Source organism: Engraulis encrasicolus, chromosome 3 (assembly GCF_034702125.1).
Source record: "Engraulis encrasicolus isolate BLACKSEA-1 chromosome 3, IST_EnEncr_1.0, whole genome shotgun sequence".
Taxonomy (NCBI): domain Eukaryota; kingdom Metazoa; phylum Chordata; class Actinopteri; order Clupeiformes; family Engraulidae; genus Engraulis; species Engraulis encrasicolus.
This window is the reverse complement of record NC_085859.1, coordinates 9,096,279-9,152,892: the sequence shown is the minus strand read 5'-3', so window position 1 is coordinate 9,152,892 and position 56,614 is coordinate 9,096,279. Positions and strand designations below refer to the sequence as shown.

The 56,614-nt window shown below is 41.4% G+C and overlaps 1 protein-coding gene and 1 long non-coding RNA gene across 2 annotated transcripts; both read left to right on the top strand.

Moving 5' to 3' along the window:
- Nucleotides 1–3,594: 3,594 nt before the first annotated feature.
- LOC134445203 (uncharacterized) lies at nt 3,595–5,311 on the top strand. Its single transcript, XR_010034202.1, has 2 exons — nt 3,595–3,686; nt 5,191–5,311. It is a non-coding gene; the product is annotated as an uncharacterized LOC134445203 (long non-coding RNA).
- An 8,610-nt stretch (nt 5,312–13,921) lies between these two features.
- LOC134445202 (progonadoliberin-1-like) lies at nt 13,922–20,485 on the top strand. Its single transcript, XM_063194283.1, has 3 exons — nt 13,922–14,053; nt 14,609–14,704; nt 20,447–20,485. Exons 1-3 carry the CDS (start codon nt 13,922–13,924, stop codon nt 20,483–20,485), a joined length of 267 nt encoding a protein of 88 aa, XP_063050353.1.
- The last annotated feature ends 36,129 nt before the right edge of the window (nt 20,486–56,614 follow it).

Below are 56,614 nucleotides of genomic sequence, written 5' to 3'. Positions count from 1 at the left end.
CCGGACCAGTAGTTTGACAGTCAGTTTTGAAGGCTCCTGGCGGATGCGGGCCAGATAAGAGATCCGGACGCGCCATAATAAAATAATTCAGTCCGATTTGAAGGCGCGTGGCGGGTGCGGGCCAAATAAGGAAATCCGTACGCGCCAAAACTCAACTTGCTCCCCAACTGTCACTTTCCCGGAACCCCCAGAGAAAGACCGTTCTTCAGTTTACCTCAGCTGAACTCAACTATCCGCCTGTGTCGCGTCTCGTCCAACACTGACTGCACTGTCGTGACTTGATCATTCAATGGTAAGTAATTATTTAACTTAAAACTATGGTAGAAGTAAAATACACTCGCTCGCCGTCGCCACTTTCTCTTTCAGCGTTTTAGTCCAGTGAGTTAATTACCTCCTCTGTTACGAAATGGCTTGCCCGAGCACTGAATCATAACACCGCAGCATCGCGCTAACTTGCTGCTGTCTTTGTGGCTGGCGGGCTGTGGCATCATAGCTAAGCTTTTGATGAACCCACTCAAAATGTGCCATATCGGGCTATTTGAGTCAATTTTAGCGGCATTAGCAGTAATGGAATCTTTTATGAAGCTAACATCCCAAACATACCCTATCAACACGGGACAGAAAGGTAGCTAGTTTTTAGTCGACGAGCACTACTAGTTCTGTAACTAGGACCGCTGTGATTTGTGTAACATTCGCCAAAAAAAGCTAGGTATAGGTGCGAGTGTGATGTACATGATGTGTTCGATTATTTTCAATCAATTTCTGATGGCTTAATAATACCGTATCCAAAATACTGTGCATTAAAGCTCATGCATGCATGCATACATAACATTCAAACTTTTTTTTTTTTTGTCTTTCTTTTCCTCTTTGCTTTGGTAGAATTGGTACAGCCATTCCTTGATCGACCTGACACCAACATTAGGCCTACGCGATGTGAAGCAAGCTGCCTCTGCATCAAGTGAGAGAAGAGGCCGCCACTGAAAAGCTGAAAAGTCATTTGAAGGTACGAGCCGAGAGTCGTAAACATGGATGCCAATGCCAATTGTATATATTTTCACAGTGAAATCCCAATAACTATTATTCATAGTTGTTTATTCTTTTTCTGCTACAGGACACAAATGAAAGGACCGGAATTCTGCTCTGCAGCGTTGGCCTCACTATTTATTCAAGAAGACCTCGGACACCACCAGAATGTATAAAGTAAGTTGTTTTTATGTTATGCATTAAAGCCCATGCATGCTGGCACGCTCGCGCAACCCCCCCCCCCCTCACACACACACACACACACTTGTTGTACAGCACTCAATAAGAGCTTGCCTGATGCTGTTGTTTGGTGGCCTGAATGTGCATAGAATACCTACTGTCTACTTGAATAGGTTTATTGCATGTTCTATGTATTTCTATGACAAACTTTCAACATTTTTGTGTTTCTTTTTCTTTTTGCTTTGGGTAGAATTGTAAACAGTAGGCACAGTCAAGATCAACCTGGCATCAACATCGCTCGATGTGTATGAAGCTGCAAGTGAGAGAAGAAGCCGCCACTGAACACCTTTTTGGACTGTCATGTGAGTGTATGAGCTGACAATTTAACTTCTTTAACTGTTGATTCTGCTAAGACCTATGTAAGTGGCATGATAATGTCTCATTTACACTAATGTATGTCAAGCTGGTCTCAGGCTAACAAGACTACCATGAAATCTTAAAGTTTTGGACAGACGTCCGTCTCAATTTCACCATTGTGTTGTGCCATACTGGACAAGTATTACTTGCTCAGTTTTGACAACCTAATTCTATATTCTGCTGTGCGACTTGTGCACAAAATTATTCACAATTCTGCTCCACCACCTCTGAAAACTTTTATCCATCCTTGCTCTGAACAAATTAGCAGAACAACTAGATCTACCACCAGAGGAAATAGTAGCCTCCCAAGCCGGGTAACAGCATATCTGTGTTTGCAGAGCAACTAAATAATGGAATGCCCTTCCCACCCACATAAAATACATTGCATTACTTTTATTCATTCTCACATGAAGTGAAGAAATGGCTTTCATGTAATCTGGTCACCACTAATAGATTTGCACATGCCTATTTTGACACTTTGCACATGGTAGCTTTTGCATACAGCTCCAGGCCTTTTTATTAGAATAGCATGAAAAAGTTGATTTATTTCCATAATTCCATCAATAATGTTAAACTGTCATGGATTGTAGATTCATGGCCCAGTTTTTTAACTATTCCAATCATTAAATTGTTTATTTTTTACACATTTTGGTCTTCCAGCTCAAAAAAAACATGAATTGGGGAATTCACATCATTAGAATATTGTAATAAAATCACAACTTTCTTCATCAAAATTTGTTTCACATCAGTGCACATCAAATCAGTTGAACTTTGGTACTTTCTACACAACATGCAATGTTCAATACTTGGTTAGGACTCTCTCTGTCTTAATATTATTAATAATAACGGCCATGATGCTTTTAACATTGAAGTCAATGGCAGAAACAGTGCATGGGAGTAATGGAAGGCCAGATATCCTTGATGCTTTGCCGTCAGCTGTTTTTGTATAGCTGACCTGGTGTCCCACACTTCCCTCTTCAATATACCCGAAGATTTCCATGCCACGTTTTGGTGTTAACGCACCAGTTTAATTCTAACTCAACAGAAATTAAACCCCATTCATTTTCAATGGGGATTCATTTCTGGTTATTTAGAATTAAACTGGTGAGTTAGCGCCAAAACGTGGCATGGAAATCTACAGGGTATATTGAAGAGTGAAGTGTGGGGTACCAGGTCAACAAACAAGAACAGCTGACAGCAAAGCATCAAGGATATCTGGCCTTCCATAACTGCCATGCACTGTTTTTCCATTGACTTCAATGTTAAACGCATCATGGCCATTATGAAGACAGAGAATGTCCTAACCAAGTATTGACCATTGCATGTTATGTAGAAAGTACCAAATTTCAACTGATATAATGTGACCTGAATTTTGATGAAGAAAAATGTGATTTTATAACAATATTCTAATAATGCGAATTCCCCAATTCATGGGTTTTTTGAGTTGGAAGGCCAACGTATATAAAAAGAAAAAAAATAATGATTGAAACTGGGCCATGAATCTACAATCCATGACAGTTTAACATTATTGATGGAATTATGGAAATAAATCAACTTTTTCATGATATTCTAATAAAAAGGCCTGGAGCTGTATTATATATTTGTGTGGGTGTGNGTGTGTGGGTGGGTATGTGTGTGTGGGTGGGTATGTGTGTGTTGGGTTGGGTATGTGTGTGTGGGTATATGTGTGTGTGTGTGGGTATATGTATGTGTGGGTGCGTGAGTGCACACAAGTGTGTGTGTTATATGTTTTCTTACCTGCCCAGGGAATGCAGATGGAAATGAGCTTTTAGCTATAATGTGGTGCAGGTCATCTTTTTTTTTTACTATGTAACTAATGTACTTTGCACATGGTCCCTGATGAAATAAACCAATAAACTAAACTAATTGTAAACATGGATGCCAATTGTACTAAATAGTTATTGGGATTTCATTGTGAAAATATATTCATAATTATGTATTCTTTTTCTGCTGTAGGACTCAAATGAAAGGACAGGACTTCTACTCTGCTGGGTCGGCCTCACTACATATTCAAGAAGCCCTCGGACGTCATCAGAATGTATTAAGTAAGTTGTTTTTATGTTATGCATTAAAACCCATGCATGCTGGTGCGTGCACTCTCTCACTTACTCACTCACACACACACACACACACATGCACACACACACACACACACACACACACACACACACACACACTTGTTGTACAACACTCAACCAGAGCTTGCCTGATGCTGTTCTTTGGTGGCCTGAAAGTGCATGGAATACCTACTGTCTACTTGGCTAGGTTGACTGTATGTTCTGTGTACGGGGTCATGTTCCCACAGCCCATTGGTCCCACAGCCCAATGGTCCCACAGCTTATTCCTGCTGCTCCATGTTCCCACATTTTTAAGAAATTATTCAAATATACAGTGCACAGCAGTAATGAGTATACCCCTGTTGAAAAGTAACATTTTGAACACACAAGTTATTCCCAAAACGCTCATAGAGTAAGTGTAATACAACATCTTTTGAGCTTACATAAGAAAATTAAGGCCAATTGTATAACTTAAATGACATATTTTTGTGAAATTATGCGCAAAAGTGAGTACACCCCTATCATAGTGTCTGAGAAGGGGCCGTGTTGGCCTGAATTGTCTCAACATTTAAAGGGATTAAAAGGGAGGTCATTGTTGTGCGTTTTATCCTTGCCTTGCATTTAACTTTTACATTTTGAGTCTGCACCTGGCTATAATTGATGTGTGTGTGTGATTCGAATGAAATCCTATAGGGAGTATCATGATCTGTTTCAGTAGTTACAGTACATGTTGACAAGCATATTTCTTTTGGTGAAATTCAGCCTCCTACTGTTGATAGCACCCACGACACAGCCCCAAGCCATGCCACTCCCACTACCATACTTGACTTTCAGCATGAGGCACTTTCCTTTGTACACATCGCTTTTTACCACCACACATGTTTGACACCATCTAAAGCCAATTTGTTTATCTTGATGTCATTAGATCAGATGACATGGTTCCAGTAACCCATATCCTTAGTTTGTTTGACTCTGATGAGACCATGATAAACAAATTTGCATTTGATGCTGTCAAGCATGTGTGCCATTGACTGAAATGTTAAATACATCATTGCCGTGATTAAGGCGAATACATTTCTAACCAAATATTAAACATTGACATGTTATTTAGAAAGTCGAGAATTTTAACTGATTTGATATGATGGTATGACCTGTTTCTTTTTTTCTGAAGAGAATGGTGATTTCATCACAATCTTCTAATTTTGTGAGTTACTTAATTCATGGTTTCTTGAAGCCAAAAATATGCAAGAATAAACAAATTATTGGCATAGTTTAAAATGTGGGTCGTGAATCTATAATCTATGAAAGTGTAACATTATTGATGGAATTATGGAAATAAATAAACATTTTCATGATATTCTAATATTTTGGCCAGCACCTGTATGTGTCAGTTCATTCACAATCGTATGTAATTTGTGCCTGCACATACATCTGTCTGCATATTAAGTCTAACGTTTCCCTTCTGCTTTGTGTGCTTTTTAATATCTTACAGTGTGAAGAGGCAACAAGGGAGAGATGAACGCTATCAAAAATGTGGAGATGGATCTGGCAGCCGACCGCTTTGGCACACACCCAACAAGAAACAAAACAATAAAGAATACTAAAATGCATAATTTGTAAGCAGCTCATTTTTTTAAAAACATTGTTTGCTCTTGCTTGAAGGTGCACTGTGTAAAATTGTGGCCAGAGTAGGTATTGCATCTATGGTGCTCATTGAAACTGTGGTATTCATGCAAAAATCTAAATTAGCAGTAGACAGCAAAGTATAGTGAGTTTTGCAGCTAAAAATGTATATTTCTGGAAATTCAAAATGGCGTACCATGGAGAAGATCCCCCTTTTCATGTATGAAAAGTGCAAATTTCCCAGTCATGTTGAATACTTTAGTGGTGGTAAATATCTGTTAACACATTCACTACCAAGTCACGTACAAATACGTTTTGCCTCCCATGCGTTGGCTCCCAAACCGTAAAATTACTTTTTTACTTTTTTTTATTGGATTCTGAATCTACACATTCTAATGCACATTCTGTGTGATTTTCGTAATAATGTGATGAACAGAACTGACATAGATCATTAAAATACCTACAAAGTCAAAACTCCTACAAAGTCAGGATCTGGATATTTCATCATCTGTGCATTTTATTACACACAGTATTTTATTTTATTAATAGCGAATCAAACCGTCTCTGACCACTTCCTGATCACGTCACGTCACGTCTCCATTTACTTCCTAGACCATCAAAACAAAGCATGTCCTGTCAGCACAGCCCTTGCTAGCTAGCCTGTTCCTAAACATATGATGGAAGGATAAGGAGTTTTGCCGCCATCAGGATAGGTGTAAAATGGAAGGTTGTAATGAAAAACAGCATGCAACACAGCAGGAACTAACCTTCTTTTGGGTGAGTACTTTGGCACGTCTACTTTTATCTGCAGAACGAAAACTGCCAGTCAAGTGACATTAGCTAGCTAGCATTTCAGATGCTCTGAACTGCCTGACCAGGTGATTTTTGCATCAAAGTAGTTTACTTGGAAGATACTGGAGTTGTTCTTTGGGCAAGAAAATGCATTTAGACCCGCAATTTAAACTCGGAGAGTCAGAGCGCACCCCTGACAAAAAAGGCTTTATCTCAGTTCGAATGTTCAAAATCGCTATTTTTACCTAAACCAGTGCGCGCTTAAAGTGAAATAACTTCGGAATGAAACAAGCTAGAAACAAACCGTAAAAATATACAGACAGCTGAGTCTTTGGGCTTTCGAACGTGCCCTGACATGTGTCTGTGCGTTGAAGACAACATATTCGGTGGATGTTCAAAAAATGACATAAAATGATGAAATTGGCTCGGAGTCTACGGTTGAATTCCAAAAAACGGCTGGTATTGAATGTGTTNAAAAGTCAACAATTGTGAATGGGCATAATGAATTCTGGAAATGAACAACTAAAAATATTACACGGTGCACCCTTTAAATACAAATCCGGATCAGGCCCAGATAAGGTCCGGAGATGGGCCAGATGAGCCCCAACTGTGTATTACGGATCCGGGCCAGATGCGTATTACGGACCTGGGCCAGATCTGGCCACAAATTCCAAACATGTGGATTGGACCTGGGCCAGATCCATTCCGGATCCATAATCCGGACCTGTTCCAGCTCAGCGCCATTGTAAAATAAGAAACCGGGCCAGACCAGGATTGCGGACCTGGCCCAAGTGCCTGCCAACATCTGTCACAGATCTGGGCCAGACCCATTTTGCTGTCTTTTACACCTCCTCTTAAATATCAGTGTACCACCATGGCCCCATAACTTCTTGCACGTATTATTATATCCCCGAAATGTGGAACGTCAGGGATGTAATGGTTTCACCAGATTTGGTGTGTGAATGCTCTAGGGTAGGTTCATGAGTTTGGAGGTCAACACTTTTAAGATGGCCTAATTCAAGATGACCGAATTTCTGTTTGGCCCATAACTTCTGTCCGGGTGGATGGATTTGTCCCAGATTTTGGTGTGTGAATGCTCTAGGGTGGGTCTATGAACTGATTTCAGTTTGGAGTTCAACACTTTCATGATGGCTGAATTCAAGATGGCTGAATTTTTGTTTAGCCCATAACTTCTGACCGGGTGATTGGATTTATCCAAGATTAGGTGTGATAATGCTCTAGGGTAGGTTCATTGGTTAGATCATGGAGGTCAAAACTTTCAAGATGGCTGAATTCAAGATTGCCAAATTCTTGTTTGGCCCATAACTTCTGACCGGGTGATTGGATTTATCCAAGATTAGGTGTGATAATGCTCTAGGGTAGGTTCATGAACTGGTTAGATTTTGGAGGTCAACTGGTATTACATGGTATTAAATATTGTTTCACTGGTTATTACACTGTACCTAATGTGGTAGATCCACTGTAACAGTGAACCATTGAAACAGTGTTACCATTTGCCCTATTTTTTTTTGCGTCGTTTTCACAATAGTCGTTTGGTTTTAAGCACGTGATTGATCTTTTTATAGATATTAAATATATTTCTTTTATCATTTGTATTTAGCATATACGTTTATGAAAAGGGGGACGGGAGTGGTAGGAATGATGGGGGACTGGAAGCATCAAGTTTCGTGGATATACCTTAACACATTGACTACCAGCGGTGTTTTCAGAATCATGTCGTAGACTCCCAGCGTTCTAAACCATTTTTAGGTGTTCTTTGTACAGTCATAGCATATTATGTGATAGGGCCACCGAAACATGCTATGGCTCATTTGAAAGTGAGCCTTTCACCTCTTAGTGCGTGAAAACCGCATGTCTGTACGTGCTTTTATTGCCGAGCTATCGTGAGTTAAACCAAGGCCGGTATCTGCCCAAATCACCATGGAATGGAGATATTGAGGCTTTTGTCAATCATGCGCCGTTTCAGAATCTGGCGCTTCTTCTTCTTGTTATGAAATGAATCTTGCGCTTTTTCACTAGACTAGACACATCTCTCCTGCTCTGCCACCTCCCCCTCCAAATGTATCAACCAACCAAGCGCATTTTCGCCGGAAGTACGTTTCAGTTCCTTGTGTACAGTCTGTTCCTGCACAACTAATCTTTGCACACACCACACGAAACGGGTCGTAGTCACACCACCACACGCAGTAGGCAAAACATATTCAAAAACACGTCACTAAAGGCATTTAGTCCAACGTCAACAACAAAATCCGTTAATCGGATGCATTAATGTCTCCGATCCTGTGGGGAAACAGCAGTGCTATGCCATGCATACGTGCTACTGTTTACATAGCAATGCTAGCTTCACGGACAGTAGCAGCCAGCTTCTCCTGTTCACTACGGCGTCAATTTCATCATGGGGGTAATAAAAGAACAAAATGAAGAATCCAACTTATCTGGTTGCCGATCAAATCCGAGGTAAGGGTAATAATCCAATCACAGTTCACAATGTGTAGGGCAGTAGGATCTGGCCAAGGTTTGCATTATTCCCCAGGTGTGTTCAGTCGAAGTGAAAGTGTTGTCTTCTGTACTAATTATTTTGTGAAGCATATTATAAAGCGCGGACGCTGACTGTAGCCTACTGTAGCACTAAGGAAACAACATACAAGCACGATCCTTGTGTTTACAAAGATTACAGCATCGCAGACACTTGTGTAGGCTACACAGAGAGGGGAAAGGGCGCAACAGTGACGTAACCGACGCAGACCAAAGTTCCATACAGTAGCTACAGTTATGAAAAATATTGTTGGGTTGGCGCCGATCCTGGAGTTGTGATTAAAATGTCCAGATGATGACACAAACTTTTGACTGTCATATATGTCTGTTCTCTGTTCTCCCAAAATTACACACAATAAGTACTTAAGTGTCTAGTTATGAAATATGCAATAAAAACTCAAAAACGGGTTTTCCAGTTTTGGGAGCCAACGCATGGGAAGTAAAAACGGGTTTTCCAGAGGTTTGGGAGTCAATGTGTTGAGCAGTCGAAGGCGACCGCACAGGCAGTCTGCATTGCCTGTTTTCAGAAGCAAAGGAACAGCCTGGATAGAGCCTGAGATAGTAAGTGGCAATACTGCTTTTATTGTATTACTTCCACTGAGCAGTTTGTGGTTATGCTCTTTTAATGTTAGTTAGTTAGTTAGTTAGGATTACACAGTTTGTTTTACAAATTGATGGGTCAGTCATGGGGCAGAATCTTGATATGTGAAAACACTGACCTAAATTTTTCTATGGCTCTTCCTCATATACATTTTTTGCACCTATTCAAAAAATATAACCGAACTTCCTCGCTTTCAGATCTGTTGTTTCTTGATCAGGAATGACGTGATAGAAATGTGGTGGAGAAAATAGCACACTGATTTTTTTTCCCAACAAACAATGAACAAAATAACAATTGAACAAAACACATGACTATTTCTAAACTACTCACATTGGCTTCACCCTATTAATGTTGAAACGTCATCATGCCAATGAATGAATTAAAAGAAAAAAAGAATAACTTAATGCAGAAAAGTAGAGATAGAGAAAATAGAGAAAAAGTCGAGTGTGCAAACCTTTTCTTTAAAAAATGTCACTTTTTCGTTCGGCACCAGGAATTGTGCCCAAGCAGTGTATTAATTGCGAATTCCCTGGGTCATAATTATGATTAATTGATAAATTGATAAACCCTTAGTCATAATAAGTTCATTATGTCTGTTAATAACTAGCTTGTTAATGACTGCTTGTGATCATAATTATGACCATAATATAAATGTGCAATAAGCCAAACAGTCCATATTTATTAAAAAAAAGAAAATCCACACATACAGGTCCTTCTCAAATTATTAGCATATTGTGTTAAAGTTCATTTTTTTCCCCATAATGTAATGATAAAAAAAATACTTTCATATGTTTTACATTCATTGCATACCAACTGAAATATTTCAGGTCTTGTTTTGTTTTAATATTGACGATTTTGGCATACAACTCATGAAAACCCAAAATTTCCATCTCAATAAATTAGCATATCATGAAAAGGTTGTCTAAACAAGCCATTAACCTAATCATCTGAATTAACCAATTAACTCTAAACACTGGTAAAAGTTTCCTGAGGCTTTAAAAAGTCTCAGCCTTGTTAATTACTCAAAACCACAGTCATGGGTTAGACTGCTGACCTGACTTTGTTTAACATTGAAGTCAATGGCAGTGGCATTGCATGAGGGTTATGAAAGCCCAGATATCATTGATGCTTAGCTGTCAGCTGTTTTTTGTTCTTTGATCTGGTGACCCACACTTCCCTCTTCATTATACTCCATAGATTTCCATACCAAGTTTTTCTATTTTTAAGAAAAATCAATTCTAACTTGCCAGACAGAACATTCCATTGACTTTCAATGGGGTTTCATGTCTGGCAAATTAGAATTGTTTTTTCTTAAAAATAGAAAAACTTGGTAAGGAAATCTATGGCGTATAATGAAGAGGGAAGTGTGGGTCACCAGATCAAAGAACAAAAAACAGCTGACAGCTAAGCATCAATGATATCTGGGCTTTCATAACCCTCATGCAATGCCACTGCCATTGACTTCAATGTTAAACAAAGTCAGGTCAGCAGTCTAACCCATGACTGTGGTTTTGAGTAATTAACAAGGCTGAGACTTTTTAAAGCCTCAGGAAACTTTTACCAGTGTTTAGAGTTAATTGGTTAATTCAGATGATTAGGTTAATGGCTTGTTTAGACAACCTTTTCATGATATGCTAATTTATTGAGATGGAAATTTTGGGTTTTCATGAGTTGTATGCCAAAATCGTCAATATTAAAACAAAACAAGACCTGAAATATTTCAGTTGGTATGCAATGAATGTAAAACATATGAAAGTATTTTTTTTATCATTACATTATGGGGGAAAAATGAACTTTAACACAATATGCTAATTATTTGAGAAGGACCTGTAGAAGATTTGATTTTAACTGAATGCTTGTGCACCCAGTAAATAGGACTACACAGCATAGCCTTAACTTAAAACACTGTAGTCACTGTGTTATGCATGCATTAGTAAGTAATAATAATGTAGGCCTATTAATAATGTAGTAGCCTATGTTTGTTATTACTGTATTTATTTTATTATTACTGTTATTGATGTAATGCAATGTAATACTACACCATCTTATTACCAAGCACTAGCACAGCATGTAAATTGTTTCCATCAAGACATCTAATTCTTATATTAATTTATATAGTCATATGACATGATTATAATTAGTACTTAATATGTGTTTATAATACAGGGGGGTTTTAAACTTGAATTTAGTCTGAGGCTATAATGGGAAGTGCACTTGTATTCTGGGTTCCTATTAACTCCTGCCAATTGATGAAAATGTTAAAATCTCAGTTAAACTGCATTGATAAACAAACATCATAAAAAAGCTTTTCTAAAGCCCCCCAACACTCCTCTCTCTGTAGTGTCTATGGCCTGCTTACTTTCCACTTATGGGATCATATTTAGAGACTTTCTCCCACTGTGAAGAGGCCCTCAAGGCTACTCCTGAGGGGTACAGGTAGACTGTACTAGCTGCAAAAGTTTGGGCCCTTTTCAAAACCTAGTGCAGTGCACTTCCAAGTGTATCAGCCTAATTAGTCACACCCAGTGATTGGATACTCTTTATTAGTTACACCCAGTGATTGGATATCCCGTAGAGTTCACCAAAGAGTATCCAATCACTGGGCGTGACTAATGGGGCTGATACACTTGGAAGTACACTGCACTGGGTTTTGAGAAGTGCCTTTTGTGTTCACCACTCAACATCCGCCATCTTAATAATAATTTAAAAAAAAAATCCATAAAATGCCCCAAAATACTCCAGATGCTCACAGGAGCAGTATGGCCTGTGTACTGATTTGGAGACTCCCACTGTGAAGAGGCTCACATCATGGCTTCTCTAGACGGTTCAGGTAATGGCAAAGAAACATCAAATTCCAGAATGGAAAAGTTTTCCCTAAATGCCACCTAAATACACCCCTCTCCCGAGTGTCCAAGGCCTGTGTCCTGTCCACTTATGGGATAATATTTAGAGATCCTCTCCCACTGTGAAGAGGCCCTCAAGGCTCCTCCAGATGGCCCAGGTAGACACTTAAAGGAGTAGTCCGGTGTGAAATGGTTTACGTTGTTTCAATATGTGATGCTGAGCGTTGACGTTTGCCTCATACCTCGCATCCAAAGGTCCCCTGCATTCCGAAATCCGAGTGCTAGTCGGACCCCGCGAGCTAGGTGAAATGCAGCTTCTGTTGGGAGGTCCTGGCACCTGTGTTAGCCATGGGGCTAAATCTTTACTTTACACCCATTTACGAGGCTCAAAGTTGCAAAAATGTTGATCCCGTAGTGTCGGGTGGTTGTTGACATGTAAATCCAGGCACTGAGAAGTTTGATAGTGCACCGTTGGTTTAACTACAATTACGTTTTTGAAGGCTGCGCCTCGGAGGACTCTGCCGGGCGCCGCCATCTTTTTTCTAGTCAATCGAAACAATAGGTCATGTGATACATCACGTGGTTATTGGACTGCAGTCGGAGACCGTCTAAAACTGACTTCAGCTTCAGCGACAAAATATTACAGTACTTATAGGTTTTGTTTTTTTTGTTTTTTTTACAATGGGTGTTTTGTCGCTGAAGCTGAAGTCAGTTTTAGACGGTCTCCGACTGCAGTCCAATAACCACGTGATGTATCACATGACCTATTGTTTAGATAGACTTATCGCGACTAGAAAAAAAGATGGCGGCGCCCGGCAGAGTCCTCCGAGGCGCAGCCTTCAAAAACGTAATTGTAGTTAAACCAACGGTGCACTATCAAACTTCTCAGTGCCTGGATTTACATGTCAACAACCACCCGACACTACAGGATCAACATTTTTGCAACTTTGAGCCTCGTAAATGGGTGTAAAGTAAAGATTTAGCCCCATGGCTAACACAGGTGCCAGGACCTCCCAACAGAAGCTGCATTTCACCTAGCTCGCGGGGTCCGACTAGCACTCGGATTTCGGAATGCAGGGGACCTTTGGATGCGAGGTATGAGGCAAACGTCAGCGCTCAGCATCACATATTGACACAACGTAAACCATTTCACACCGGACTACTCCTTTAAGGGGATCGGACAGCCCACAGCAGTGGGGGTATAAAGTCCTCACAGTGATGCTGCTCAGGACTACAGCAGAAAACCACAGAGCCAAGACCCCTCCAGCCACTGCCACTTCAGAAGGTAACGGCCTGCATTATCTTATTTAGAGGTATGCCTAAATAGTAGTAGAGTAGATCATGTTTTTGGTTGTTTATTTCCAAAATTTATTCTGCCTATGATATGATATTTGCACTTTTCATATGAGTAGGTGGATATTCTCCATGTCCATGATTTTGAAATACCAATAGGCCTACTCAACATCTTTGGCTGCAAAAGAAACTTACTGTAATTTGGTCAGACCATTAAATATAAGTTCATTACTTGATAAATATCCATGACAAGATTTAATTTGTTATCGGGCAGCATGCATTTTGAAAATAACAGACTAATACTGGACCATTATATCTACAAGTATCTACAGCATGGTATTCAGAACAATCAGAAACATAATGTCTAGATTTTTTTAAATGATTTGATTTGATGTTCGTTATATGTGATACAAATTGTATCATGCAATGTAATGTAAAGTAATATAATGTACTGTAATACAATGTTACTGTATGTTAAGTTATGTAATGTTGAGGTTGCATGATGCTGTTTCAGAATGGGAAGTAAGGGCGCCATCGTGTGTCTGCTGCTTGTTACTGCAGCTGTCCTGCAGTGCTCGTCTCAGCACTGGTCACATGGCCTGAGTCCCGGAGGGAAGAGGGAAGCTGACTCTCCCAGCGAATCACAAGTAAGATGCAAATAAGCTTTTATTTTTTAAATGTTTTTATTTTTATTTATCATGCTAGAGGACAGTGAGAGAGGGACAGGGAATGAGTGAGGAGAGAGAGAGTCTGGGAAGGGTTTGCAAAGGACCCAGGCAGGAATCGAACCCGGGTCCCGGTCCTGTGTGTATCCCCTGTAATTCCATACAGTATCATATGCAACATATCTATGAAACAGTCATCATGGGTGAGCGGTTAGGGTGTCAGACTTGTAGCCCAAAAAATGCTGACTCCCGGCCAACCAGGTTGGTGGGGGGAGTAATTAACCAGTGCTCTCCCCTATCTTCCTCCTTGACTGAGGTACCCTGGGTATGGTACTGTTCCACCGCACTGCTCCCTTGGGGCCACCATTGATAGCTACCCCCTTGCACGGGTGAGGCATAAATGCAATTTCGTTGTGTGCAGTGAATAGTGGAGTGCTGTGTCACAATGACAACGGGGTTGGAGTTTCACAGTTGGGCTTTCACTTCACTTTCACATTATTCTAATGGCCACATGTTAATGTTTCCATAATCCCTCAGGTGATGGAGGGTCTCCCCAGGAGAGGAGGGGCACGCTGTGGGAGTGACACCAGAGAGGCAGCCAATCAGGAAAGGCCCAGCACACTGGAACAACTGGTAATACCAGAGACGGTTTAGTGCAGAGACCACAGCAATATAAAGTTATCATATTAAGTTGGCCAGTTTTGTAAAATTGTGCGTGATGCTGCTGTTAAACGTTGCCTGGCTGTTTCTCTGACCGGAGTTCTCCCAGCGCCAGCGGAGCAAATGAATTTAGGAAACGTGATTGGTGGATTCTGCGCTGGTGTTCGATGATTGACAGTTTGGCCACGCCTTTTTAGGAGACCAGAAGTACTTGGTTAGTGAAACATTCCATCCTATTGTTGACGTCACCAGCTGGCTATCTTATTAGAATAGAGAATCTTTGGTAATACTGTGTCCTCCTGCATCCTGTTTAGAGTATAGTAGTAGTAGTAGTACATAGTACGTAGTACATAGTAATACATAGTAGTAGAGGACCATTATTAATCACGAAGGAAATGAATGTGTCTAGCAGCATACATAATCCAGTAGGAAAGGCCCAGCACACTGGAACAACTGGTAATACTGTGTCCTCCTGCATCCTGTTTAGAGTATAGTAGAGTACCTTTTATGAAATTACCGGTAATGTGTCTAGCAGCACACAGTATATAATCCAGAGACGCAGCCAATCAGAAAAGGCCCAGCACACTGGAACAACTGGTAATACTGTGTCCTCCTGCATCCTGTTTAGAGTATAGTAGTAGTAGTAGTACATAGTACGTAGTACATAGTAATACATAGTAGTAGAGGACCATTATTAATCACGAAGGAAATGAATGTGTCTAGCAGCATACATAGGCTACATAATCCAGAGACGCAGCCTATCAGGAAAGGCCTAGCACACCGAAGCAACTGGTAATGTTGCTCATACTGTCTACTCTTTAAAGTAGAGTAGAGTACCTTGTACCTGATGTGTCTAGCAGCGTACATAATCCAGAGATGCAGCCAATCAGGAAAGGCCCAGCACACTGGAACAACTGGTAATACTGTGTCCTCCTGCATCCTGTTTAGAGTATAGTAGTAGTAGTAGTACATAGTACGTAGTACTACATAGTAATAGTAATATGCATAGTAGTAGAGGACCATTATTAATCACGAAGGAAATTAATGTGTCTAGCAGCGTACATAATCCAGAGAGGCAGCCAATCAGGAAAGGCCCAGCACACTGGAACAACTGGTAATGTGGAGTAGAGTAGAGTGGAGTATACGTAGAGTACCTTTAATTAATTCTAAAGGAAATTATAATGAATGTGTCTAGCAGCATGCATACATGTCTAGCAGCATACATAGTCCAGTATACTACAATCAGGAAAGGCCCAGCACACTGGAACAACTGGTAATGTGGTGTAGGTATAATTCCTGCCACTTCTCTACGCAGAGAAACTCATGACAAAGTTATGAGAATCATGTGACTCAAACTGATGATGATTGAGACGAAGGTCATCAATAATCATTAGTAAAAGAGTTACTTCCCCTCTGATTGCCAAATGGCTGGCCCAGGGTCCCTGCCATGTTGTTCTCAGTCCTCCTCCTTTAGGAGGCGCTGTGACTAAAGACCCATTCACATTCACCTGGTTATCAGTGACCTTTGATAACCCATTGTCTTGCCCCAAGACCCTCACTCTAGTTTTGGCTGCTGGTCGGGCGAGACGCATAGAGTAACTTGCGCATCAACCTTTGGACACAGTATTGTTTGATATCTGGCCGAATAACAAACATAGACTGCTGAGTTCATCTTACACACACTGTAAGCTTAAAACACCTTTGCAAAGAATTCCTCACTTCAAGTCTAAGACCTTGCCTGGACATATCTTAAGACTTTCATCCGGACACTGTGAACTAAAGGCGAGTTCACTGCGAGAAAAGCCACGCACGCCTCCGTGGGACAAACTTCTCGCATTTGAGATTCAACCGAAGAATCTCGAAGCCGCAACAACAAAGACTTTTGCAGCCCCAAACTCTCGAGGACGAGAGAAACGTGGACTGCAATCCCCATTTCCAGACGGACGTACCGAGCCTTTGGAAACTGGATCTCCCTCTTCATCTCACACAGTAGGCACTGGGCATAGCTTATGTACTGAGATAGATGTGTTTTGAACTATGACTTGAGTTATTTTTCATGTGCACATGTTTATTTGCATTTCTCCTGCTTCTCTGTCTATCCTTCTTCTTAGCTTAGGTTCCCCTCTGCTAACCCATTCTGTATTACTGGCTACTAAGCCTAGCGACCCCGCTTGTGTCGTTCGCACGGAATAGTTCAAGTATTGATTTAACCATCAGTGTTTGGAACTCTCCGAGAATCGTCACAGCGCGACCGTTTCGCTCATTACTCCAGAAATACATGCGCTGCGCCCCTTTGTTGTAACGGGCCATAGCAGGCCCTAGGTTAGCTCCCCGCAACGCTGACCATTTGTTTACACAGACACGCATAGCTACTAGAGTTCCATCTCTCTTTCCCTTCTCTCTCTATCTCTCTCCCTCTCTCTCTCGTTCTTTCACTCTCTCCCTTTCGAAATACTTGATTCTCAGAACCCTCCGAGCATTTCGGTACTCTTTTATACACTGTGAGTGCATAATCTGTAGTAAACCATTCTCTGAATAGCCAACTCTGCTCGGAGCGCTCTGCAAGTTAGCCATTAGCCAAGTTGGGCTTGCAGCGCCTACACAAGCACGCTGAAACCCCACTTCCTGTAGTTTTACAACTCGTAATGGCTGCGTAGACGGCAACGTCTCCCACTTGTTATTTCTTTTATTTCGTTTTCTTTCTCTCCCTGTTCTACTCGGACTTGTTATCGTTAATTCCAGAACCCTTTGATACATTCGCGCGTCCACTAAGGGACTTGAAGCGCCTGAAACCACACGGTTTACTTGTTACATAGCTGCTAGCTATCCCTATTGTTCACGGTTCTGATGCTAACGTTAACCTAGCCGAGAGGACGCCATTGTTGCCCAGCAACAGACACGCACATAGTAATCAGTGCGAGTTCCTCCCACTGAGTACTACTCTCTCATCCCCTTTCATTTCTCTCTCCATTCCACAAGGAATTGTGTGCATTTATTACAGAAACCTAGACATTGTTGTGGACCCTTTGGGCCCTGCCTAGTCGACATTAGGCCTTTGCTAAGCAGCTACTTATCAGTAGCCTTTCCATTGTCTATGCTTTCTGTAGCTAATGCTAGCTTAGCCAACCACACACACGTGGTAGCCTATAGCAACCAGACCCCTGCTACACACACACACACACACACACACACACAGGCTGAACGCCTGTCCCCCCTCTTCTTTCTTTTCCCCTCTTTTATTTTCTTTCTTGTTTTATATTATTGTGCCTTATTTTTGTTATTATTCCATTTAACCGACTTTGAATGTAATGCATTTTATTAGATTACCTAGTAGTTAATAAAAGTAAATCATTTGATTGCATTTTGTTGTCCTTGTTACTTTGTACACCCAACCAACCTATTATTAGAACTTTGCCTTCAGATCAACCTTTGTGCTTGTGTAACCCAGCTGATCACAGAGAATAGGTCTCATACTCTCATCGTTCACTGTGCCCCGCTGAGTAACCCCAGTACAAAACTTATTATTAATTCTGTGTTTAGCAATTTATTGTTGAATATTGTGATTGATAATCCAAGGATTTTATGAGACGGTCCTTAAATTACATTTTAATTAATTTGTTTATTAATAGTAATTAATTCATAATTAATTAAATTCCCAAACGAGATTTTACCTTCAATTCCTGGTATAGCCGCATGAGGAGTAAATCCACACGCAGCTTCCCATACATTAACGTAACTTAAATTACATTACCGGTGCGACCCGTGTAAGAATTCCGATTCTTACGCGACTGTACCTACATTACGTGGTGCGTACCGTGTGAGAATTCCGATTCTCACGCGACTACCCCTACAGTAGAGTAGAGTAGAGTGGAGTATACGTAGTAGAGTAACTTTATTGAATTCTGGTAATGTGGCCCATAATGTCTCCTGTTTAGAGTAGAGTGGAGTAGAGTAGAGTGACCTGCCTTCTATTAATCTTGAAGGAAATTATAAGGTATGTGCACACATGCATGTCTAGCAGCATACGTACATAATCCAGAGACATGTCTCCTCCTGGATCCTGTTTTATTGCATTTTATTAACCCTTTAGCGCAGAACATACAGTTATAACTTTACTGACAGCAAAATTGTAATGGCTATGTCTTAATATGTTACTTAAGGCTCTCTGCAGCAATTTTGTTATGATGTAGTCAAGTGTTTTCAGCANATAGTGAATAGNCCCGTCGGCAACCCCACATGCACTAAGAGGCTACACCAACTCCAGATCTGCAATTTAAACTAACACACATAGACAAACCACACAGTTACTCTTGTGGATATCACCAATAAATAGATACAAGTTGTACAGTATAGGTCAGGTAGACACGGTTATAGTTTGTAGTTGTAGCTTGTGTGACCCTGCTGTACCTTCAACTTGACTTACACAGTCCCTTGTGGACAGACCTGTCTATCTGTATATATCTCTGTATATATCTCTGTTTGTCTGTCTATCTGTCTCTATACAGTATCTCTGATTGTCTATCGGTCTGTGTATATCTCTGTTTGTCTATCTGTGTATATCTCTGACTATCTGTCTATCAGTTCATTCTGTCCATTATCCAAACTCCCGTCCTTGACCTGTACTTGTGGCCTTGTGCTTCGCTGACGCCCCGCCTTGACTGCTGTTATCCGAGCCACAACCACATTTGGAGAGCATTTCCCCATCCATCATCCTGATTGTAAATGAGAAAATGACCTTTAGCAAGCAGGAGGGAGGACGGGAGCTAGGATAATGGAAAGAACCCATGTCTCTATCTGTCTGTCTGTCTGTCTGTCTGTCTGTCTGTCTGTCTGTCTGTCTGTCTGTCTGTCTATATCCTAATATGTCTGTCTGTCTATATGTCTGTCTGTCTGTCTGTCTGTCTGTCTGTCTGTCTGTCTGTCTGTCTGTCTGTCTGTCTGTCTATATCCTGTCTGTCTGTCTGTCTGTCTGTCTGTCTGTCTGTCTATATCCTAATATATCTATCTATCTGTCTGTCTGTCTGTCTGTCTGTCTATCTGTCTGTCTGTCTGTATGTATCCTAATATGTCTGTCTGTCTGTATGTCTGTCTGTCTGTCTGTCTCTATCCTAATATGTCTGTCTATCTGTCTGTCTGTCTGTCTGTTGTCTGTCTGTCGTTATCTTAATATATCTGTCTGTCTGTCTGTCTGTCTGTCTGTCTGTCTATATCCTAATATGTCTGTCTGTCTGTCTGTCTGTCTGTCTGTCTGTCTATATCCTAATATGTCTGTCTGTCTGTCTGTCTGTCTGTCTATGTCTGTCTGTCTGTCTGTCTGTCTGTCTATATCCTAATATATCTATCTATCTATCTGTCTGTCTGTCTGTCTNTCTGTCTGTCTGTCTGTCTGTATCCTAATATGTCTGTCTGTCTGTCTGTCTGTCTGTCTCTATCCTAATATGTCTGTCTATATGTCTGTCTGTCTATATATCTATCTATCTATCTATCTATCTGTCTGTCTGTCTGTCTGTCTCTCTCTCTCTCTCTCTGTCTGTCTGTCTGTCTGTCTGTCTGTCTGTACATATCTCTATGTCTGTCTGTCTATATCTCTCTGTCTGTCTGTCTGACTATCCATATCTCTATATGTAATCTTATCTGTCTGTCTGTTTGTCTGCCTGTCTGTATGTCTGTTTGATTATCTGTCTGTCTCTCTGTCTGTGCGTCTGTCCTCCACAGGTCAGCCTGATGAGCAGAGCAAATGAAGTTTATGACTGAGAGACGTCCAGGAGGCTCCATAAGAACTGCAGTGTGTTTCACAAGAGGCTCCATAAGAACTGCAGTGTGTTTTGTATGACTGTATTGTTTTACGGTAAAAATGTCTGAAAGTCACTGCTGCTTTTGCTAAATAATCTAAAGAACAAACCTGTTCAATAAATACACAATTCTGTATGAAATAAAGAATATCTTGCTTTTAATCATGGAATGATAACCTCTCCTCTTTTTTTCTCTCTCATGCAATAGGCTACTTCACGTTCCCATGTAGCCTAAGACTATCCTTGCTATCTATCAATAAAGACACAATCATTAACTCGTCTTTCAATAAAGAACGCCCCAGTGGCTACCAATATAAAGTTTGTGTTAAATGAGCCATTACTTTGTGAACAACAAGAAAACTTGAAGAAAGTCTCCAAAGTCTTGATCATTGCCAGAGTATGACTTTTTTGCCACTAATGCAACATAGTATTTTGCATGCACTGTATGCAGCACTTTACCCTTGGTAACACTTCAATGTGCACTTTACAGTAATATGCGATTTGTACACTGACTATCATTGTCTACTGTCCAATGACTACTGGTAGTGTGAGAGCCTATGTATTTCTGTGGGATTTCAATGTTAATTTTTGGAGACTAGTTGAAATGTGTTCTAGAGTCATTGAACTTTGAGAAAAAATGTGTCTCCATTTTTTCCCCCAGTTTCTTACCTTTCCCCCACCTGATTTTGATATTTTACTGCAATAGACGCACGAGAGGGCACACCTAGATAGGCAAAAAATTTAGATTACTTGAAAGGACTATGAAACTTCTCCAAGTTATTAAGGACATACAACTGAATATTTTTTGTTTTGGAAGTTTTCTGAATTGTATTTATTTTTATGCATATGAGGCCAAAACTCATGAAATATGCGCATATTTAGGTTACATTTTAAAAGCTACTGTAGGCACATTGGATGGGGCCAGACTTAAACATGTGGGCTCATTGTGATAATACAGTCAAAATACAACTTTCTACAGATGGGTTTGTGGCTATCTGTTTTTGTATGCCCAGAAATCATGAAATACTGTTCTAAGTCCCAAAAAAATGAAAAAACGCCATGTTCTTTTAGAAACCTTGTTCTAACTCAAGATGTGAATGAGATATCAACAAGACCCTAGAAAGTTGCAGTAGGTGGCTAAGAAAGTTTTCCCCAGGTTAGGTCTGTGTAAGATATCACCTTTTCCATGCAACAAAAAAGTCATAAAATCACATTTAGAGAAAAATGTGTAATACGTTTTGGATTCTATATTAGTCAGGCCCTTTGATACTCAGAAACGGGGTAGATATGAATAAGTCTACCAAGTTTGGTGTATCTGAGTATTAGAGAATTAGGTATTCCATGGATTGATGTTCAGGACGCCTGTGCACATATTTAATGAGCTAGGGCCTAATTTGCATAATAAATAAACAAATAAATAAAATTCTGAAAACTTCCATTAAGATTTTGTAAGATTTTATGTCCATAACAAACTGGAGCAGGTTCATAGTCCTATCTATTAAACATGTTTGGCCTATTTAGAAGCAATCTTGACACAATCCAAAGGGGTAGGTCTGATTTCCTGGTCTAATTTAGTGTTTTATGGAAAAGTATGCCAATAACGTTCCATAATATCACCTTCTTTAGAGAACAATACTTTTGTTTACATGTGTTGAATGTGTGGGTTTGATGTAAAAATCAGTCTCTATTTTGCCAAATTCATGGTCGTGCTCATACAATTACACAAAATAAGCAACCAAAAGACTTTTAATGACATTTTTCTGTCATTATTTTGAAGACATGTAAATGGAACAAATTCTGAAACAATCTCAAAATCACCCAAATTTGAGGAAAAATGGCATTTGGGGAGTGCCCTCAGAGTGCCCTCACTGCACACAGTGTGTGTGTGTGTGTGTGTGTGTCTGTGTGTCTGTGTGTCTGTGTGTGTGTCTGTTACAAAGATTAGTCTCTCCCCAATTTCATTTCTCTTTAAAAGTTGCTCAAGTGGTGGAAAATCTAGAGCTATTCCTTTACGAAATATGTAATTTAAAATCACAATCCCTGATCTTTCATGAACGTTTTGTTTTTAAGGTGTAATCTGGATATGATCTGGATTAGTAGTGAACTATTGATCTTGCTGCATATCACTGTATAAACATATGTTGTGCATGCGTGCCTGTGTGTTTGTGTGTGCGTGTGTGTAAGATGTGGTGGTGGTCAGTGTTGGAAGGGGGGGGGGGGGGGCAGCATCCTGATGGCCTGCTGTATACAACTGTTTGTGAGTCTGGTGGATCTGGACCATAGGCTCCTGAGGGCAGGAGGCTGATCAGGTTATGTGCTGGGTGGGTCACATCTCTCACGATTGTGAGGGCTTTGCGGGTGAGGTATTAGATGTCTTGCAGGTAGGGGGGTTGGGTGCATTGTCCCAGCTGAATTCACTATACACTGCAGGGCTTTCCTGTTGTAGTCAGTGCAGCTTCTGCCCCATACAGTGATGCAGCTGGTAAGGATGCTCTCAATGGTTCCCCTGTAGAAGGTGGTCCTGATGGCTGGTGGGGCACTGGCGTGCCTCGGTTTGCGCAGGAAGTAGAGGCGTTGCTGAACTTTTTTGGCCTGTGATACTGTGTTGCTGGTCCAGGAGAGGTCTTCACTAATGTGCACTCTAATGAATTTTGTGCTGCTGCTCACTCTCTCCACAGCAGCACCATCGATGGTTAGTAGGTATTGTCTGGCCTCTCTGGAAGTTGACCATGACCCCCTTTGTCTTGCTGAGGTTGTTGTCGCTGCACCATCTGGCCAGGGTGTCCACCTCTGTCCTGTAGTGAGTCTCTTCTCGATGGGAGATGAGACCCACCAGGGTTGTATCGTCTGCAAACTTCACCAGGTGGTTGGTATTGTGTGGGTTGTTTTGCAGTCCTGTGTTAGCAGGGTGAAGAGCAGAGGGCTGAGCACACACCCTTGTGAAGCTCCTGTACTCAGTGCGATGGTGTCCGAGGTGTTGTGGTTTCTGGCATAGGAAGTCCAGCAGCCAGTTGCAGAGGGAGGTGCTGAGGCCCAGTTTGTCCAGTTTGCATATCAGCTGTTGGGGGTACGATAGCATTGAATGCTGAGCTAAAGTCAATGAACAGCATTCTCAGATATGACTCTTTTTTTCCAGGTGAGGGCTGGGTGTAGAGGGGGGCGCCAGACTCTATATGCGAACTGGTAGGGGTCCAGGGTGGGTGGAAGGGTAGACTTGATGTGTGCCATGACTAGCCATTCGAAGCACTTCAAGGTGATGGGGGTCAGTGCTACAGGACAGTAGTCTTCGAAGCATGATGGGGATGACTTCTTTGGCACCGATATAATGGTGGCGGCTTTGAAGGTGGCTTTAGTGAGGTGTTAAATATGTCAGTGAAGACGTGCTTTAGTTGCTCAGCCCAGTCTTTCAGCACTCATCCAGAGATGTTGTCTGGGCCTGCTGTTTTGTGCAGGTTGATCCTGGTGAGTGCCCTCTCCACGCTATCAACAGGTAGACACAGTGCCTGGTCATGAGGTGGGGGAGGTGTTTTCTGTGGGTGGGTCTTGTTGTTTTCCTCAAAATGTGTGAAAAAGCTGTTTGTTTTATCAGTATGTTAGTTTTCTACTGCATGTCTGTGTGTGTGTGTGTGTGTGTGTGTGTGTGTGTGTGTGTGCGTGTGTGCGTGCGTGCGTGTGTGTGGTTATACTATCACTATGGTATGAGTGCATGTGTCAGAGAAAGTATTTCAATACACGTAGTACGTTTTCCACTGCAGTGTGTGTGTGTGTGGGTGATTTGTCAATGTCTTATGTACAGTGTATTTAGTAACTGCACATTGGAGATTGGTCAAACGCCATTCCAAACTTCTGTGCTAATAGATTTTTTATGCTTTTCCTGCTACATAGATTTTTGATATTAAAGTACACTTAACTTGACTTTACTTGACTCTTGTGGCTGTGTTGTGCTCCTTGAGACTGTCATGAGCTACAGTGAGGAGAATAAGTATTTGATCCCTTGTTGATTTTGTTGGTTTGCCCACTAATAAACACATGATCAGTCTATAATATTAATGATAAAATGTATTCTAATATGGAGAGACAGAATATCAAAAAGAAAATCCTGAAATGAATTCTAAAGAATATATATTAATTGATTTATATTTCATTGAGGGAAATAAGTATTTGATCCCCTGCCAACCATTAAGAGTTCTGATCCCGCAGATCAAATGGCACTTCCAATCAACTTGTTATCTGAATTGAACACACCTGTTAATAGTAACCTGCACAAAAGACACATTGAATCTGCAGAATCAGTCCATAGTATCAGTCAATCAATCAAACTAAACTCACCAACATGGGAAAGACCAAAAAGCTGTCAAATGATGTCAGGGACAAGATTTTAGAACTCAACAAGGCTGAAATGGGCTCCTGGATATTAAGGAGCAAATTGTTTGTGCATTTCTTCCAAATTTTAGGACATACAAAATGATAATCAATCATTAATCTTAGGCCTGTCTGTGGTTCCATACAAGATTTGACCTTGTGGGGATTCAATAGCCAGAAAAACAATAACCAGATAAAGCACCCTAAAACTGTATGGGAAGAGCTAGGAAATTATCTCAAGGCAGCTGGAACCTCAATCACATAGAAAACTATTGGAAACACTTAATACCACAGCGGATTAAAATCCTGCAGTGCATGTATGGTACCCCTGCTTCAGAAGGAACCTGTTCAGGCTCACCTGAGGTTTGCCAATGAACATCAAACTGGATTAGGATATGATTGGGAGGTGCTGGAATCAGATGACACCAAAATCAAACTGTTTGGCATTAACACAACTCGATGTGTTTTGAGGAAGAGAAATGCTGCCTATGATCCCAAGAACAACACCTTCTCCAACATCATACATGAAAGTGGTAACATTATGTTTTGAGGTTGTTTGTCTGGCCAAGACACAGGACAACTTCACATCGTCAAGAAATGGATGGAGGGAGACATGTAAACGTACAATGTTGCATGCCAACCTCTTTCCCACCACCACTAGACTGAAGGTGGGTCATAGATTGGCCTGTTAATATGATAATAATCCATAACATACAGCCCAAGCAACGAAGGAGTAGCTCAAGCAGAAGCACATTAAGGTCATGAAGTGGCCTAGACAGTTTCCAAACATTAACCCTATATTAATCCTATGGAGGGAACAGAAGCTCCCATTTGCCAAAATAGAGTCATACAACTTAAATGATTTAGAGATAATCTGCAAAGAAAAGTGGACAAAAATCCCTTCTAATACATCCACAAACATTGTCATTATCTGAAAGAAACATATGATCTCTGTACAAGAAAACAAGGGCTTTGCCACCAAGTATTTTGACTTATTTTCCTCAGTGGAATACAAATCAATTAATATATATTTTTCAAAGTTATTTTCTGGATTTTCTTTTTGATATTCTGTCTCTCCATATTAGAATACATTTTATCATTAATATTATAGACTGATCATGTCTTTATTAGTGGGCAAACCAACAAAATCAGCAAGGGATCAAATACTTATTCTCCTCACTGTATATGCATATACAGTACAAGTCACTTACACTAATGACAGAAATGTGTACATCTTAAGTACAAAAATTGAGATCGCATGCACCCCCCCCCCCCCTTTTTCCTATTCATTCAGGGTTTTCAAACAATCAGGGTTTTGTGAGTATTCTAACAGTGTAATCCAATCCTCTAAAGTGTAACCTTTCCAAAGATATATCACTTTTTGGTCTGTGATGTTGCATTACAAGTAGTGGCATGTTTCCATTAGCATACCTATACATCTCCAAAAATGTCCATTTGGAGACTCCAAATGGTACTTTGAAAAACGCCTAGGCATACCCACATATAAAATCATGTAGAGAGCACAGATTTCGAGATATTGTAATGAAATTTGAAATGAAAGTTCTTAGAGCATCTTGCCTTTGTTTCATTCTGTCTGTAAACCCTTTCCTTGCAGTAAAAGGTCTGTTTAAGAGATATACATTTTATTTTTTTAGGCGAGGGACAAACATGTTAAAAATTACAATAATTTCTTAATCTACATATTTCACCAGAACAATTTACAGTGAATCTGACTAAATATAAAATAACTACAGAATGTCTGCTTTCCAAAAGTGGTCTTATTTTGTCCATACCACAAAGGGCTGGGTTGCAGTTACAATTTCAATTTGGATTGATTTTTCAGGCGTTTTTCAGGCAAATCACGAGGAATGTTAAGGGGTTAAAGGCACTAAAAGTCAAAAGAAAAAATGGAGACATGTTTTTTTTCATTCCTTAGACCCTATAGAATGAAGATATAAATGTCTCCAAAAATTAACATCCAAATCCCACAGGCCCCCAAATCAGATACATAGGCTCTCACACTATAGGGTACCATTTACGCTGTACTGTTTATGTCTCTGTGTCCAGAGCTGTCTGCCCATATTTATATTTATATTTATGTGCTCTGCTGTTGAGTCTTTGTCCATTATACAAGCGGATTCCAAAAAAGTTGGGACACTTTGTATTTTGTGAATAAAATCAAAATGCTGGCATTTTCAAAACATCTAATATGTTAATAAGGTAGAGCGTTATGTACAGACAACATATTAGTTGTTAAAGTCAAATTATTGTTTTGAGGTAATTATGTGATCATTTAAAATTTGACCCATGCAACAAATCTCAAAAAAGTTGGGACAGGTTCAAAACATATTGTAATAGTTGGATAATTCTAAAAATGACACAAGGAAGAATATTTTAAAAGGAACTATATTGACTGCCAACATGAATGCACAAATAATATACCATCACAGAGAGGCTGTGGCACTCAGCAGCGAAGATTTTGAGGGACTAATTACTTATCTATTACACAGAAATATTGAATTATCAAAATTGCAGGTATATAAGGCCTATTTCCGTAATATAGAGTTCTGTGTAATCATTCCACGAGTTATGAGATCATGACATGCTCGTGGTAAATAAGCAAACTATGACACTCCAACAATGACAGCTCTCAAAAAAATGACCATAAACACAACGCTTGATTAATGCACATGATGCAGACATTAAACAGTGTTGCAAGCAGCAAAGCTCATTCTAGATGGACCTAGTAGACATGTGAAAATGTCCTCTGATTACAGAATTGAAAATATTTAATCCTTTTTGAAAATTATGGAGTCATGCACCCTCCAGGTTATATAGGAAATGAATACTTCAGCTTGATTTAGTGGTCAGTCTGAAAGACAGCATATATGATGGTAAGGGGGTGCAGAGGTGACTTGGTTAGGGTCTTCTTACTCATGTAGAGCAATAAAATGAATGTTGAATGATACATACAGACTTTAAACAGCAAACATAGCTACCAAGGCATTATATTTTGGAGCACCGCCTTTAGATATTTCCCCATAATGGTGGCAAATTTCAATCTCTACTATGTTCCAACAGTGTGGTTCCATCATAGGAGTAAACAGGTCACAAAATTGTTTTCTTGCAGTCAGGATATGCCACATATTAAGCATAACAAAAAGGTAAACAAGTTGAAGAACACACCTATCAGTTGAGCTGCTGAAATCATGTCTCGCATATCAAAATATCTAATTTTTGAAAGAAATTATGCCGTCAGTCAAAGTATTTAACTGTTCAGTCTCATCCCTTGTGTTGTGTTTAGTCTTATCCAATATAAAAAGCATTTTATTGGCCCTGTCCCAACTTTTTTGGGATTTGTTGCAAAGGTGAAATTTTAAATGATCACATAATTACCTCAAAACAATAATTCTGCTCGACTTTAACAACTGATATATTGTCTGTACATAATGCTCTACCTTATTAACATATTCGATGTTTTGAAAATGCCAGCATTTTGATTTTATTCACAAAATACAAAGTGTCCCAACTTTTTTGGAATCCGCTTTGTACGTATGTATTTGATTTTAGGGATGTGCCACAACAAATTACTATCAACTGTGCTGACATGGCAATAAACTTCTTGAATAATGAGATTGGTAAAGTAGAGAGTGGAGATTACACATCATTTTACAGACGGGGAGGCTTCTGATGAAATACGACTGAGAAACATCTGAGGAATATTCAGTGTTTGGTGCTCCTTTAAAATGTATTTTATCATTATTTTTTCTCCACAATATGGAGAGAGAGAGAGAGGGAATGAGTTGCGTTTGTGGGGTAATTGCAGTGTGTGTGTGTGTGTGTGTGTGTGTGTGTGTGTGTGTGTGTGTGTGTTCCAGTATGTCCCTGGCTGAAACACAAAAAAACTAAAACTATTCTGACGAGACGTTTCTGCTCCCTTACAACATCAAAACTGCACTGGCAAAGTCCTTCACACTCCCTTGTTCACTATTGCCCCCCATATTACATGTTATAGTAATAAGAAAAGCTACAATCACAACAAGGACCTTCACAGACTTCACTGCTTGACCCAATGAGGCCTAATGTATGTCGTGTTTTATCATCATGTACATTGGTGTTCAAATGGTTCATATGAGTGCCAATTCAAATGATAATTTTTGTGAGTCATTTATCAACAAGATAGCCTTTTAGAAGAGAGCACATCATTTTGAGAAAAGCCATTTTTGCAGAAGTGAGCATTGGAACAGCGGTATTCTGTCATTGTTTCTCAATGGTGGAATAAGCTACCAGTTGCTACAAGAGCAGGGTCATCCCTCTAAACCTTTAAGAAGCTAGTGAAGACTCTTCCGAGAAAGCTTTCCTACTTAACACTCTAACATAACTAATTCTACTCACCTTGTAGCCTTTAGTTTTTAGTCTCTTTCCTTAGTCTTAGTCTCTATTTAGTTTTTAATTTCTTTCCTTAAGCCACTGCTATTAAAGTCTCTTTGTACCTAAGATATTTTATGTACCTAGTATGCTTCTAACATCTTCTTAAATTCTTTACTTATTTTTGCTTCATCCTTGTGTTGGACATTGTTGCCAGTGTTGCAACTGTACACTGTGATGTCTTGTTTATTATCCAATATGCCTTGTTACATTCTTATTATTATCATTATTATTATTAATAATAATATTATTTTATGTTGTTTCTGTTACCTTGTGTTGGACAATGCTGTCAGTGTTGCAACTGCACACTGCACCTTGATGTCTTTGTTTACTTTCTGCTACTTTTTAATGCATCGTCCTCTTCTTTACTCTGTGTAGGACAATGCTATCAGTGTTGCAACTGTACACTGTGCCTTACCCTGTTCTTGTTTAAATTGCTCCTTGTAAGTCGCTTTGAACAAAGGCGTCTGCTAAATGCTAATGTAATGTAATGTAATGTAAGCCCGAACAATACTCCTCACAGGGCTTTTGAAAACATATACTACGTACAGAGCTGTGTGAGAGATTACAACTCGTGTGTGTGTGTGTGTGAGAGAGAGAGAGAGAGAGAGAGAGAGAGAGAGAGAGAGAGAGAGAGAGAGAGAGAGAGAGAGAGAGAGAGAGAGAGAGAGAGAGAGAGAGAGAGAGAGAGAGAGAGAGAGAGAGAGAGAGAGTCAGAGAGAGAGAGAGAGAGAGTCATTGACTTCTTGACCTTGACATCAGTGTGTGTGAGCCATAGCTGGGGTCTCCAGCAGCAGTCGAGATATTTAAGTCCTCAGTGTTGCTGCTGCTCAGCTCTGCTGCAGATCACTACGGGGCCTCTGTCACCTCACAAGGTAATGCTCAGTCCTACTCTTTTCTTTTCTGTCTTTCTTTATTGAAAATATACTGCCTGCATTATTTAAGTATCACTAAGTTCTCGGTCTCTACATGTGCAATATTACCAACCCTTCACAACGTGACAGGTGATTTTTTTTTGTCAAATGGTGAAGGGAAGGTTCACGTACTGTATATAGATATTTTCAAAACCATGGATAAAAATTAGAACACCATTTAGACAGGCGCATTTTACGTCCCTAAAATTCATATTTTTTAAAAACAGAGTTTATATTTCTAAAAATCTGTTTTTATGTGTAGTCCTAGGCCTAAAACATATACGTATCTATACCTATACCTATACGTACCTATAGGTCTAAGCTCCTTCGATGAGTGAAGTGTCTTTCATGACCAAAGAAGTCCAGGTGCTTACAACTAATTTCTGTGGATTGTATTGTTGTTTCCCGTAACATGATAAGAGGCTGCTCTTTCAGAATACACTGCCTGCTGTTCACGCTGCTGACACACGACTGCACAACGACCCACAGCACTAACCATCTAGTGAAGTTTGCGGAAGATACAACACTGGTGGGCCTCATCACTAAGGGTGACGAGACTCACTACAGAGAAGAAGTACACCTGCTGGCCAGATGGTTCAAGGGCAACAACCTCCTGCTGAATGTCAACAAGACCAAGGAGATTGTTGTCAACCTTCAGAGGGGCCAAAAACAACTGTCACCACTGACCATCGATGGTGATGCTGTGGAGAGAGTGAGCAGCACAAAATTCCTTGGAGTGCACATCAGCGACGACCTCTCCTGGACCACCAACACATCATCATTGGCGAACAAGGCCCAAAAGCACATCTACTTCTTCAAGTACTTCTTCAAGTGCTTCACACTCCATCATGACAATATTCTACAGAGGAACCATCGAGAGTATCCTGACCAGCTGCATCACAGTGTGGGGAGGAAGCTGCACGGAGCAAAACAGGAAGACGCTCCAGCGCGTTGTGAATACAGCCAGGAAGATCATTGGAGCGCCACTCCCCTCCCTGCAGGACATTTACACCACCCGAAAAGCACTGATGATCACGAAGGACACAAGCCAGCCTGCACACAAACTGTTATATCTTGCTTTCAGTCGTGATGTTCATACAATATGTCAGTGTGTAAAATTGTTGACACGACAGGTAAAAAGTATTATTGAAGTCGCAGTGTACACACACACACACACACACACACACACACACACACACACACACACACACACACACACACACACACACACACACACACACACACACACACACACACACATATCCAGACACGTATGATGACAGTTGGCTCCACTAGCATAGAGATGGGGTGTATTTTGTTTCCTAAAGCAAAGTCATAGGCTTGATTTGATATTTTGCAATTGTTTCAAATTCAGACATAAGGAATCGAGGATGGAAGAATCCTGACATGAGTGAGCACTCCTCTCTTTCTCTTCCTTATCCTAAAGGCTAATTTCCCCATGTAGCCTAGGTTCCTTGCTTGAGATGTTTGGGCAGAGAGGGTGGAGCCGGTGTAACTAGTGAGGAGGTAACAAGTTCTTTTTACATTTTTTGTAAAGCAACAACAGCAGCTGCTGCTCTGCATGTTTAAATCATTTTAGAGCACCACAGCATAATAAACAGTTTAATTGCAGGCTGCTTGAGGAGCTGTTGTTGTCTACTCATCGCCTAGTACTCAGGAAATAGCTGAAGCAATGGCAGGTAATGATGTCATTTTTAAGTGTCCTATTTGTTTGGATCTTGTTAGGGATCAATTGACTCTACTCTGTATGCACTCAAGTTGTTTTGAGTACTACTTCTTGGATAAAAGGGGTTGGGGTGGGTGTGCAATGCAGACGGACTGCAACTCAATGGCCCGTTTTGAACAAAAATGTTTTTTCTGAGCTCGTGGATCAAATGAAGAAGAGCAGAACAGAAAATAGAAACCGCTAAGCCCCCACAGACTGCAGTCATGAGAAGGAGAGACGTACAAATACTGAAAAACAAACTGTTAGCATCCACTCTTCGCCACTCCTTAACTTGTACAGTAAGTCTCAGTGGGCTGATAAGCAGAGCAAATAAAGTTTACGACAGATTACATGAGCACTGCAGTGTCTTCTGAGTAGAAATGCGCTCTGAAGGTCACCAATGTTTCTGCACAAACTAAAAATGATCCAGGTTTCAGTCCAGCCTTATTACTATAATAAGAACATAAAAGGCATTATAAATTAGCTGTTACCTGAGTAGCAATGACCAAAGGCCCCGTGCACTGGCATAGTAGTGTAGTACTAGCACTTAACTTTCAATGTCTATTACTGTAATAAGTGCACAAAAGGACCTTAAAATTAAGAACTTTTTTTTCGATAAAGAACCTCTGCGGTTACGAATACAAATTGCCTGACTCATCAACACACTGAAGAAAACCACATGAACATTCAAAGGTCACGTGTGTGCGTGCGTGCGTGTGTGTGTGTGTGTGTGTGTGGAGCCCTATCTCACGCCTTTCGTAAAGTCTTTTATTTTTAAATTAAACTTTAAATTTTCGTGGTGCATTCACGTTATTGCCCGCCTTTCGTAAAGTCTTAACCTAACCCTAACCCTAACCCTATTCACTTGAATTGCCCCACTGCTGCTATGGTTATCCAAACGTCTGCAGGGGCGGGGAGGGGGTGCTGACAGAACACTGCTGATACACTCGGGACTCACTAATTCGACGCCCTTTCGGTACTTACGCCTTATGTCCCCTAAACCTAAACCTAAACCTAACCCTAACCTTAACCCTACTTAACCCTAAACCTAACCCTAACCCTAACCCTAACCTTAACCCTAACCCTAACCCTAACCCTAACCTTGACCCTAAACCTAACCCTAAATTGCTTGTTTGAAATGTTTGATTACCATGTGACGGTAGGCTACCGAAAGGGCATCAAACTAGTGGGTCGCTAGGCAACAGTCGGGCAATTCAAGTGAATAAGCAGCGTGAAAATTAATCTATTATTCGTGAAGACTTTACGAAAGGCGGGCAATAACGTGAATGCACCACGAAAATTAATTAATTTTTTTCGTGAATACTTCACAAAATGAGTGAGATACTGTTGGAGCCCGCACGCGCGCGCGTGTGTGTGTGTAGAATGCTAGCACATTGTGGGCAACAAAAACTCACCATGTAAAAAATCGCAGGGACATACAGTATGTACTCGTTCATTAAACTTTTGATTGGATTTTTGATTTGGGGCCCTATCGTGGCGCTAACGGTAGGGCACTGTCCTACTACGCGGCCGACCCGGGTTAAATTCCGGCCTTTGCCGGTCCTTCCCCGTCTCTCTCCCCACCTCGCTTCCTGTCTCTCCTCCACTATCCTGTCATAGAAAAATTAATGAAGGCTTAAAAAGCCCCAAAAAACACTAATGTTGGCTCTCAATAACTACAGTCAAATCTGAGCGCTCTCGAGGAGATTTGGGTGAAATAGACCATTTTAGCTGTCTAGCTCCATAGGGCCCCATTCATTTTTGACTGAGTCGATTGCCCCCCCGCAGATTTCTGGTGGAAGGGCAGCCAAAAAGCTGGTACTATGTGACCTAATTATGAGTGGCGAAGCTGTTCTAAAGGGGCTGTGATATTGCATAAAATTGGTCATTATGAGTTCATCTGTAAAATCCAAAACAAGGCTTGCTCAACTAATAATACACATCATTCTGATGAGATGTTTCTGATGCCATAGAACATAAAAACTGCACTAGCAAACTCCCTCACACTGACTGAGAAACCACTGAGACATTTTCAGTGATTTGGTGATCCTTTAAAATGTTATTTAAACATGATTTTATATTTACAGATTGTCATTTACCACGCATACTGTATGTTGCTTGCATGACATAATCCTACAACTGGAGCAATACAATAATTCAGTCTGTAGGCTATCCCTGGACGAAAGACAAAGATAAGAATGGGTGCAAAAAGGAAACAAGAATACAAAGATAAAAAGTGCAGACACACAGTCGCGAAGAGATCATAAAACTCTTTGACCTGGGATAACAGCTCAAGATGTTAATGATTCTTGAATTTACAAGAAATCACAAGTGTTCTTGTCTGTCTGTGTGAGTGTGAGTGTGAGTGTGAGTGTGCGTGTGCGTGTGCGTGTGTAATAGCCTAGTCAGTTGAGCCAACTCCAATTGAGTGTTTGAAGGGCATGATGCTTTTCTTGTAATCTTCTTCTTGCAGGTTAGTCATATTTGACAATGACATATTACAAAAACTTTGTCATTTCAGCTTTGAATGTGCAAGACATATGATTTTTTCCTTCTGTAAATTCTAAAACAAGGCTTGCTTTGCTAAAAATGGATTTTAAAAAATCCTCTCAGCTCCAAAATATTGGTCTTTTCTTCCTGAAATGTTTAGCACAGATGAGTCTGCTGCCTTACAGTATAAAAGCTACACTGGCAAACCCCATCACACTCTCCCGCACGTTACATTTTACAGTGATAAGGAAAGCTACAATCAGGGCCTACAGTAGCCTAGCCTAGGTCATGCTGTGCTGTGTATTCAAATGGTTCATATCAGTGCCAGTTCAAATGATGGATTATGATTCACTACAAAAAAAAAAACATTTTTTAGTAGAGAGTACATCACAACAAGACGTTCATTTGGGGCAGCCGCGGCCTAGTGGTTAGAGAGTTGGTCTTTCAATCTAGGGGTTGCAGGTTCGAATCCCCCCTGACCTCTCCTTACATCTCCATCCATGGCTGAAGTGCCCTTGAGCCAATACAGCCATTAATGTTTGAACATGTACTCACAAAAGTGAGTACGCCCCAGATTAAAATCCGGTAGAGAAGGGGCTATGTTGGCTCGAATCGTCTCGAAATGAAACAAAATGAAAAGGGATGACAAGGAAGGACATCAGCGTGCGTTTCAACCTTTCTTTGCATTTAACTTTTACATTTTGAGTCTGCATCTGGCTTAAATAGATTGGTGTGAGATTTGAATGCAAATAGATGCAAATGGAGAATATCATTATCTGCTTCAGTAGTCACAGTGCATGTTGACATGCATGTTTCTTTTAGGTGTATTTCAGATTACCAATGTTGACAGCATTCATGCATCCCCAAACCATGTCAGTCCCACTACCATGCTTGGCTTTTGATAGGATACACTTTTTTTTTTTACTCACTTGTTTACCACCACACATGCTTGACACCATCTAAAGTATATTTGTTTATCTTGGTCTCTTCAGATCACATGACATGGTTCCAGTGATCCATATCCTTGGTCTGTTCATCTCTCTTGAGACCAAGATAAACAAATTTGCTTTAGATGGTGTCAAGCATGTGTGGTGGTAAACAAGTGAGTTTTACAAAAAAGGTGTATCCTCTCAATAGTCAAGCATGGTAGTGGGACTGACATGGTTTGGGGATGCATGAATGCTGGCAGCATTGGTAATTGGTGACAGGGCCGGTTCTGGCTTATTTGGCGAGTTTGAGTTTGAGTTCTGCCCCCCCCCCCCCCCCCAACCTTTGAAAGAAAAAAAGCCTCTTTTTTATACCTTACAGAACAAAAGTGTAATACTGGCAGTAAGCTTAACTAAATAGCATCAAGAACAATAATTGTTTTGCATCAAATGGATTTCTGGTTCTTTTTGACAGGCGACCAACACATCAGATTGAGTCGCATGAAAGTAGCTTCACTGTGTGGTGTGTTGGATGTGATGGTGGTGGTGCCCCCAACCCCAGATCAATGTGTTTGAATTGTAATATGGAATTGAAATGCCAGGAGAGTGATACAGTACATTTGCATGTAAAATGCATGTGTAGACAATAGGCCTACCAAGGAGGTCTGCATTGATAGCCTATCTACACTCACTACCTACAGCATCACAAAGCATGTCAGCATAACAATTTTAATAAGCTACACATTTGTGCTGTCTATGATTCTGAACCAATTTCATTTCTGGACTGGAAATAGTGGTGCATTTGTGAGTAGCCTAGGAGAATGAGAAGGGGCTATCTATGTGTTTGAGTTGGAGGGACAGGGTGAGATAAAGGGAGAATAATAGTAAATAGCCTCACTTGTCTGCAATACTACATCACTCAGCATGAAAACATGCTGTGCATGGTTCTGTGTTTTACATGATTCATGTATGTCATTCTGGTCTGGAAACAATGTTTTTTTTTAAGATTACAACAAGCAGGTAATTCATTCAAGTGGATGGAAGGACATATGGCAGCAAAAATTGTTTTAAACATTGCACCAGTCTTACTTTACATTGCTTGGATTTCATTGCTTGGCATACTTGGCTAATGTTAGCATGCTAACTAGCGATTTCTCAGATCAAAAACAAAGCTCTTTTTCCCTCTAATTCCAAACAGTAGCCTCATAACTATTAGGCTTTCCATAATCACAAACGGTTGCTGATTAAATCACATAGTTCCAAAACAACCTCTGCAACTCCTGCATCATGCAATGACTGGTTTAATGAGAACATAACAATTTTCCACCCAGCAGAGCAGCACTGCTCTGTCTGCGCTTCCCCCTGTCTCTCGAGTGAGTCTCCAAATTCAAAATAGATCGCACGCTGTCACTCATCCCGCCCCCTTTCTCAGGACTGTCTGTTTATTGGTTCACAGACTTCCCAGAGACAGTTGAAAGCGATATTACTATTGGCTGAGGGGCGTTTTGCCGTGAGGAGCGCTTTCGCCACGCTTTGTTGATTGCGACTTCATAAAAAAACCTCCATATCGCAAAATTACGCATCGGAGAGCGTCATTTCAGCGCTCCTTCTTCACATGGCGCTCTAGGCGACCGCCTAGCCGGCCTATGCTTAAAACCGGCCCTGATTGGTGAGCTCAGAGAGTACTTGCATTGCTCTTGACCTGGGCCTCGTTTCCGAAAGGGCCTTAAGTACTACTTAACGCTACGTGCTACTTAAGTTCACACGTAACACCATCGTAGAGCTCACGGAGCGTTTCCCAAAGCCAACTTAGCAAAGAACCATCGCAGGTTGACACGTAACTCTAAGAGAAATCCACGAGTGATCAGGAGTAGTCTTAACACGCTAAGATTGATCGTAACGGCATGGCACAGTGGAGACACCCACAGGATATGAAGGGAAAAGAAGAAACTTGCGCATAAGATTGCTGTTTTAAGACGCGAGTGACATGGCACAGTGGAGACACCCACAGGAAAAGAGGAAACTTGCGCTTCAAGTTGATGTTTTAAGACGGGAGTGTAGGCCTAAATATCATGGCACCACAGTTGACACTGTAATGAAAATAAGAAGGTAATTGTGTAAATGTATAAAATAAAAGTAATGTGTTTGGAAAATATTTTACAGGCAGTAAAATAGTTCAGCTGTGTTTGATAAATCAGGACATTATTAAACTGTGATCAATCATAATTTGTGTGGGTGCTTCGTGAACAAGAAAGGCATCCACACGCAAAATAAATAGGGGGCTTCGGCGACCAGAGACAAGAGTGGTGATGTCGGAGGGTCACTACCGAAACATTAAAAAAAAGAAAAACGGTCAGCGAGTCGTTGCGCCCTCTTTCATTTTCAAGTACACTAAGAAAGGGAAATCGATGCAGAAAAGACACGATAGTTGTAGGCTAAGGGTAAACTATGACATTAAAAAGGCAGCGATGGGGATTCTTTTGTTTTAATAACAGCAGACTGCCGTTCAAAATGTTCCTCACAGTTAAAGCCTCGAGTGCGCGGTACTTTGCGCGCCGCTCCCCAAATGCGCATTCCAATTTGGAACTACTAGGCCTACTTGTCTTCTTAAATAGCCTATTAAGCATGGTATCCAACTGCACACGCTTTGCCTGGTTTAACGGCGTAGCTCGTGGTTTTGCATGATTTCATTGTGTGTGTGCATTTTATTTCATTTGCCAACAATAACTCCTGTCGATAGTTGCAAACTGCTACAAATGTAGTCCCACCCTTATAGAAAACAACTTTTGATACTGACACACGCCTTACATTTTGTAAATGGTTTAGCAGCATGACGGCGCAGTTCACTCCGAGGACACTTCAGCACCACATATGTGGACAGCGATCCTTCAGAGCGACGCTACGAATGATCTTAGAGGCTGTGCACGCGCGTTCATGTACGAGTGTCTTTGGGAAACAGTCGTAGGAAATCTAAGAACATTCGTAGGATCACTGGTTAACGACACACGTAGGGCTAAGAACTATCGTTATTGGGAAACGAGGCCCTGACTAGTAGCCACACTGGAGGTTTTGCGTCACTGGGAGGGCACATCCTGGCTAGGACCAATCCTCCAATCATGATTATTTTTTCCCAGCACAGAGAATCTCCCTCTCAGCTGTCATTTTCTGTCAGCTGTCTCCCTCTTGGCTATATGGACTCACGACTGGTGAACACAAGAGAGTGATCAACTCATACCATTTCTGCTTAAAAAAAGTGTTGCAAATGTTTCATACATCTTGCACTCAGCCACTGTCTCCTGACTGTCACCTGGTTCACCTGTTCCTACCTTCTTCTCCCCTGATGGCAAGAACTGTTCTGATTGGCCAGTCCTAGACCCCACCCTACCTGGGTTCTCCTTAGTGTTATAAGGAAGTCAGCAGTCACTCTGCTGCTTCTCAGTGTTAAGGAAAGCTACTGAGGAATTACAAAATGGCATCAGTGTCTTCTCAGGAGGAGTCCTCTTGTCCAGTCTGTCTGGAGCTGTTGAGGGATCCAGTGACTATTCCATGTGGACATAATTTCTGTATGAAGTGCATTAATGACTGGTGGGATCAGGAGGATTGTAAAAGAAAATATAGCTGTCCCCTCTGTAAGCACACCTTCGACTCCCGACTTGACCTCCACAAAAACCCTCTGATTGCTGAAATGGTGGAGATGTTCAGGAAGACCAGCATCCAAACTGCTGCTACAACTGCTTGCTGTTATGCTGGATATGGAGATGTGGCCTGTGTAAGAGGATATACTGTTTGTACAGTCTATTGTACTTTTCAGAGGTCTGAGACATTTATTTTTATTAGCCACTAACCAATGAAGAAAATGTACACTTTTGCTGGCTTCTTTTCTCAGATGAAGCACCAACAAGTAATTAGGTCCAATGTCTATAGTCTGTTAAACATTGACAGGCCAACCTCATGGTGTAGCCCAATAGTCTACTACATCTTAAGTTTCCATGTCATTTAGGCCTATATGTCCATTTTTCAGTTTGGCTCATGTGTAACACACTAATGGCATTACAAATTTGCTGTTACCAGAATGGCCATATTCAAGTTGAAGTGCATTACAGGCCTGTCTTATGTCATGGTAGTGTAGTACTGTGGCAGTGAACTTTTCAGTGACGCACATTATGAGGCTGCAATGTATTAACATTAATACCACAGTAAGCTACATACAGTTTCTTTATCAGCATTTATTACAGCTGAGCTGAGGTTGCATTGTTTCACTGCATCTGTAATGAAAAACGTAACACAGAAAAATACGATCTAATTAAACAGTATGCCCTGTAGGACATCTAGAGATGTAACTATTTAGAGTCTATGTCTGTCTGCATATAGGAAAGTAAGAAACGCAATTTCAATTCTTTGTATGACCAGCGCATGTAAAGAAATTGACAATAAAACCAACTTGACTTGACTTGAAATCAATTTACAATTGAAGAGGTCTTTTCCCTCTGATGGCTAAAATGGTGGAGGAGTTCGAGAAGGCAAGAATCCAAGCTGCTGCTACTACTGCTTGCTGTTATGCTGGACATGGAGATGTGGCATGTGTAAGAGGATATACTGTTTGTACAGTCTATTATACTTTTCAGAGGTCTGAGACATCTGTTTTTATTAGCCACTAACCAATGAATAACATATACACTTTTGCTGGCTTCTTTTCTCAGATGAAGCACCAACAAGTAATTAGGTCCAATGTCTATAGTCTGTTAAACATTGACAGGCCAACTTCATGGTGTAGCGCACTAGGCTACTATCATAAGCTACCATGTAATTCACATGTCCGTTTTTCAGTTTGGGTCATGTGTAACACGCTAATGGCATTACAAATGTGCTGTTACCAGAATGGCAATATCCAAGTTGTAGTGCATTACTAAAGGCCCTGTGTTGTGTCATGGTAGTGTAGTACTGTGGCAGTGAACTTTTCAGTGACGCACATTATGAGGCTGCAATGTATTAACATTAATACCACAGTAAGCTACATACAGTTTCATTATCAGCATATTATTACAGCTGAGCTGAGGTTGCATTGATTCACTGGCTCTGTTAATGAAGAACATAATAGGCTACAGAAAAATACGATCTAATTAAACAGTATGCCCTGTAGGACATCTAGAGATGTAACTATTTAGAGTCTATGTCTGTCTGCAAGAAACGCAATTTCAATTCTTTGTATGACCAGTGCATGTAAAGAAATTCATAATAAAACCAACTTGACTTGACTTGACTTTATAAATTTACAATTTAAGAGGTCTTTTCCAAAATGAGATATCCATTTTATAAAATGTTGGGAAATTGACATTATTGTATTGGGCATTCTATTGAATTGCATTGCAAAATTAATTAGGTTAAAAAAGTATGTTCTCAAAACATTTGAATGTCAAGAATTCACACATAGGTGATAGGACTTCTTAACAGTCAAATCCAAAATTAAAATGCAAAAAGTCAAAAATGGTGGATATAGCGTTTTGGGAAAGAGCTCTTCAATTCATTATCTGTTACTCTGATTCCTGCTGTTCCAGGAGGAGTTGGGGCAGAGCCAGAGGAGATGCCAGCAGATAATCCAGTTGAAAGAGAAGGAGCTGCAGGAGCTGAGGAAGGCTGTGGAGACTCTCAAGGTGAGAACTGACCAGAGGAGAAGACAATCTGGAGCTGTTATGATGGGCTGTGACACAAGCATGGTTTTAATGTTTCCAGGGACACACATTCACAGCCGTTTAGATTTACTAGACTCAGTTGAAAGCATTTTTAATTTTGTGTGTGTGTGTGTGTGTGTGTGTGTGTGTGTGTGTGTGTGTGTGTGTGTGTGTGTGTGTGTGTCCTATCAGTCTGGTGCACAGACAGCAGTGAAGGAGAGTGAGAGGATGTTTACTGAGCTGATCCGCTCCATTGAGAAAAGGTGCTCTGAGGTGACAGAGCTGATCAGAGCTCAGGAGAAGGCTGAGGTGAGTCGAGCTGAAGGACTCCTGAAGCGAATGGAGCAGGACATTGCTGAGCTGAAGAAGACAGATGCTGAGATGAAGCAGCTCTCACTGACTCAGGATCCCATTTATTTCCTCAAGGTAGACAACATTACTGTTAAGACTGTTCAAGATATGAATAAACACAGCAGTAGCTCTAATGATGTCTTGCTGTTCAATGGTTCTCATCAGTAGGTTTACCTCACCCTGTTGTGTGTTTCTCTGTGCAGAACGTGGTGTCCATCAGTGGGAGGCCTTACAGCACAATTTCAACCAGCGTGACCTGTAGCAAGAGTTTCTCCTTGGAGCCCCTGAAGGAATCTGTGTCTGCACTGAAGATGCAGCTGGAGGAGAAATTACAGTCAGTCTTCAAGGAGGAGATTGTCAAGATATCTGCAGCAGGTTGACAAATATATGACTCATATGAATCACATCTTCAATAGCTTTTAAAAATGAAACATTACTGATCTGATTTTTCTCTTTTTGTCTTGAAGCTGTGAAAAATATTCAGATCATCGAGAGCATACATTGTGAGTTTTCAAAACACACACACACACACACACACACACACACACACACACACACACACACACACACACACACACACACACACACACACACACACACACAGGGTGACCACCCGTCCCGCGTAGCGCGTGCGTGTACAGCGTTGGAAGCCCAAATCATGCGTCCCGCGAATTGACAGTTTGTCCCGCAAAATCAAGTGTGCTCGAAAAAAAAGTCTCTCTATCCCTGAGACCTAGGCAGTCCCACAGGGGTTCCAAGACCCACCTGCATCCAAGCAAGTCAGAGGTGGGATATTACTTCGTTCCATGTTACTTTTTAACACCTCGCCCTAGCAAGCAAGCAAACCGACCGATTTTTCCTTGTTACGCGTTATTTATTATGACAGTTAACCGCGAGTAGCGGCAATTCTCAATACCGATGTGACGTGCGCATCGCAACGCGGGGGAAATGTAGGCTGACTTTTTGAACAGTTAGGAGAGTTCAACAACACTGTGCCACCTTAGATCAATGTGAAAACAGACACTAGTGCATGACTTTTGCAACAGAATGCGTCAGTGAAGCAGGAACTGTAGGTTGGTTTATTGCTAAATGCAAGCTGTTTCCCCATGCTGTAGGCTAATTAACAGATGACTAGATATTTCTAGGCCTACATGTGCAGACACCCTGCATCCATTACGAATCCCCCTTTCATTTACAGAATAAACATAGCCTAAGAGCAGGAATTGTCAGCTAAGAATTGCTACATCCAAATGTTGAAGTGTTTCCCCCAAATGCTGTGATGGTGTAGCAAGTAGCTTGCTAAAATTATTATTTTAAAATGTTGGCTACAGCAGGTCCTTAAAGGTGTACAAAGTAGCCTATGCATCCTCATGAGCTACCAATTTGGCACAGATGCACAAGATGTAGCTGGTCTTTTCAAGAGATTGAAATTATGTTCGCTTAAATAGTGTTGCCTATTTCTTGATTGATTTATATTTTTTATTATGGCTGGGGGTGGGGGGGGGGGGGGGGGGGGGTTAAGCACTGATGACATTTTATCTATCTATAGACTTTTTTATATTTGCAGTATTAAGAAGGAAAAAAATATCCTACACATTGGTTGCATGATATTATAATGGCCATAACCACAATGTTACTTATCCATGCCTTGTATAAGGCCACAAGACATGGTTGGGGGGTTAGGGTCAGGGATGAATCACTATGAAAACAACAACAACAACAATAATAATAATAATACAACGAATGACAATAATAAAAAAATAACGATTTAAAAAAAATGTTGGTGGCGCTTGAGTGCGTGTGCACGCCAGGGTCTGTCCCACTTTGTCCCTCAGAAGCATACCCCTTGTCCCCTCTTGGACTTATTAGAAGGTGGTCACCCTAACACACACACACACTGACTGAAAATGGACAGCATGTCTGTGTCTCTCTGTTTGTATCACTAGACTAGTGTGTGTGCGGATATTTCATTTGTGCAACACCATTTCTGTATGCAAGTGTCTTGATTGTTGTGGGTGTAGCGTCTGTGCGCAAATGGGTGCTGGTGGGCCAAGTCACCCTGAAAGACTCATAACAACATTGCTATGACAGTACTACAAGCCTTAAGTAATGTATTAAATCTTTACAATTCATTGCAGGTCAGTAAAATTTTGGTGACAATGAGATTATAACATGCACAAAGAGTTTATGGTGATGACGAACTGGCTTTGTCATTTGCCTGGTCGTTGAGTCAGAGGGATGAGTTATTTTACTTGTAAAATTGTAAATCCGACCAGTAACACACAAAGGCATTTGCTATGCTGGTTACTGACCAGTAGAAATAAAAAACATTTTATATAGACGCTGATTAAACCCTGGTCTTATATGTTTTTTTCTATAACCTTACAAAGCCATTTTGAACAGAACACTGGTCTGATTGTTGTTTCAAGCACTAGCATACAAGGGCTTTTGATTGGTACTGGTATTCCACCAAAATAATATTTTGAATAGTATTTTGACATTACATTAAAAGTTAAAACTTCAGTCCAGAAAAGAACTGTGATTTAATGAAACAGCTGCAGGTTTTGGATGATGCCGTCAACAAGCAATTTAAGAATAATCTGTTCAAGAGGTAATGGTGCCTGACCATGCAGGTGTGAGGAAGAGAAGAACAGGATCTCTGTGTTGAATAGCAACTCTGTGGCCTTTTGTGAAATGAGCTCATGGAAATGATGCTGTGAAATGTGTTGTATTTAAACCAGGGCTTTGAACCGTTATTTTTTTCCAAACGTTCCGTTCCGAACAGAAACGGAATTATAACGTTTCCGGTTCTGAGTTCCACCAATAAATTGACGTTCCCGAACCGGTTAGAACCAAAAAATATTGTTCCCGGAACGGTTCATTTCGTTCCTGTCAGCTGATTACTCCCCATAGGCCTAACTGACGTTAACCAAGAAAGACGGAAGTCCAAATGAGTCAGCCTACATTCAAAACTGTTTATTCAAGCGGATGAAAAGAATATCCTCCAGAATTTTGTCATTCAGGGACGACCTAAGCGGAGAAGCAGAGAATAAACCTCAATGATGAAAATGTGCGCTCCATGCTGACTTGGGTCACGGGGAGCACTATGATGGACATTGTGAGTTTGTGCATATTTGAAGCGGCCATGGATGCCCAATAACGCCGAACATTGTCGGTGCGCTTTACACGCGCTTCCCTGCAATGTCTTACAATAATGCAATGCAAACTCTGTCCTTTTGTATGACAGTGGTTTCTCTTAATTAAGATGTGGAGTGAAGACTTTGTAATCTATAGCTCTCTCTCCATTCAGTCAGAGAATGTCTGATGTCACACAGGACGTGAACCTCAGCCGTCATGGTAACGTGCGCAGGAAAATAATGACTTTTTTTTTTAGTTTGAGGAACGGTATTAACCGGTTACCATTATTTTTAAATAAGTGTTCCCGTTCCAGAACATAAAAAATAATAACGTTTCCGGTTTCGTTTCTGTTCCCTGTAAAATACAAAAAGTTCCTGGTTTTCGTTTTCGTTCCTTGAACCGGTTCAAAGCCCTGATTTAAACATGAAAAACGAAAACTCAAATCTGTCCAAAAACAGCAGAGCAACAGACCTTTTAATCTTATAGTCAGGGTGGTCCAGACCAGTATCATGCATACTGCAGGAATCTATGTGTCAATATTTGTACACTGAAGCCTCCTAAGCCATTGGATGTGAGATGCATGTGGGTGAATGTGTGCCTCTGAGTGCATCTTAATATGTGACCTTGCCTCCTCCACTTGCGCTTGTCTCCTCGCCCCGCCTCCTGGCCCCTCCTCCGTGGAGAAAACGATAAAGTTTCCCAGCTGTCAGCCTAGCCACAACAACTTTTAAGGGACTGTTTTTCATTCACTATAACAATTGCAAATGAGAAAAAGACTCTACAATTGAGCTTTTGCAAGATATTGAAATATAATGCTGTTGTCAGTGATGTCATCATGACGAGAAGCGAGTGGAGGAGGCAAGTGGAGGAGGCAAGGTCCCATATTAAGATGCACTCTCTGTGTTGGTCTGCAGATACTGATCCTGAACTCCCAGTCAGAAGAGCAGACAGCAAGGGTTTCCTGCCACCAGAGAGTAAGTCATTACTGTATCAGTATGTTGTGCAGTGGGAGTGGTGGGGGTGGGGGTTAGGTGGTGTTAAGGAGTCTGGCTGCAGAGGACAGGAGTAAAACACTCTAGAGATGCCACCAGGCTGCAAGGCTGTCCATCTCCACCAGGCTGTCCATCTCCACCAGGCTGTCCATCTCCACCAGGCTGTCCATCTCCACCAGGCTGCTAGGCTGTCCATCTCCACCAGGCTGCTAGGCTGTCCATCTCCACCAGGCTGCCCATCTCCACCAGGCTGCTAGGCTGTCCATCTCCACCAGGCTGTCCATCTCTACCAGGCTGCTAGGCTGCCCATCTCCACCAGGCTGCTAGACTGTCCATCTCCACCAGACTGTCCATCTCCACCAGGCTGCTAGGCTGCCCATCTCCACCGGGCTGCTAGGCTGTCCATCTCCACCAGTCTGCCCATCTCCACCAGGCTGCTAGGCTGTCCATCTCCACCAGGCTGCTATGCTGTCCATCTCCACCAGGCTGTCCATCTCCACCAGGCTGCTAGGCTGTCCATCTCCACCAGGCTGCCCATCTCCACCAGGCCGCTAGGCTGCCCATCTCCACCAGGCTGCTAGGCTTTCCATCTCCACCAGGCTGTCCATCTCCACCAGACTGCTGGGCTGTCCATCTCCACCTGTGAGATTACTGTTCAGAGAAGAGCCTGATAATGGTCTCATTCAGCAGCATTACAGGCTGTAATCTGGAGTTGCAACTGCGTTAGTGCGGGGAGAGAGGTGGAGGAGACTGGGGGGTGTGTTTGTGCGTGCGTGTGCACGTGTGCGTGTGCGTGCGTTTGTGTGTAAGGAGAGGGGTGGAGGAGACTGGAGGTGCAGCTGTCTGTGTGTGGTAACTCAGTGAACTCAGTCAGCAGTCATAGCTACTGTATGGGCCAACTAGTGGTATCAGGGGGTTAGATGGGCAGCCCTGCTTCCTATAGGTGAACTATTCCACAGCAAAGGTAACTACTGACCACTCTAGTGGCTAACAAGGTAGCACATATTATATTGGGAAGCACATGTGTCATTTCACCAGGAGAATTATTGCAGCACAAAGCTGCCCTGACACGTAATGCCCATTCGCTCATGTTGGTTAGTTTTAGTAATCATAAACTGGTAGAAATCGTCAGAACAGAAGGATCTTGACATCTATTCTGAAGCGTCCTGGGAGCCAGTGCAGTGAGACTAAAACAGGACTGACGTGATCACACTTCTTTGTCCTGGTGAGAAGCCTAGCAGCTGCATTCAGAACAACTTGAAGCTGCTTGATAGATTTGTGATTGAGTCTAGCAAATACAAAGATCCTCAATCTACAAAGGGACGTACAGAGTGCACCCTCATCGTAAAAGAGATGCTGCCCTGTAAGATGTCTAAAGCTGGAGACTCGTAGTGTCACTACGTCCTACTGTATGGTCTCCTCTGCTCTGGTTGAATATGTAGCATATTGTGGTGTTCATGCACTTATTTAGATCAATGTGATGTTTTATGTTTCAGTGTCTGATGGCCAGGCTCTCATTGCTGAACCAGTGACCAGAGAGGACTTCTTACAGTGTGAGTTGGACACACACACACACACACACACACACACACACACACACACACACACTACATTGTATATTTGACAACACGTACACACACACAAGCACATTGTACATTTGACAACACACACACACACACACACACACACACACACACACACACACACACACACACACACACACACACACACACACACGCACATTGTACATTTGACAACACACACACACACACACACACACACAAACACAAGCACATTGTACACCACACACACACACACACACACACACACACACACACACACACACACACACACACACACACACACACACACACACACACACACACGGACTAAAAATGTGTCTTGTCTACTCTAGATTCCTGTCACTTCACTCTGGATCCAAACACAGCACACAGAGTCCTCCATCTGTCTGAGGGGAACAGGAGGGTGGAGTGGAGAGATGAGGCCCAGTCATATCCTGATCATCCAGACAGATTTGATCACTATTATCAGGTGCTGTGTAGAGAGGGTGTGTCTACGCGCTGCTACTGGGAGGTTGAGGGGAGTGGGGAGGGGGTTGGTATAGCAGTGTCATATAAAAGCATCAGCAGGAAAGGACAGGGTAATGCGTGTGTGTTTGGACGTAATGATCAGTCCTGGAGTCTGTACCTCGACAGCTTCAGCTCCTTTTTCAGACACAATAATAAAGAGACTGAACTCCCTCTAGTGGCCAGCTCCAGAATAGGAGTTTATGTGGATCACATGGCAGGAACTCTGGCCTTCTACAGCATCAGGGGAGACACAATGACCCTCCTGCACAGAGTCAACACCACATTCACTCACACACTCTACCCTGGATTTGGGTTACATAATTACGGAACATCAGTGAAGCTGTTGTAAGTCCCCACATCCCTTAAAAAGGGAAAGCTACCGGTTTATAGAGCAGCATTAATTTCGTCAACCATGACTATGACTTAAATACAGTATGAAAGAGACCAAAGCTATACAGAGCAGCGTTAATTTTGTCAACCACGACTATGACTTCACTATAGAGAGACCAAATCTACATTAGACGGGGAGGAACGGTAGCCTACCATGCACCCCCCCCACAACAAAACGCCATATGATTTTTTTTGATCGTCAAGATGTCCTGAATAAGAATTTGAGTGGTAACAGTAATATAACTCACTCCCACTATTCTTTTTCACATCATATTGTATATGACCCCAGAATGCTCAATGCATTCTAGTAGTACACTGCCAAGTCCTCTAAAGCCATGATTCAGTTGGTTATCATAGCTTATGATATACCATATGAAAGCTTGGAGTCTGCAGTATACATATATAAAACTGTATTTAGTGTAGCTTTTGCATAGCAACGGTTGCTAGGCAAAGCATCTTCCTTAGCAACCAGCATCAGTGACACAGTTCCTCTGTGATTACATTGCGCTATGATGTCTGGATCTAGACCACTTTTCCAAGGTTCAACATGACTTGTTTAAACCTCCAAGATGTCCTTAATAAGAATTTGAGTGGTAACAGTAATATAACTCATTCCTACTATACTCTTTTACATCATATTGTATATGACTCCAGTACGCTCTACACGTTTTAGTTCTATGTAGTAGTGAACTGCCAAGGCCTCTACAGCCATTTTGCAGTTGGTTATCATAGCTTGTTATGTACCATATGAAAGCTTGGAGTGTGTAGTTTATGAGTATTACATATGTATAGTGTAGGCCTATGACATTTGGGAAGATATACTTGGTTTATGATATGATGTCTGAGAGCTCTGCTTTTTTTCGATTCTTTAAATGACTCCCTTCCACAATGTTAGCCAATTATGATATATTAAAATATTGTAGTTTTTTAATTATTTAAAGGGTTTTGAGAATTAATTAGCGCATCATAATTAGGGATGGGATTTATCCGCCCTCCAAAACTGCTTTGAAATAACTGACTGTGATATTTTTAAACAAGTTGCCACCAACAACAACCAAATAGACATCGAGGAGTATAAAGATACAGTCACATCCTACATCACCAAATGCATAGACGACGTCACAGACACAAAAACAATAATCACTCGAGCCAACCAGAAGCCATGCCTGACAGGGGACGTCCATAGGCTGCTGAGGGCAAGAGACATAGCCTTCAGAGCTGGGGATAAAGGGGGTCTGAAAACAGCTATGGCCAACTTGTCACAAGGCATTAGAAAGGCAAAACAAGAATACACACAAGCAAAGATGCACGGAGCCTATGGAAGGACATCCAAGCTATCACTGACTACAAGCCATCACCTCGGAGGTGCAAAAACAACACATCCCTGCTGAACGACCTCAACAGCTTTTTCACACACTTCGAGGAACAAAACAAGACCCACCCACAGAATACCTGTGTCTACCTGTTGATAGCATGAAGAGGGCTCTCAGGATCAACCCACACAAAGCAACAGCCCCAGACAACATCCCTGGACGGATGCTGAAAGACTGTGCTGAGGAACTTTAAAGCATGTCTCCACTGACATCTTCAACACCTCACTACAACAAGCCATTGTCCCCTTCTGCTTCAAAGCCGTCACCATCATATGGGTACCAAAGAAGTCATCTCCATCCTGCTTCAACGATTGACTTCAGCTCAGCATTCAATACCATCATACCCCAACAGCTGATATGCGAACTGGACAATATGGGCCTCAGCACCTCCCTCTGCAACTGGCTGCTAAACGTCCTGTGCCAGAGACCACAAGCAGTGCATGTTGGCAACAACACTTCGGACACCATCACGCTGAGCACAGGAGCTCCACTAGGGTGTGTGCTAAGCCCTTTACTCTTCACCCTGCTCACACACGACTGCAAAATATCCCACAGCACCAACCAGGTGAAGTTTGCAGATGACACAACCCTGACGGGTCTCATCACCATCATTGATGAGAAACACTACAGGACAGAGGTGGACCACCTAGCCAAGTGGTGCAGTGACAACAACCTCCTACTGAATGTCAGCAAGACAAAGGAGATTGTTGTCAACTTCCAGAAAGGTCACCACCAACTCCTGCCACTGACCATCGATGGTGCTGCTATGGAGAGGGTGAGCAGCACAAAATTCCTTGAAGTGCACATCAGCGAGGACCTCTCCTGAACCACCAACACTGCATCACTGGCCAAGAAAGCCCAGTAACGCCTCTACTTCCTGCGCAAACTGAGGCATGCCAGTGCCCCACCAGCCATAATGACCACCTTCTACAGAGGAACCATTGAGAGCATCATCACCAGCTGTATCACTGTAAAGTGCACTGTGGTGGTAGCAGTGAGAGTGAAATTGAAAGTGATTGGTCAAGCACAGACATTGACAGTAGCAGTAAATGAACTTTCCGCCTTGGACTATACCTTTCCCCAAATGTTCAATAAACTTTATTTATGATTCAACTGGTTTCCTTCTATTGGGGTCTTGTGGTCTTGCGCACCAACTTGCATGGACTGTGACAGTGACACAGACCGTACAGATTGCAACATTGTCAATAGTTCAAGTAGTTAGTGCTTACATCACATTAGGGTTTGGACTTTTCCAAATTGTTAATATATTTCCTTTTAAGGTCTTTATATGTAAGAATTGGTCATTTAAAGAATCAAGGAAAAAAAACAGAGCTCTCAGACATCATACCACTACACCAAGTATATTTTCCCAAATGTTATAAGTACACCAAAAATATGACAATGTTCATAAACTACACACTCCAATGTTTCATATTGTATATAACAAACTATGATAACCAACTGCAAAATGGCTGTAGAGGCCTTGGCAGTTTACTACTACATAGAACTAAAACGTATAGAGCGTACTGGGGTCATATACAATATGATGTACAAGAGTATAATAGGAATGAGTTATATTACTGTTACCACTCAAATTCTTATTAAGGACATCTTGGAGGTTCAAACAAGTCATGTTGAACCTTGGAAAAGTGGTCTAGATCCAGACATCATAGCACAATGTAATCACAGAGGAACTGTGTCACTGATGTTGGTTGCTAAGGAAGATGCTTTGCCTAGCAACCGTTGCTATGCAAAAAGCTACACCAAATACAGTTTAATATATGTATACTGCAGACTCCAAGCTTTCATATGGTATATGATAAGCTATGATAACCAACTTAATCATGGCTTTAGAGGACTTGGCAGTGTACTACTAGAATGCACTGAGCATTCTGGGGTCATATACAATATGATGTGAAAAAGTATAGTGGGAGTGAGTTATATAACTGTTACCACTCAAATTCTTATTCAGGACATCTTGACGATCAAAAAAAATCACATGGCGTTTTGTTGTGGGGGGGGTGCATGGTAGGCTACCGTTCCTCCCCGACTACATAGAGCAGTGTTAATGTCATCAACCATGACTATGACCAAACTATGGAAGAGACCAGGGACGTGCACAGGAATTTCAAAGGGCAGTTGCTCTAACCTGAAGAAAGGGCAAGCGCCCCCCCCCCCCCCCCAAAAAAAAAAAAACAAACAAAAAAAAAACCCATCAACAATGAGCGGCCTTCAAAAATTTTTAGGAAACTGCACCATGGGTATTATTATTTTTAGTAGTAGTAGTAGAAGTAGTAGGTATTATTGTCATAATTATTAATATTATTTTATTGTATAGTATCTTGAATGCGTACCATATGATATAACATGCTGGTTTTTAAACATGTAGGCCTACCTATTAATCATATCAGAGATGATCAGCCTTATGCCCACCTGCCCTAAATGTCTCCTGATCCACATTTCCTCATGTGTGGTATGTGGCTGCCCCTAAATTAAATGAAATTATGAGAAAAAGCCTTGATAGTTTTTAAACCTGTAACTTATCAGTCACAGAGATGATCAGTCTTATGCCTACCTGCCCTATGTGCAGAGGTCTGTGGCTCTGAGTCATCCTCATCTTAAATGAAATGAAATGATGAGTAAATTAATAGGCTAAATATGAGGATGCTTAATCAATTAACCCACTGTCATCTTTATAATCCTTGTAGCAGCCAAAGTAGACTTTAAGTTATAATAAATAGAAATAGTTTAAAAATGGTTAAAAAGATAATTTAATTTGAATTTGAAATTTCATTAATATGCATATTCCATGATTAAAATGATGAATATTATATAGGAAAGCTAAAACAATAAGAATTCACAGGTTTAGGTCATTTGTTGGGTCTTTTGTAGCCTATATTAAAAATGTGTACTGTCGCTTTAAGAATTGGCGAGCCGGCTTTCATTTCAGATCGCAAAGAACCGTGGCGTGGGAGCGACCAGTTCTTATCTGTTGCTCTGAAGCTCCGAGCTTCTCGCAGACTTTATAACCTTTTATTTTCATTACAGATATTTTAGTTAGTTCATGCACATTTTGTAGGCCTATGTCTTGAGAAGAACAGTAAACGTCAGTTATCATGTGGAGTAGATTTATTTCAATTACATGGACATTGACAGTGGAAACAGTATCTTTGGGTCGGAGAATATATCAGCGTAAGAAAAAGCACTTTCCTAGCGGTCTCACCAAGATCAAACCTCTACAATCCTGAAAAAGATTCTCTGCCTCACCTGCACCTGTTCATTTTTTTTCGCAGCCAACTCTGCAGAGATGTGCTTCCTTTAACTAGCCTTCCCCCACTAAGTTCTCTCTTGCTTGATAAAACGACATGTCATCTGCATGTTTCTTAGTTGGGTTAGCCTTCCACAAAACAACCTGAGCCATGTAAAACGTTGACAATGACTGCAAGCTAGCTGGCTGTCGTTTTCCCCCAATATCTGAACGTGGCACAACGGCTGTCAGATTATTTAGGATCACTAGGATAAACGTCCTAAACTCGAGATCGGCTTTAAGAGGCATTAATTGTGATCATGTAGTGTAATACTGTGTAGTCTGCTATGTTTCCAGCTCACCTCAGGCCGCCAGGGCAGTCGCTCTACTCCCACGACATCTTCGACATATTTTGCGTCTCTGCCCTGGTCGCATGCATGCTTGCTCCCCCCTCCCTCCCATGTAGAGCTGCGCGTGCCCCCAGCAACGCGCATGCTGCCCCTCCCTTTGCCTATCTCTCGAGGTGCAGGTGAATCTGAATTTGAAAACTTAATTTAGGAAGCTTCAATCAAAAATACAAACTGCAAAGCAAATCAGTTGAAACATGAAATCTTAGCCTATTTTTCCGAGGCATATCTACAGCTGGCTGTCGGGTTTTTTTGCTACCTAAACGTGGCGCTGGCTGGCTGTCAGATGTATGATAACTAAAAGTTCTAAACTCAACATTGTAATAGAGAGGTTGATTGTGAGCATATTTTGTACCCTAATATGTAGTGTAGGGCTCTAGCCGACACCCAGGCATCTTCAAAATCTTTCGTGTCTCTTATAGTCGCTCAAGCGCCTGTCGCGTGCCTTCTCCCTCCCCACCGGAGTTGTTGCGTATAGGCTATACCTCACATCGCTCGTAATCATTCTCGATGGGTCTGATGAATTTGTATGACTGACTTAAGTCTTTATTGTACAAAACTTCAATCAAAATTATGAATTATAAAGAAATCAAATGATATTGAAATATGAAATTATAATTGCCAAATTATTTTCCCCTCCCTTGGAAGGGCAATATCAGCCAATGTGGGCAAAAGGGCCGTTGCTCGGGCACCGTGGGCAACTATGCTGTGCACGTGCCTGGAAGAGACCAAATCTACATAGAGCAGCGTTAATTTTGTCAACCATGACTATGACTAAACTATGGAAGAGACCAAAGCTATATAGAGCAGTGTTAATTTTGTCAACCATGACTATGACTAAACTATGGAAGAGACCAAAGCTACATAGAACAGTGTTAATTTGGTCAACCATGACTATGACTAAACTATGGAAGAGACCAAAGCTACATAGAGTCAGTGGTCTTCATGAGCAACACGAGTGATAGAGGATGACCAAGGAGCTCTACATAAGGGGAGAAGGTGGTTCCATAGAACTCCATTCTTACTTACTGTAGCATTGAGGATGACTGTTCAAAGCAGAATGCAAACATTCTGACATTCCTATTGGCTCTGGCAACTGTTGCCGAACAACAACACAACAAACAAAGTAAATTACTTCTGTCACCAGTGTCGCTCTAGTGGCTTCTGGTGTTTGTGCCACAAGGCATAAGCTGTACACCACACACACACACACACACACACACACACACACACACACACACACACACACACACACACACACACACACACACACACACACACACACACACACACACACACACACACACACACTATCTTCTATTAGACAGAGACACACATGAAGATATTGCAGTAAATTATTCACTATTTGACATTTTGGGTATGCAGGGTGTTAATGTAATCAATGTAATTGTAATGCAATGTAATGTCTCATCTCTGTAGAAATATCTGTTCCTATCTTCATGAAAACAGGCATGTTCCATATCAAATAGAACTTCAGTTTGACTGTACACCACTGATCATATTACACTACATTCAGTTGAATCATACACTGATGACAGTACTAGATGCATCATTTATATATTCATATTTCTGGTTTGATATGGAGATGGTGTGATACTGTTTTACTTTTGTGTTTGTAATTAAAGTGTGGAGTGCACCTGATGAAGACCTTTATGTTGGTCCAAACGCTGTGTGTTACTGTCAAATAGATCACAGTAAGAGAGATGCACTGTATGGGTTGTGGATCCTCTTTTTTTCTTTTCTGACATGTGTTTTGCACTTGGTCAAAGACCATGTATGAAATCAAATATGTATACACTGACCTTGAACAATGATTTAATGAAGACTCTTATATGGGGGTCACATGGTTGTAATCAGACTGCTTGTGTTTGTGGTGACAGTAAGAGAGACGTTCTGTATGGGTTGTGGATATATTCTTTTTACTTTTCTGACCTGTATTGATGCACTTGGCGAAGACTTGTAGACTTCTGTACATGTATGCAATAAAATGCTGTGACTGATTTGATTAAGACTCATATGGTAGGCACATGGTTGAATCACAGTGATGATAGTTCTAGATGCCTCATTTAGACATTTATATTTCTGGTTTGATATGGGGATGGTGTAACACTGTTTTACTTTTGTGTTTGTAATTAAAGTGTGGAGTGCACCTGATGAAGACCTTTATGTCGGTCCAAACGCTGTTTGTTACTGTCAAATAGATCACAGCAAGAGAGATGTACTCTATGGGTTGTGGTTTTTCCTTTTCTGACGTGTATTTTTGCACTTGGTGAAAGACTACTGTACGTGTATGCAATAAAATGTTTACTCATAAAGTTTGAACAGCTGAATGATTGATAAAGACTCATATGAGAATCACATGACTGTAATCAGAGACATCTGATTGGACAGCAGCAAGCACTACAAGGCAGCTGAGTAGAGAACAGGTTGGGGGTAAATCAGTCTCTATCACACACACACCACGCGCACACACACACACACACACACACACACAGACACACACACACAAACACACACACACACACACACACTCCATCACCGGCCTGTCTCCCGAGGAGAGCGAGGAGCCGGACATCACAAACCTGGACGTGGACCACGACTTCTTCCAGGACCAGATCTGGCCCCAGCTAGCCCACCGCATCCCTGCCCTGGAGAGCCTGAAGGTGACAAGTGCCTGGGCTGGCTTCTATGACTACAACACCTTCCACCAGAACGGCTTGCTCGGAATCCACCCCCTGGTGCGAAACATGTACTTTGCTTGTGGCTTCAGTGGCCACGGGCTGCAGCAGTCGCCTGCCGTAGGCCGAGCCGTGGCCGAGCTGGTTCTGGACGGAGGCTACAAAACGCTGGACCTCAGCGCTCTGGACATCAAGAGGATTCTTCATGACGAGAGGCTGCTGGAGAGGAACATTGTATGAGGAGGGGCACGTGTGTGTGTGTGTGTTGTATATTTTTTTATATACAGTTTGTAGTAATCCCTTTAGTTTTAATGGTTTCCCTTTTGAAATGATTTTCATTTTAGCTGTGACGATGGATTACACATGTAGAAGCCAGTTGCAGTTTGTTGTTCAAATGACTTTACAGTGGCAATAAAACTGAACTATTCTGTCACCATCCTAAATTAACTGGTTTACACTGTATGTGTGTGTTACATACAGTCACTCCCCAGGTTCATCGATCTATATTTATTGTGAACTTCCTTTTCTTACAGACATATATCTAATTGTTCTCTTTTACTCTCTGATGTACTTTGTAGCGATTGCACACAGACATTCTGAAGTATAGTAGTCGTGAGTAATTGTTGAAGGGGATGGGCTGGGGAGGGTTGGTAGAGCAGTGGGGGGGTCTGATTGTATGTAAGCCTATTGACTTGTCTTGTCCTCATGTCCAGTGTGCCTACTACTACTGTAATGGGACAACACAGGCATACAATAATCATGCATCACACAATGAAGTACATTACAAGGTTACTACAGTGGCAGCTATGCCAGCGACCCGCGTTCAAGTCCAGCCTGGCCATTTCCCAACTCGACCCCGTCTCTCTCTCCCACGTACTTCATGTCATCT

Excerpts from the sequence above, each read along its gene's own strand:
- LOC134445202 (XM_063194283.1), top strand. The coding sequence starts at position 13,922 with ATGGGAAGTAAGGGCGCCATCGTGTGTCTGCTGCTTGTTACTGCAGCT. Across the intron at positions 14,054-14,608 it reads ACTCTCCCAGCGAATCACAA|GTGATGGAGGGTCTCCCCAG; the intron begins GTAAGATGCAAA and ends ATAATCCCTCAG. Across the intron at positions 14,705-20,446 it reads CCAGCACACTGGAACAACTG|GTCAGCCTGATGAGCAGAGC; the intron begins GTAATACCAGAG and ends TGTCCTCCACAG.